Genomic DNA, 72,089 nt, shown 5'->3' with positions numbered 1-72,089 from the left:
AAAAAAAACAGGCTCAGTCAGATATCCTTAATGCCGACATTACGGCGGCAGTAATAGGTAGATTTATCAGTAACTTAAAAAAATGACACAGCTCCAGGCCCATGGTAGAGTTTTATAAAACCCTCAAGAGTAAAATCACCCCAGTTTTAATACCCTATGTTAACAACAAACTATGGAATGAATATATCCCCCTGCACTCTAAAACAGCACACATTAAACTACTGCACAAATTAAGAAAGACTTGTTAAACCCAGGATCATGCCAGCACTAGTGGGGAGGGCCCAAGGGGGATACATCAATGGGAGGGCAGCAGTGACAAATGTAAGGGAGGTCCTAGCCATTCTAGATGGCATACAGTTCTGCCACCAGCAAGGAGAACATCCAGTATTGGTGTCCCTAGACGCTGAAAAAGCATTTGACAATATAATATGGCCCTGGCTGTGGACGGTCCTACAGAAATTTGGTATCTCAAGAAGTTTTGTACATTTTTGAAAGGTCTGTAGTGAATCCATTTGAGCTCCAAAAAGGCACACACCAGGGTTGCATGCTAGCGCCACTGCACTTTGACCTGGCGCTTAAGCCATTGGCTAGAGCTTTAGAGGTCTCAAAGTGAGATAAAGAGGTGAAGCTAGCTATGTTTGCGGATTATGTTATCCTCTTCCTCTCTAACCCTAAGCTTCAACTTCTGCCAGTTTTAAGCCACATAATGGACATAATGGCCAGTTTTCGAGATTTCACATTAACGTTTCCAAGAGTAAAGTGATAGATCTTTTACGGAATCGCTGGGACCCAGGCTGGCCTTCCCCTGACTTTGGAATTAAACTTGTAAGCTCACACCTGACATACCTTGACATACATATTGGTCGTTCCATATATACGCTTAACTACCCTCCCTTTGTGAAGAAGAACAAGACTGTTGGAACTGACGCACTTTCAAGAGCTCCCCCTTACAATGTTGGGTAGGTATCTCTTGATTAAAATGATTCCCTTTCCCAGGCTCCTATATCCACTTCAAACTAATTTGGTGTTGTTAAAACATGCAGATGTAAACAAGCTGATGACGGCTTTCCAGTCTTTTATTTGATGGGCCAAGAGACCTTGAATAGCGGCACATAAACTCATGCTGAGTAAGCTGGAGGGTGCGGTAAATCTCCCGAACCTTAGAGGGTATAATCTTGCTAACCTTTTACGCCACGTTTGGGTTTATGCCACTAATAATTTCTCTAACATGGAGTTGGAGAAAGCGCCTCATGACTTAGTGGCACTCCTAAACACAAAATATACCAGGTGGCCTCCAATGGCAAAAAAGTCAATTGTGCTAGGGGATACATTAGTGGCATGGAAAGAGGTCTGGAAACTGTACAATCACCCTTTTTTACTTTCTAAACAGATGCCTCTTTGGTGTCACAGGAAATTCTTCCCAAGTTCGGAAAGCATGTTATACCGCCCATGGAAAAATATGGGACTGAAGACAGTGGGCAACTTACTTCACAAGACAGAACCACACTGGCTGGAATTACAACTTAAATACTCATTGACAGGATGTGTATCATATACATACCACAAGTTACAAATCTTTCTGAGATGACGTGACTAAGTAGGCAACTGAAACGTCCTTCACAAGTCTACTGTGTACCCCACATAGAACACGCTCCATCTTAATATTATATCTTGATCTCAAAGGGCAGCTCCGTAAGGGAATGCAGTTGACAGTGGGAAGATGCTGGGCACGCAAATTCCCAGAGAGGGGAGTATATGAGGGATGCAGGAAAGGGTGGCAGCAAGTCTGCAAATGTGTACAGAGTGAAAAATGGAAGGAAACATTTTTTAGAATTCTTTACTAGAGATGAGCGAGCACTAAAATGCTCGGGTGCTCGTTATTCGAGACGAACTTTTCCAGATGCTCGAGTGCTCGTATCGAATAACGAGCCCCATTGAAGTCAATGGGAGACCCAAGCATTTTTTTAATAAAACTGAACAGTAAAAGAACAGTGCAAAAAAAAAAATTCCAGATGTTTGCAGATGTTTTACTTGTAAGAACACATTGAAATAACACTATTCTTCACTTTGCAGGTGTTCGCGCGTGTCTCCCGCTAAGATAGGAGATGTGCACGAACATCTGGAATGTGAAGAATATTGTTCTTTCAATGTGTTCTGCACTTAAATGCTCCTGTGTTCACTGTTTTTAATGTTTTAATTCTATTCTTCACTTTGCAGGTGTGCGCGCGTGTCTCCCGATAGGACCATTTAAGTGCAGAACACATTGAAAGAACAATATTCTTCACATTCCAGATGTTCCGAACATCTCCGAACCTAGCGGGAGACACGCGTGAACACCTGGAAAGTGAAGAATAGTGTTATTTCAATGTGTTCTTACAAGTAAAACATCTGCAAACATGTGTAATATTTTTTTTTACAATAAAAATACTTTTATTCAATTTATTTTATCAATTTACTGCTCGATCTCGAGCCGGCGAGATACTCGTCCGAGTAACGAGCCGGTCCGAGTATGCTAATACTCGACCGAGCAGTATACTCGGACGAGTATACTCGCTCATCTCTATTCTTTACCCTTCGAACCCTATTCGGATTCAATCTACTTAAAATCTACTTTTCTATGACATGGAAGAGGATCAAGAGGATGGAAACATAATGCCCTCTTACTTGTAACAAAATGATGCATAATGAACCACTGGTTTAAACCCTCTATGCCCACTATTTCTGAGGTCATATAGGGCTAGATAGGCTAGAAATGTTGTGCCACAAAGAAAAACAATCTAAGGGCTTCTTCTGGAAAGGGAGGGTCTTTTTTGTAACGCATACGACTAGAGCGGAAATTGTACACCTAACTCAGAGGTACAATACAGAGTTTCTAAACTCTGTGGGGGCTCTACAACTTTAATCATTACATCCAACTCCATTTGTAAGATATGTTGCTGCTCAGGGACAATGTTCCCTTACAGTTTAATTGTGCTGTGGGTCAGGAGTAATATTTTACAACACAAAATCATATATAATAGTAAACTCAAAATATCCATATGTGATCTTGAACTCCATTAAAGGTGTATTCCCAAGAAGACAAGTTTCTTAAATATACTCAGGATAACAAAATAACACATTCTCTAATTCATTGTTATTAACAAAAATATAGCATTTCACAGATATACAGTAAGTCCAATCTGTCTCTATTAGTCCTGTTGAACACAATTTCAATTTCCCCTAGACATGACCCTGAATTTTCTGACAAAGAGTCGGGGAAGCCATCTTGGATTTCTGTGTGACGGCCGTGCAGCTGAGATTTCTGTCTCTCTCGCTCTCTGCCTCTAGTCCCGCCCCCTACATTTCAGGATGGAGCTCACAGACAGTTCCTGCCAGCAAACACCACATCCTGAGAGAGAAGCTGCAAGCTACAGGCAGATAAGTTCTTTATCTTGGGAGGAAAGCACAGGAGATCTCATAGTGTGAGAAAAGATATGTAGCAGAGCTGACAGTGTGTAATAGGCATCTCATCTCTCAGGCATCTTTCATCTCTCTTTCTATGTGTCAGATGCTAGCAAAATGTTCAGAAGCTAAATGAAAGTGTATATAAACCTGTACCCTGATAATCTAACCACATTGTCAGCTCACAGCACAAGATGGATCATAAAGTGATGGAAGCAGTAGTGTGATGGATACAAAAAAGAAACAATGTTCTCCAGCACTTCTATAGACAAAAAGTAAAAACATAGCTTTCATTGAAGATTGTAAAAAATGTAGAGTACATCCACATGCAAAAAGACAGGCAGAGTTATGCGTTTCAAACCGTTACATACAGCTCTTAGTCATGATCTAAAAATCTGAACTAGTGCACAAGTTAAAAATGCTGCAAACATCTGTGAATCAAGTCATGTGGAATCACAATGTTCCTCCTTGTCACGATTACACCTATTGCTGAATGCTAAGAAAAAAACAGAGGAGAAAAAAAACACATATTCAGAAGGATAGAGAGTGCACACTAAACATATCAATACCAAAACATTAAATCTGTTCTATTATTTTGCCCTCTTGGATGCCTTGTGTCCAATCTTAATATCCAAAAAGCTTATCTGTTTCTGAATTTCCTAACCTAGTCTCAGTCTGAATGGGTCAGGGGTGCAGATATTGAAAGTGTCTCATCCCCTCCTCCTCTTTATATGTAAATCCTTTACAGATAATATTAGGTGACATGTGAATAACAGTCAGAGCAATGTTTAACATATTGGGGCAGATTTATCAAGCAGTCTGAAAGTCAGAATATTTCCAGTTGCCCATGGCAACCAATCACAGCTCAGCTTTCATTTCACCAGTGCTCATGAATATTTTAAAGGGGAGCTGTGATTGGTTGCCATGGGCAATTGGAAATATTCTGACTTTCAGACACTTGATAAATCTGCCCCAATGTTATCTCTATATGTATTATTATGTGACATTTCTTTTTCTTTGTTCAATGAAAACAAAATAAAAGGTTTAAAAAAACACTACATTTCGTCTTTAAAAAAAAAACACTACAACTAAAGTGACATAAAAAAGTTAGGTTCTGTAAAAGACATTGATGAAAAAAAACTGAAAATTGGCCTGGAAAACAGATGAGCTGATATTTTCCTCACTTCTTTTTAATGAAGATGTACTTTTTTCTTTTTACACTAGTTCATCTTGACATTGTTTTAAAATGTTCTGTATTAAAGGTGTTAATCTGATAACAATTCTTAAATAAATCAAAGAAACTTGCTGCCTACTTTGAATAAATGAACATGTGCCATTACTAAGTCATCTCAATCAGTAGTATGTCACCCCGAGTCACTGCGGAAATAACGAGCGATCCTGGACATGGTGACTGGTGTCACAGTGCCCCATTCCATTGTGTGAATAACTACCAGAGGAGAAGCTTTAGATCTCTGACACAAAGAAACCGACAAAACGCTCTTCCTGTTATTTGCTTAGAACACCAGCCAAATGTTCGTTTTTCTCAGCAAGAAATATTAAAAACTGGAAGATTTCCTAAAATCTTTTTCATGTTAATTAAAGTCAATGAAACATTTAATTATTGCATTTCAAAAACATCTTGTTTATATATTTTACTTGTGATTAACCCCTTAACGCTCTGCGCCGTAGCTCTACGGCGCAGAGGTATAAGGGATGTATGAGGAGGGCTCACGGGCTGAAAAATGAAATAAAAAATTATCAAAATGTTGCACAGACCTCAAAATGGTAGCAATGAAAACGTTGCCTCATTTCGCAAAAATGACACCTCACACATCTCTGTGCGCCAAAGTATGAAAAAGTTATTAGCGTCAGAAGATGGCAAAAAAATTTTTTTCTTTTTTGTACACATTCGTTTAATTTTTGAAAATGTATTAAACCACAATAAAACCTATATAAATTTGGTATCACCGCGATCGCACCAAACCAAAGAATAAAGCTGAGGTGTTATTTTGAGTGCACACTCAAAGTCGAAAAACTGAGCCCACAAGAACGTGACGCACATGCGTTTTTTTTTTCAATTTTTCCACATTTGGAATTTTTTTTCAGCTTCGTAGTACACGGTATGTTAAAATAAATAACATTACGGGAAAGTAAAATTTGTTACGCACAAAATAAGCCCTCACACAGGTCTGTACACGTAAAAATGAAAAAGTTATGGATTTTTGAAGTTGGAGAGCGAGAAATGAGTGAAAAAACCCTGCGTCCTTAAGGGGTTAAAAACATTACACATAGCTTGAGGAAACGTTATGTTGACATTCTAATGATGACCACCCCTGCACTCACCACGACAGAATAGTCCATGAAGGAGCTGAATCGTTGGGGAATAAACCACTTAGGCCCCTTTCACACTTGCGTTGCAGATCCCGTCAGAGTCTGATCAGGGTTTGGTCAGTGAAAAACTGACATTTTGCATCAGAGTTCAATCAGTTTTTAGTCAGAGTTTGTTCAGTGTCTCGTTTTTCACGCACGTATCTCCAATGCATTTTCAATACGTTTTTCACGTGCAGATAACACGCATGAAAAAGACTCAGGACTGAGCTCTATCTTTTCTATGGCAATTGATCAGTCAAAAACGCATTGCACTTGCATTGGATTTGCATGTGTCTCAGGAATGATACCTTTATTGGCTAACCAGAAAAATTATATTAGGTGCAAGCTTTCAGGGCACACAGGCCCCTTCTTCAGGCATGGATACCAATGAAGCACTGAGAGAAAAAAAAATATTTGAGGGATGTTACAATAAGATAATTAGTATGGTGAGACTCAATTAAGATAAGCCGGGGCAATAAAGTTAGAGGTTATGTTACACAGAGAAGGGTGATGGGGAGGGGGATGACCTAGGATGGCAGGGGTCTGGCGTGAGTCCATGTAATGAGCCATAAACCCAGGTGCAATATTGAGGCCTTGTGTCAGTGGCTGGAAGGTCATCAGCAGCATGAGCAGAGATTTTCCTTTCTCTGTTGTCCTTAAAGTCACCTTTCAGTATTAGGACCTTTAAATCCTTCTCGCTGTGGCCTGATCCAGAAAAGTGCTTTCATACAGACTAGAGATGAGCGAGCACTAAAATGCTCGGGTACTCGTTATTCGAGACAAACTTTTCCCGATGCTCGAGTGCTCGTCTTGAATAACGAGCCCCATTGAAGTCAATGGGAGACTCGAGCATTTTTCAAGGGGACCAAGGCTCTGCACAGAGAAGCTTGGCCAAACACCTGGGAACCTCAGAAAAGGATGGAAACACCACGGAAATGGACAGGAAACAGCAGGGGCAGCATGCATGGATGCCTCTGAGGCTGCCTAATCGCACCATTATGCAAAAATTATGGGCAACAGCATGGCCATGACAGAGTGACCGAATGAGGCTAGATAGCATCTAAAACATGCAATAATTGACCCTGACACTATAGGGGACGGCATGCAGAGGCAGCGGCAGCAGTGGCAGGCTAGAGAGTCTCATGGCGACATACCCTAAATGGACTCAGGTTTCACCAAAGGAGGTGAAATGATTTCCTATGTGAACAAAATGTTGACGGTATATTTAGTCGATAACACAGCATGGTGGCGACATAGTGACCAAGTTCCATAACGTATCTGGTGAAACACCCGAAAAATGAGCCTGACACAGCTCTTTTGATAAGGGGACGACATGTGGAGGCAGCCATGGAGACGACTTCCATGATTAAGAGCGACAGTATGGGGCATTCATATTGCGCTGCTATGATTGCAACTTCAGGTCTCCAGCATGGCGGCGACAGATGGGCCGAGTTCCACTATGTATCTGGTGAAACACCTGAAAATTCTGCCTGATACAGCTTGTTTGATAAGGGGATGATGTGCTGCATATCCTCTCGTGCTCCAGCGTCTGGGGTATAGAGAGTTTAAATGAGACATTGGTGGACGCTGTGGAGGATCGTGGAGGCAAAATGGACAGGAAACAGCAGGGGCAGCATGCATGGATGCCTCTGAGGCTGCCTAATCTTGGGATAGAGCTGGCGGTCCACTGCCAGGCGAGATTTCGCCTGTCCAAGCCCCTGTCTCTCGGCTCCTCCCCACCCAAAATGGGCCTGGGGGCCAGAAGCGTTTACTTTGAAAAAATTATAATTTTCAAAGCAGGCCGGGTCGTTTGAATATTTCACCTAGGAATAATGGAATAGCATAGTGGTTCTATTTTTAATAGTTTTTACGGAAATGGTTCCATGATTAAGAGCGACAGTATGGGGCATCCATATTGCGCTGCTATGATTGCAACTTCAGGTCTCCAGCATGGCGGCGACAGATGGGCCGAGTTCCACTATGTATCTGGTGAAACACCTGAAAATTCTGCCTGACACAGCTCGTTTGTTAAGGGGACGATGTATGGAGGCAGTGAACTAGTGGTAGATTAAAGGTGCTGCAGTTAAAACTATGTTAGTTGGATCTTGAGATGGAGCTGGCGCTCCGCTGCCAGGCGAGCTTTCGCCAATCCAAGCCCCTGTCTCTAGGCTACTCCCCAAACAGCACTTCTAAGAACCTTTTGTATAAGATCAAGTGTAGTAGCGTTCTTATAAGTTTAGGATATGGCGGGTGAGGGGAATGTAAACAGATGCGCAAGAAGTGCTGAAATAATATCGGTAAATGATAAAAGTTTGCCAGTATATTTTGTGGATTACACAGCAGGGTGGCTACAAAGTTAACAAGTTTGATGTGGAATTCATGAAAACAACCCAAAATTCTGCCTGACACAGCTCGTTTGATAAGGAGACCATGTATGGAGGCAGTGAACTAGTAGTAGATTAAAGGTGCTGCAGTTAAAACTATGTTAGTTGGATCTTGAGATGGAGCTGGCGCTCCGCTGCCAGGCGAGCTTTCGCCAATCCAAGCCCCTGTCTCTAGGCTACTCCCCAAACAGCACTTCTAAGAACCTTTTGTATAAGATCAAGTGTAGTAGCGTTCTTATAAGTTTAGGATATGGCGGGTGAGGGGAATGTAAACAGATGCGCAAAAAGCGCTGAAATAATATCGGTAAATGATAAAAGTTTGCCAGTATATTTTGTGGATTACACAGCAGGGTGGCGACAAAGTTAACAAGTTTGATGTGGAATCCATGAAAACAACCCAAAATTCTGCCTGACACAGTTCGTTTGATAAGGAGACCATGTATGGAGGCAGCTATATGGACGACTTTTGGAGGCAGCTATGGCGATGACGTGTGGAGGTAGCAATGGAGACAACGTGTGGAGCCAGCTAAAAAGACGACATGTGGAGGCTGCTATAGAGACAATTTAATTTGGATAGTGCCTGTACGTGGCAGTCCAAAAAAGTTTTCAAACCAGAGGAGCAGGTAGGTGGTCATCCAGAAAAATTAAATAGATTGAGTGCCTGTATGTGGCACTCCCAAAAATTGCTTAAAACAGAGGACCGGGTAGGTGGCCCTCCAGAAAAATTAAATACATAGAGTACTATAGCTAGAGCCAGTTGGCCCTGGCAAAAAATAGCCAGTTTCCTATGCTTTAGTGTACAAAGAGGAGGAGAAGGAGGACAATGAGGAGGAGGAGTGCATACATTATTCAGATTGAGCTTCTTTCACCTGGTGGAGAATGAAAATCCAGAGAAATCCAGGCTTTATTCATCTTGATAAGCGTCAGCCTGTCAGCGCTGTCAGTCGACAGGCGTGTATGCTTATCGGTGATGATGCCACCAGCTGCACTGAAAACCCGCTCAGACAACACGCTAGCGGCAGGGCAGGCAAGAACCTCCAAGGCGTACAGCGCCAGTTCGTGCCACATGTCCAGCTTTGAAACCCAGTAGTTGTAGGGGCTGTGTGATCATTTAGGACGATGGTATGGTCAGCTACGTACTCCCTCACCATCTTTCTGTAAAGATCAGCCCTACTCTGCCGAGACTGGGGACAGGTGACAGTGTCTTGCTGGGGTGACATAAAACTGGCAAAGGCCTTGTAAAGCGTACCCCTGCCAGTGCTGGAAAAGCTGCCTGCTCGCCTACTCTCCCTTGCTACTTGTCCCGCAGAAGTACGCCCTCTGCCGCTAGCGCTGTCAGAAGGGAAATACTGTTTCAGCTTGTGCACCAGGGCCTGCTGGTATTCATGCATTCTCACACTCCTTTCCTCTCCAGGGATGAGAGTGGAAAGATTTTGCTTGTACTGTGGGTCAAGGAGAGTGAATACCCAGTAATCGGTGCTGGAATAAATTCTTTGAACGCGAGGGTCACGGGATAGGCAGCCTAGCATGAAATCTGCCATATGCGCCAGAGTCCCAACGCGCAAGAATTCACTCCCCTCACTGGCCTGACTGCCCATTTCCTCCTCCTCCAACTCCTCTTCTTCTGCCCATACACGCTGAACAGTGAAGGACTGAACAATGGTCCCCTCTTCTGTCTCGCCAACATTCTCCTCCTCTTCTTCCTCATCCTCCTCCACCTCCTCCGATATGCGCTGAGAATTAGACCTAAGGGTGCTTTGGCTATCAACAAGGGAATCTTCTTCCCCCGTCTCTTGTGACGAGCGCAAAGCTTCCGACTTCATGCTGACCAGAGAGTTTTTCAACAGGCCAAGCAGTAGGATGGTGAGGCTGATGATGGTGGCATCGCCACTGACCATCTGTGTTGACTCCTCAAAGTTACTCAGCACCTGACAGATATCAGACATCCACGTCCACTCCTCATTGTAGACTTGAGGAAGCTGACTGACCTAACTACCAGTTCTGGTGGAAGTTGACATCTGGCAGTCTACAATCGCTCTGCGCTGCTGGTAAACTCTGGATAACATGGTTAATGTTGAATTCCACCTCATGGGCACGTCGCACAACAGTCGGTGAGCGAGCAGTTGGAGGCGGCGCTGCGCTGCCCTGATAGTGGCAGCATCTGTGCTGGACTTCCTGAAATGCGCACAGATGCGGCGCACCTTCGTGAGCAAATCAGACAGATTGGGGTATGTCTTGAGGAAACGCTGAACTATGAGATTTAACACATGGGCCAGGCCAGCACTCGTCCACGTGTCCGTGGTCAGGTGGACCTTGTCAGAAACGGCGTTGGTTAGGGCACGGATGATGTTCTCTGACACATGCTTGTGCAGGGCTGGGACGGCACATCGGGAAAAGTAGTCGCGGCTGGGGACCGAATACCGAGGGGCGGCGGCCACCATGAGGTTTCGAAAGGCCTCGGTCTCTACCAGCCTATAGGGCAGCATCTCCAGGCTAAGCAACTTGGAGATGTGGACGTTGAGGGCTTGGGCGTGTGGGTTGCGCTATACTTTCTTTTTTGCTCCAGCGTCTGGGGTATGGAGAGCTGAATGCTGGTGGATGCTGTGGAGGATCGTGGAGGCGAAGATGGGGATTTCGCACGGGAGGTGTTTGGGCCGGGGTCCTGGGCAGGGGGCTGACTAGCAGATGACACAGGGGAAGGAGCAGTGGTGTGCCTGGCCGGAGGTGAACGGGCTTGGTGCAATTGAGTGGGGTGTTTAGCATTCATATGCCTGCGCATACTGGTTGTAGTTAAGCTAGTAGTTGTGGAACCCCTGCTGATCCTGGTTTGGCACAGGTTGCACACCACAGTCCGTCGGTCATCCGGTGTTTCTTTAAAGAACCTCCAGACTTCTGAAAATCTAGCCCTCGCCACGAGAGCTTGACTACGGGAAACATTTGGTGCTGATGCACCAGCTCTGGCCCTGCCTCTCCGTCTGGCCCCACCACTGCCTCTTCCAACCTGTTCTGCTATAGGACTCGCCTCCGTCTCAGAAGCACTGTGTTCACCCGGCCTATCAACCCAGCTTGGGTCTGTCACCTCATCATCCTCCGATCCCTCAGTCTGCTCCCCCCTCGGACTTCCTGCCCTGACAAAAACTTCACCACTGTCTGACAACCGTGTCTCCTCATCGTCCGACACCTCTTTACACACTTCTTCCACTACGTCAATAATGTCATCATCACTCACAGACTGCGACCGGTGGAAAACCTGGGCATCGGAAAATAGCTCAGCAGCAACCGGACAAGTGGTTTGTGACTGTGGGAAGGGTCCAGAAAACAGTTCCTCAGAGTATGCCGCTTCAAATGCCAAATTTTGCTGGGAGAGGGCAGACTGGGGGGAAGGAGGCTGAGGTGGAGGAGCTGGAGGAGTGCTGATTTCGGTGACATGGGTGGACTGCGTGGAAGACTGACTGGTGGACAAATGGCTAGAAGCATTGTCCGCAATCCACGACATCACCTCTTCGCACTGTTCTGGCCTCAACAGTACTCTACCTTAAGTCCCAGTAACTTGAGACATGATGAACCTAGGGAGTGTAGCTCTGCGGCGTTCCCCTGCTCCCTCATCAGCAGGTGGTGATTCTCACCCCGCCCAGGACCACGGCCTCTGACCCCTGCAGTAGTTGGACGCCCACGTCCACGCCCTCGTCCTTTACCCCTAGCCCTCGGGTTAAACATTTTCCAAAGTGTAAAGTGTAAACTTTAATTTTTTTTTTTTGTGTGTTTATTTTTTTTTATTTATTTATTTTTTTTAAACAAACGATGCTATCCTATTGCTATGGCTAGTTTCTAACCTACACTGACAGCACACAACTGGATTTTGTGCTGTGCCTGATGACTTTGAGTTATAAAAAGAAATAAAATAAATAAAAAATAAAAAAAAAATAAATCAGCAGACTGTGCCTAATTCAAATCAAACCCCTAATAAATTGTCCCACTTTGGTGTTTAAGGTGGATATATGTGTCACTAAGAGCTAAACACAACGGTCGCAAGTCTCCCAGCAAATTCCTCACAATATGGTACTAGCTGCACTACTAATGCCAGCAAGCCCAGCCACAAGCAAACAAAAAAAAGGAAAATATAACGCTATTGTAGGCCTAAGTAAGCCGTTGGGGTTCTCCTATGGCTATTTTCTAGCCTACACTCAAAGCACACTGCTTTGCCAGATAACTTTTAGTTATAAAAAGAAATAAACGTAAAAAAAAACAAATCAGAAGACTGTGCCTAATTCAAATCAAACCCATAATAAATTGTCCCACTTCGGTGTTGGAGGTGGATATGCGTGTCACTAAGAGCTAAACACAACGGTCGCAAGTCCCCCTGCAAATTCCTCACAATATGGTACTAGCTGCACTACTAATGCCAGCAAGCCCAGCCACAAGCAAACAAAAAAAAGGAAAATATAACGCTATTGTAGGCCTAAGTAAGCCATAGGGGTTCTCCTATGGCTATTTTCTAGCCCACACTCAAAGCACACTGCTTTGGCAGATTACTGTGAGTTCTAAAAAGAAATAAACACAAAAAAAAAAAAAAATCAGCAGACTCGGCGTAATTCAAATCAAACCCCTAATAAATTGTCCCACTTCAGTGTTTGAGGTGGATATGTGTGTCACTAAGAGCTAAACACAAGTCTCCCTGCAAATTACTCACAATATGGTACTAGCTGCACTACTAATAGCAGCAAGCCCAGCCACAAGCAAACCAAAAAAAAGGAAAATAAAACGTTATTGTAGCCCTAAGAAGGACTGTTGGGTTCTTGGAGAATCACTCCTGCCTAACACTATTCTAATAGAACACCCTAACACTTTCCCTGACCAGCAGCAGCTCTCTCCCTAGCGGCATCCAGACAGAGAATGACGCGAGCAGCACGGGCAGGGGCTAGTCTATTCCAGGGTCACCTGATCTGGCCAGCCAACCACTGCTATCGACGTGTAAGGGTACCACGTCATGCTGGGTGGAATGCAGAGTCTCCTGGCTTGTGATTGGCTCTGTTTCTGGCCGCCAAAAAGCAAAGCGGCGGGAGATGCCATTTTCTCGAGCGGGCGAAGTATTCGTCCGAGCAACGAGCAGTTTCGAGTACGCTAATGCTCGGACGAGCATCAAGCTCGGACGAGTATGTTCGCTCATCTCTAATACAGACACCTGTGTAGTTTTTACACAAAAGTATTTACATCAGATTTTTGATTTTTCCTGGCTAACACGGTACATCAACAATTTCCTCAGCATACTATTGCAACATTATAGTATGCTGAGATTTCAACGTGTGTTTAAAAAAATGTAAGTCTGAAAAAACCCACTGATTACAATGGGTCAGAGTGCAATGCACATGCACATGAAATACACATGGAAAACGCAAGTGTGATATACTTCACTTATACTTCACTGGAGTGCTGCTTCCTTGGATCTTTCTTTTGTGGATGGGATGAGTATAGTATGCAGCTAGTGCTAATTGCTGCGGACTAGATGCACACAATTCCACTGCAGCTAACCAGCAGCCGACCTACCCGGTGTATACCAGGTACTGTTACAAAGTTAGTTCTGTTGAAAAAAGACACAGGTCTATCAAGTTCAACTAAGACAACTGGGTAGAAAAAAATAGATAGAAACCCCTTCTTCTTCATACTTCATACTCCACGATTGCTATAAAGATGCCAGAATCCTTGGCCATGTTTTGGTCATTAAGAGTACTTGCTTTGTAAGCTTCCCTCTTACGGTAATAGCACAATATCTATATGAGGTCCTACATATTGTATAGATTAGTTAACTGCTTTATAAACTCCCTGCGCTCATGTAACATATCAATAACGGGTTAAAAAAAAACATACGAAAATTGCTTCCATCATTAATATCGGGCACATTGAAAGCAGTAGTTTTTATAATCCATCTTGTTTCTTTCCAAATACCGCCAGCTTTTGATGAATCAATGAATTTAATAGCTGCAAAATATAATGGATTTCCATGTGAGCCTCATAATTATGTTCACAACGTCTTTGGATGCACAGCATAGTCTACCCTACGTAGTAATAAACTTAGGGGCACATAACTGTATATACTATGTAATCTGGTTTATTGTTAAACTGCATTTATGTAATTATGGTTGATAATAAAACCCTTTAAGTATAATTAAATTTTATGGAATCTCGAATCGTAGAAAGGTTTTGGTTTTAGTGAGATTGAGGTGGTGTTTAATATTTACTGTATGTAAAAAAAAAATGTTTTATAAGAAAGCAGTAAATTAGATAATAAAAATAATTATATGGGACATAAAATATTAGCAGGAGATAAAGCTGTGGTGGAAAATTAACTGGATAGGAGCATGATTGAGGAACAGACAATGGGGGTCATTTACTAAGGGCCAGATTCGCGTTTTCCCGACTTGTTACCCGAATATTTCCGATTTGCACCGATTTTCCCTGTATTGCCCCGGGATTTTGGCGCACGCGATCGGATTGTGGCGCATCGGCGCCGGCATGCGCGCGACGGAAATCGGGGGGCGTGGCCGAACGAAAACCCGACGGATTTTTTACAAAATTGTGTCGCGGGACTCGCGCTTACCTTCACCAGGTATAGGCTCGTGCATTTCGGCGGACCTCAGGGAACTTCAGCGCAGCAGCGACATCTGGTGGACGGCGGAGGACCTACCTTAGTGAATTGCCGGAAGACCCGAATCCACCGCACAGAACGCGCCGCTGGATCAAGAATGGGCCGGGTAAGTAAATCTGCCCCAATATTTCAATTAACTGAAAAGGTTAAAAACAGAAAAATGTATCAATTTATATTGACCTTGCTTCTACCATGCAAAAAAAATCTGCAGTCGCATACAATGGGGCTCATTTACTAAGGGTTTAAACGCTCGAATGCATTCTTCAAAAAAAACTCTCGCTGAACATTGGGAAGCAACTCCCTAGCCCTCCCCCGTATTCATGAGACGGCGGTCTGAGGAGGCGGTGACTGCAGCATCAATGCAGGCATCTGGTATGAGAGTGGCGCCTTCCCCCAGGGAGAAGCTGAAACGAGGGGAGGGCCTGGATGGCCCCCTCACAATTAAGCTAGACTGCCGGAAGCTAGGACTGTCAATCAGACTTAGCAATGTTCAATTGTGTTTCTATCAAAACATTATTTTAAAGGGGTTAACCATTTTTTGTTAAGTTTTTATTAAAACTTGGGGACATGATAATAAACAATTTACCAATTTACATTCAGATAATTCTCTGCATCATTTTCATGACAAGTCAAAGCTCTCCTTTAGTAACGTCTTCCTACTCAACAGCTTCCTGCTCCTTACTATGATATGGCTGGAGATGGAGGTTCATGTGACAATATCCTCCAATGGGCACTCAATCCTCTGCGTATTGTAAGCTATGTGTGCATTCTCCGTTCCCTGTCACATAGTCTGTCACTGTCATTTCACAGGGGTTTTTATAAGAAGCTTTGTGGCAGCAGAAACTGTACTGATTTAGCTTCTTGTTTTAGCCATGGGATGTTTCCCTCCCACCCCCACATTATTTAGGCTGCCACCCTCACATTATTTAGGCTGCCACCCCCACATTATTTAGGCTGTTACTCCTTTCTCTCCTTATCAAAGCTGAAACAGTGCAGTGTCCTTCAAGCTAGAGGTGCACACAGTTTCTCATAGCAGACTTGTGTCACATAAAAGTGATAGGAAAAGAAGATCACTTCAAAGGGTGTACAGGTGTGAGTTCTTGATGGGCTGGATGGTCACACAACCTTCCACCTCCTGCCATCTTATGGATGGAAGCAGCAGGCTTCTGAGCAAGAAGGTATTTCTGAAAAAGGACTGTGACTTCTGATTTCATGAAATGGTTCAGAACTTCATCTAATAATGATAATAATTCTTTATCTGAATGTATATTGGTAAGTTGCTTAATATCATGTCCACAATATATAATTAAAAAATGAACATAAAGCGGCTAACTTTTTTGCCATTGTTAGGAGGAAATCTGATAAATGTTCTAAACACCTAAAAAGAATTACTCTATTTTAATATTTTAAAATAAATGTTCAGTATTCTGTGAGTCTAGAATTAAACTTTTAAACTGTAAATGAAAATATAGTTATTACCTTGTTTCCCTAATAGATACAATACATAGTGAGAATAGATGACAGTATCTGATAACACCATAAAATAATTTATTTTGGAAGGCTGTTATTATACAACAGGGAACTGTCTAGGAATAGGAATACTGCCATACAATGACTAAACAAGGACCGGCTGCACTGTTGGCTAGCAATAACAGAGCATTCCTAAAATTGATTTTGACTGAAATGAAGGGAAAATTTTATTCGAGACTTGAATATTGTTGGTTGTATTGACACATATTGATTTGGACCAAAATTAGACCAGTCAAATCAATGACTTTTACCAGATGGTTTTATTCATCAGGGTTAGTTTGAGCTATATATATGACACTATGAATATTGCATAATTTCTACCACAAAAGCAATATATATATTTTTTTAACCCTGTACTCAAGTACTAAGTCTCCTGCCACGCGTCTTCTATCTTCTTGCCGCGATGCCATCATCGCACGGCCGTGTCACGGCGAGGACGCCGTCGCCTCGTCACGTGACGTGAGGTGCAACTGTACGGGTTAATTTAGCCTACTCAAACTTGCGCTCACCTTTCACTCAGGACACAAATTGAGCCTAAATCACACCTCATACAGCTCCAGCACCAGAACCAGACTCGCTGCCACTACTTATTGCATTTATACTGGGACCAATAAGTATCCCACTCTACATCAACTCTTGCTCTCAAGCAGTCACCTTGTCACACCACTAGACATGCACACTCAGCACTCTAGCAGTCACACAGCTAACCACACTTCACAAGGCTATGAGTTCGCAGAGCATACAGGGACCAAAATTAAAGTAAAAATCTTTAATTACAAAAAATTGATCAGTGCATAAAAAGATATTAAAAACAAAATAATTACAAAATAAAATAACACACAACACGGCAAAACAGTTATAAAATAAAAAGGAAAAATTACAGAAACTTACAACTTAAAGTAAATCCTGATTCCCTGGAGGTGGGAGAAATAAGGAGCACACTCAGCTTGTCAAGCAGCCCCCAAAATGTGAACACCAATTCTTGGATTTCATATTGTTTTATAACTTCTCAGTTTGGTTCAGATTTCAGAACCTCCCATTCATTAATTAGTCCAGAGGGTCATTCAGGATTGGGCAAAGTTTTAATGAGGGGGGAGAGTCCAGGAATATTTAAACAGTCTTTTGTTTCCAAATCCTGATGCAGAAGAGGGGGGTAGGGAGACCAAATGTCCTTTGGGGTCTGAACAGACCAGTCTTCAGTTCAGAGTTTATCAGGCTGTTAAAGCTCCAGGATGTCATAAAAGCTGCCTGGATGCTTCAATAGATGCCAAATATTTAAACAAAGTTTGTAATTGCCCTATAGTTAAACCAATCTTATACATTCACAATTAATATCTCCTTGACAGGCCGCACATCCCAGTTCATGGAACGATGTGCGCCGGGGTTGTCTTCCTGCCACATCGTTCCAGTAACAGTGCTCGAGCGGCCATTTCCGGCCACATCGAGCACTGTACAGTGACAGTCAGGAGCTTCCTGTCCGGATGGACAGAGGCTCCTGCCCGACTGTCGAAGGCCATGGGGGCCTGGCGCTGGTGTGCCAAGGTTGGGGGCCGTAGTTTGGGGAACCCTGACTCTTGCTTGGTCAGGGCAGTGTCGTCATCATCGCCACCCTTTAAGCAGGCAGAGAGGGGAGGGATCCCACCATAGAGCTTCTCCTCTTCTTTGTCTCACTGTCTTTCTGCAACTGTATAATCCCGCAGATTACTGAGGACCAATCTGTAGCAATCCAATGTTGTCAAGGTTGTCCTTTGCCAAATGAGCCAAATGAGCCTTTGCCATATTTCGATGTAATGTGTGGTTCCAAATCATTTATAGGTTCTTGAGACAAAGGAACCTACTGACCATACCCACATTCCAATAGCCTTCAAGAGGATGTAACTGAAAGATGATCTGTGTACACGGGGGGTGGGGGGAATGGTGCATAGGGGTCTTTTCTATCAATAGAGCCAAAGATCTTTGTATAGATACATGATAGAAGAACAGAATATAAAAATGGATTATATTCCCTCACAATTCCTCCCTTTTTGTGAATAATTTCAGGTACTGCTCAGGTGGTACATTGACATGTACTAGTCACACATCCAGGACTTATCTAACCCTTCACCTGCTTCCCTCCTGAGCATCCTGAACATTATATCACAACACAATTCATGTAAATCCATTGTAAAGGGTAGAATATGTACATCCTAATGGTGTATATCCTTATACATGTCACTCTACCAACCCCTGAGTACTATTAGACATGGTATGCGGCTCACACACTGTAGTAGGAGTGGTAGGAGTGATAATGTCCATAGCAGCATCGAGCTACACAGATTCATGTTCAACAGTCTCTGGGTCCAGCACCATTCTTCTTCAGCTGTCGCTGTCTCGTTGTAGTTTCTACATGTTGATATGTCACAGGTATTTGGGATGACCCTTCAGAAGACTCTCAGGTGTCACATCAGGACCATCTCATCACCTGGGTGCAGGTCCTCTGCTCTAGCTACTTTAGGTTCTGGAACTGAAACAGATACTTGGTTATGCACCTAAGAAAAAAATGTATCTGCAGGTTTTTGGACACCCCACCAATTCTCTATGACACCTCTGGACAACCTTAGGGAAGTATATGTTCATCCATGGGGCAATTCTAAAAACAACCTCAGTAGGTGAAAAGCCTATTTAACCCCTAGAGCTGTCATCAACTACATTACTACCCCAATAGGGATTATTACTTTAGTCTCTAGAATAAGTGGACTAACATATTCCTCGATCCCTGGCTGTGGTCTTTACAGTTGCTTTAGTTACAGGATAGGGTTCAGATTACCCAGAAAAGAGGTCCACACACATAAGTACATGTTCGTAGCTACTTACCTTTGGTAGCTGTACTTAGCCAATCTACAACCTCTGGAAGGGGTAAAGCGGCTTGGAGTGTATATATGAGGGTCTTCACTACTCTCCCTACATTGTACCTAGCACATATAAACATACTTGTGTAAATGGACAATAGCAAAAGTGAATCTAAGTGATACTCAATACTTATCCACCACGGAGCATATAGAGTCTTAGACTGGTGAACCATCATAGGGTAAAGGGCCCTTGGCAGACATTGCTTGTCACCTTTTTGCCATAGTCCACCCTCCATCCATTGGGTCCCAGTGTTACTCCAGTCTTGCTTCCTCACCTGTGAAGCCTGTTTCTATATAGACAGGAGTATAGATAACCCTACTGGGCCAGCGAGGGTCACGGACTGTACTGATCCAGGCTCCTTTCCCCTAGGCTTTCTAGTAACCAGTATGGTCACTTCATGTATTAGAACTTTATAGGTTTTACCTTCTAGTGTGGACTATCAGCTATTTCAAAGTCTCATAGTTGTTGATAAACTTACTATATGAGGTTAGGAATCATAAGGAATCCCAAAAGACTCACATTCTTACCCTCTGCCACTTTACACCCCTCCATCAGTGCCTTCACCTCCACCTCCTGTACAGACAGGTAGGTTAGGAGTGGTTCTGGTGCTGTTACCTCATGTTGTGTGACCGCTGCACATCTGATGTAGAATTAACCCCATTCCTGGTTTCTAAAGCCATCTACAAAATACTCAAAATGCAGATTAATGATATATTAAAAGGTAACTGGTTCATTAATCATTAAGTTAATAGAAAATTTTAAATATAACCCGTCTACCTCATGTCTCCCCCCTTTGAATCTAGTGAAAATAGTGGAGCTGGATTCAATGTAATACATCATAAAGAGGGCACATTATAACCGAGGTTTCTAGTAATGAAGAGGTGAAATAGTAACAGGATAGTCCAAAACTACTACAGAAGCTTTATATACACAGGCAGCAGTAGGATACAAAACCAAGAAGGATCCAGGTTGTCATGTGACACACGATCAGCAGCTTCCGGCCTGTTTCCTCTCCTCTGAGGTGCTTGGCTTAAACTTAAATGAGAACAATAGAAAGTGAACAATATACTCCAGAAAAACACAGTTTTGGGACCAATGCCGATGTATCAATGCTGTATAATTATAAAACTATACAGTCATCCTGGGGACACATACTGGGGACAGTGTTACTGAGCAGAAGCATCACTAGAACCAGTGACGTAGGAGGCTTCTAGGAGTGTTATAACTTCTGCCTAAAAAGCTCCTAATAATAATCACCGTCATAGCTGCTGAATAGGAGTAATAGTATGGGATCATAGGGAGGTTTTACTCCTGGTTAAAACAATAAAATTACAGATGTTGCATTTGAATCAAACTCAAAATCTGCTTAGGACCATGAGGGTTATCATGAACACACATTCTCATTGTTCCTTTCTTCTTTTAACATTCCAACATGTGCTCCCCCTCCCCCCCACCTGTGTTCACTGAGACAAGGGGGGGAGTCTGTAGTACTAGGTGTCCCAGCATACCAAGAGAACAAAGAAATAATCCAACACACCATTGTAACATCTAAGTTCGCTGTATCATCCTACACAAATTGCAAAAACTTTTGACCACACCATTCAAACTTTAGGTGTATTATAAAGTTTTACACTACATGTCTGATGTTTTTAAACATAAATCACAAGATTTCTCAGGTCCAAGCCTACAATGAACAATGTCCACAACTATGTGCTGTGCTTTCCTCACATCTGGTAACTCTGATGAAATACCACTAGCACTACACGTCATATAGGCAAAACACATATTTATATCTTTGCCATAATCCGCAGGACTGTATAATGAAATAAACTCCTAGAACATCTACAGTATCTGGCAAGGGTCAGCTCAGGGAATCCAATTGGGACTGCACAACCGTCCAGGAGCTCTCCCCACAGAAGACCAAAATCCGTAACAAATATGTTACTACCCGGGTTTTTGGACTTTGAAGTTCTGAGAGGTGACTCTTAGATAAGCAGGCAAAGTTTCCTACATTTATTCCCTGGGTACTATATCTTAGTTGTCTTCTAAAGTTACAACAATACAGCTAAATTCAGCTGAGCGGACTGTGGGTGCAAATCCAAAGATCTTTAGGCAATGCATCATTACCCATACCATGCTCTATTAAAGTATATCAAAGTGAGAAACATCTGCCCCCTACAGGAGAAACATCTGAACACTATGTCTTTGTCCTGTTGGAGCCCGCACTTTTTCTAATCCAGTGTGGGGGTTGGGTGTAGGTGCCACATTGCATTCACATGTCTCCGCCAGTCTGTTTCTTTGTTTCCATACATCAATTCATCCACCATTTTAGGGTGGAGGCAGAACTTTTTCTAAATGTTGTCTTTTGTCTGTCCAACATTTTTGTCCGTCATCGTCATAACACTCATACAACACACAATTTCTTATGGCTGTTTCTTTATAACCTCCTCTGGTCACTTCCTCTGCAACTTTCTTCTGTCCACTTGCAATTTCCATCATATCATTATCATGCAACCAGCCTTTGTTCTTTTAAGAACCTTTCCATTTACCAACATACAAACAACCATCTTTTGGCATACTTGTCCTTTTCCAACATTCTCTGACATCCTTTACAGCCTCTTTTTTTATCATTCAAGATCCGTACGTCTGGTTTTCCCTCTGAATTGCCTCTCATATTTTTCCCATAATTTTCTATATATCTCTAGTGCCGGCACACACTCGCAGTCACTCACTCTTCCATAGGGCAGTTTTAACCACTAAAAATTTTTTTTCCTTTTTTTTTTTTTTTAAACCGTTTGCCCGTCAAGAAATGACTGCAGTCCCCTTCCTTGAAGCAGCTCTGGAACCTACCACACAAAATAAATTTATAAAGTCCGACTGTCCAAACTCAGTCTACTTTGTCTCAAGCGAATTACGTTCCAAAAAGTAGCTCGTCTAGGAAACTCTTTAGGTAGGGGCAATTCCTAGAATTTTACGTTCTTAAAACCAGTACAGTACAGTATCACAATAGCGCTATCAAACACACATGTTCAAACTCACACAATACCCATATACACTACCACACATCACATGGAGTTTTCAAATAAACTTACAAGATTCTTTGGACTGGGCAATATAGGCATGCAACTCACCGGACGTGGAACAATCTAATCAAGGAGAGACAGAGCAATTTTGTAAGAAAAAGCTTCTTACCTTTTTGTGCAGCTGCATGGTCTGTCTGTCCTGAAAGGATGATCCCTAAATTCTCCGGTAGGCGTCATGCAAACCCATGTCCCTGTTCGGGCGCCATGTGTTGTCAGGGAAATATCCCCATATCTCGATGTAATGTGTGGTTCCAAATCATTGTATAGTACGAGCTGCTCGGTGAATCACTCAGACCTTCACATGTTTGAGAGAATTCCAATTTATTTAGGTTGCAGACAGTTTTTATAGGTTCTTGAGACAAAGGAACCTACTGACCATATCCACATTCCAATAGCCTTCAAGAGGATGTAACTGAAAGATGATCTGTGTACACGGGGGGTGGGGGTGGGGGGAATGGTGCATAGGGGTCTTTTCTATCAATAGAGCCAAAGATCTTTGTATAGATACATGATAGAAGAACAGAATATAAAAATGGATTATATTCCCTCACAGACCCGGTCCATCTTTGAGCCCCAAAGAAAATGAAAAACGGTCCTGGTAACAGCCTTGCAAATGGGGGCCGGGGGTGACCACGTCTGAGCCGCATACTGGAGTACGGGCAGCACCTCGTTACGCAGGACAAGGGTTTTCCCCTCCAAGGAGAGCTTTCTGAGGCTCCACAGGGTGACTCTGCTGTTGACTTTGGACAAGCGTTCTTGCCAGGTCTTCAGGGCTGCACCTTCCTTCCTGAACTAAATATCCATAATCTTCATGAAGTCCCGTTGAATGGTGAAGGGAAAAGGGCAGAAGAAGCGAGCTGCCAGTCTCCGAAAAAGCCTGTCCTCCGACTTCTTGCAGTTGACTTTTTCCCCCGAAGCCTGTACGAACTCCTCGCAGGTCTGGACGAGCACAGTCGACGTACTCTGGTCGGAGCAGAAGACTGTCACGAGGCTTCCATAGCCTCGGCACCTGCAGGATCAAGGGTGTTTGTGATACCTGACAGGAACCTCTTGGCAGCCTCGTCATCTGTGGGCTTCTGGGAGTAGAGGTCGCCTTAGAAGTCACTGACGACTCCCATGACGGCCCTCTTCCCCCTCTGCATGCATCTGCTTTCGTCTCGCAATTCGTTCAGGGGAGTGTGGCCAGCGTGGACTTTCCTGAAAAAGAAAGAGTTACACTTCTCACCCTTCTCCAGGTTGTTCACTTTGGCACAATAGATGATTCGCTTGGAATGCTCCTCAAAGTGCCTCTTCAGGCCCTTCTTGGTGTCCTCCAGCTCCTCTCTGATTTCCCAGCCGCAGCGCTGGAGGTCCCTGCGGCCTCTCTTCGCCAAGGCCGCCCGCTGCCTGCCTTTGTCCTGAAAGAAAGAACGGATTTCAACTTTAGCATATTCCCACCACTCGCTTACAGTTTCAAAGAAACATTTGTCCTTTCTCAGGATCATGTAGATGTCTCTCAGCTCCGCCTGCCCTCCCTCATCCGCCAGCAGGGCGCAGTTCAGCTTCCAGGAGCCCGAGCCCAGCGGGAAGCCGTGGCCCAGGGTGCACGGGACCTGCACTGCCCTGTGGTCACAGAAGAAGCAGGGGACCATGGAGGATCTGCACTGCCTGATCGCCTTGGAGGTGAACACAAAGTCAATCCTAGAACGGGAAGCGTCCCTCAGGGATGCTTCCGTCACTATCTCTACCAGCAATTTGGACGTGGTGTCCAGCTTGTGCCACTCTTCCTCTATGATGCAGTTGAAATCGCTGGCCAGCACTACTGCCCTAGTGGTGGCGAGTTGCAACCTAAGGTTCTGGAAAAGCTCCAGTCGCTCACCCCTGTCAGGGGAAGTGTACACAATGATTAGCGGCACAGGCTCACCCGTCCAGCAGCCATCTACGATCAGAAGTCGGCTGCAGACAAGCTCCTGGATGGAATCAAGCGTGAAGGCGCTCCCCCTGAGAAGGATGGCGGTGCCAGCAGACTTGCAATCGCCCCCACCGGACCAGTAGGATTCCATCTCCTGGCCAGATAGGACCAAGAGGAGGGGATACCACATTCCTGTAACATGTACACATCGCACAACTGGGACAAAAAAGCAATAATCTTGCATTACTGAATGGAGACACATAATGCTTGCCACCCAATGGCTGCTGAAAACCAACAAGGGTCGGGAAGTAAGATTTCTCCTTACGGAGACTGCAAATTAAGGCCACCCTGTAGGCGTGTGGAATCTTATAGCCATGGAGGATTCTGGGAAAATATGCAAAATTTTCCAGGATGGGAACAAGGTAACTAAAAGAGGCATGGTTTTCCTTTTTGCATGTTTGCATATTTACCAGAAAACCTACAAGGGCCCTGTCACATGGAGGAAGACAAGGAGACAATCTTAATGATATCAATGAAGACAACTATGCTAGTAATGACCATCCATGGCATTGGTGGGTCAGGGGCAAAAACAAGCCACCCGTTTCTTCAGACATGTTGATGTGCTAAAAGTGACGACAATACAGAGGTACTGACCAAGATGAAAATTTACCACTGTAGATTAGCTGTGTAGTTTAGTGCTGAGACGTCTAGAAGAGAAAGGAAAGCTAAGAGAGTCCAGGAGTGAGGCAAAGAACTATTGTGGTACATGTTTCATGAGGGAATTGCTTAAATAGGCCACACACTCATTCTGTGAGTGTTATAGGGATCAGTAACATGTGTAACATCTTTCATGTTATTGTTAGATCTATACTGCGCAGCTGGGAATTGTAGGTGAATTCACCAACATTTGGAGAGTAAGATCTGTACTACACATTCACAGATTAAACAATGATCCATGGCTGCTTAGAAATAAATTATACTCAAGGTCCTTAGTTATATTTTGATCAAATAGCATAAACCCACTGTCCTCTTCATGGTGACTTTGTTTCAGTGGTTACCTATACTAGTTGGTGCTGCATCACCTGCAGGTATCAATGAGTTACAGAACCCACTCTTGTCATGTTGTATGAGAAGGATATACAATAGAAACTACTTAGGGCCCATTAGGCTATGCCCACATTCTTTAAAGAGATTTTCCATGTGTTCCTTCTTTACTCATCAATGCTCTTTTGTGAAGGATATTTGATCAAATGCATGTTTGATATACATAGATAGAAACCACCCAGCATGTGCAGCACCAGAACATAAGTCCAACATTAGATGTGGCAGGAATCTTTTACCTATTCCCGACCATTTTATATAGGCCAAATTAAAAAGCCCTTAGCTTAATCAGTTGAACTATCAACAGAGGTCTCTCCGCTATGTTGGCAGAACAGGAGTTGGGTACTTGTTATCCCTGTTAGGATCGCAGGTCATGGATCCTCTGGACCACCGCGGACGATGACGTAAGCTGACACCTGGGACCAGAGTCTAAGTGGTTCCCGGTTTTCACCAGAGCCCGCTGCAAAGCGTGTTGGACTTGTGGCGGCGTAGTACCATAAGGTCGTTCCACAGGCCCGACTTTGTCTGCGGTGGCAGGCAAGGCAAAGTACAGAATTGTCAGGCAAACTTGTGTTTGGGACATGCAGGAGGTCAAGACAGGCAGGAAAGGATCAGAGTCAGGGACGTAGCAGTAGGTCTGGACTGGCAGCACGGGATTGGAGTCAGGAACAGAATCAAGGTCACAACAGGAAATATCGAAGAGGGCTTGGAATACAGCTTTCTCTCAGGCATGGAAGCACAAAGATCCAATAGGGGACACAGGAAGGGGCTGGAATTTATTAGGGTAGGCAGCTGGCCAGCGACAATTACTGGCGCGCTGGCCCTTAAAATTTTACAGCGCCGGCCAGAGCGTGGGAATGGCGGGGACCGCCGCTGGAGGCAGAAAAGGTGAGTTTACTGAGATATGTGTCAACTGTGACAATCCTATCTATAACTATTCTTATTCTTACTTCCCCAATTGGTTAACTCTTAGGATTTTTAAATATAGTTATCTAGGAGTCTGTCACTTTATCTTCATTTATTCAAAGATGTTGTTTTGTAAATGAGACATTAGATATCTATAAGTTGCAACCACAACTCTTACTGATATTAATGAAAAAAGATTCTTTATACTGTATTAGCCAGTGGTTAAATGGATGAAAGCTGAAAGACCTCAGTTGTTGATACATTTTATTGGCTAACTAAAAATGATGATGACAATTGCAAGCTTTTGAGACTACTCAGGTCTCTTCACCAGGTATGGTATAAAACAACATCTGAATAGAACCCAAATGTACTCACAAATGGACACAGTGGGGGTCATTTACTAAGGGCCCAAATCGCGTTTTTTACATCGTTTACCCGAATTTTACAGATTTGTGTCATTTTTCCCTGAATTGCCCCAGGATTTTGGCGCACTCGATCGAATTATGGTGCATCAGCGCCAGCATGCACAAGCCAGCATGCACGTGACGGAAATCGGGGGGTGTGGCAGTCGGAAAACCTGTCGGATTCAGAGAAACCGCCGTATTTTTAAAAAAATGTGTCGCTTGACACGCGCTTACCTGCACCCGGCCTGGCTTGGTGACGTTCAGTGCACTCCGACGGAATTCAGTGCACCAGCGACACCTGGTGAACATCGGGGGAACTACCTTAGTGAATCCCGGCAGAACCCGAATCCTCCACAGAGAACGCGCCGCTGGATCGTGAATGGACCGGGTAAGTAAATCTGCCCTAGTGGGGCACATTTACTTACCCGGTCACCGGAGTTCACAGAATGTGCATTGTCCGACTCTAATGCACTGTGCTGCAATTCACTAAGATTGTGTGGCTGATATCATGAATGTGTCGCTTCCCCGCGCAGGTCTGACAGAGTCGCTTCCTTGCTCAGTCCGAATCAGTTGGATCGTCCAATGGCACACCCCCTAAATTGTGTTGCATGAAAGCCAGCCCAGCTGAGCCACAAAAAGGGTCGATTGCGACAGAATCGTAACGCATACACTTCTTAAATATCTGTGCAAGCCATTTTACCATTGAAGATAGGGCACAGTCCGAAAAAAAAGTGCAGCGAAAGCCTTAGTAAATGTGCCCCAGTAAAACTATGGTTGATGAGACAAGTGATAAGAAACATAACTAAACTTGTCTCATCAACTATAGTATTACTGTGTCCATATGAGTATAAATTTGTGCTCTATTCAGATGTTCGTCTTATACAATGCCTGATGAAGAGACATATGTAGTCTTGAAAGCTTTCAACTGATATGAATGCATTACGCTAGTGACAGCACAATTAGATATGTGAAATATGATGTTTGTGTTTTTTACTTATGGTCACATTGATAAGACAAGTTACAGTCAGTGCAACGTGACCACATTCTTATGAATGAAAGTTGTAGGCATTGATCTACTACTAGGACTCCTCCTACTGAAGTCATTGGCTATTGCTATTGTCAATGTGCTCCACATGCTACTAGAGCAGCAGTACCTGGCAGGCAGCATCTGTCTGATAAAAGGTCCTTTCAGTGCTGGGAAGATGACTCCTCAGCTGTAGAAGCCTCTGCAATGTGTCTACTTTCCAGGTATGTTATTAGACTGTTTCTTTATCCATCCATCTATTGTATAGAGGTGATGATATAGTTCTGCATTAGCTTCTCATGGTTTTCAAAGGAACACTAGGTATTACTTTTCTTGTTTTTTTTTCAATTGCTTTCTATTCTTAGGACCTTTATAAAAAAAAAAATTACATATACAGATCTGTTTTTGGCAGGAAATCTGGTTCTTTGTTCAATGTATCCAATTTAGAAAGATTCTCTATGATGTTCCGTTAGTCTGTTCAAGATGGGAAGTATTTGACTTATCCTGGGGATGTGCTTACCCTGTGTCACATTCATCTACATTCAGCAGCTTCAGCAGCAGCGGTTTAGATGCAGCACAAAGCACAAACGCTTTGTGTCACTTCAGGAATCCCAATGCTGATAACAATATTATGTGCCTATTTTTATGAAAAGAAAAAGGGGGGAATCATGTCATACAAGACAAGAGGAAAGTAGAAAACATAAAAAATATGGGCTTAGTTTTCTTCTATTATTTGATGGTGGGATAATGTACAGTTTATGTTCAGCTTTTGGATTTTCATGTATATATACAGTAAATGTGAGTGAATAATATCTATTTGTGAATGTAGAAATACAATATATATTTGTGTTTATGAATGTATATATACTGTACATGTGAGTATATAAACATGTGAGTTGTATGTATCCATAAATCTATTGTTTGTTTAGAATGTCTTTATGCTTGAATGTGTCTATGTACAGCCAGTCCCCGGGTTACGTACAAGATAGGTTCCATAGGTTTGTTTTTAAGTTGAATTTGTATACATTTGTATATTTTATAACTGTAGTTGAAGACAAAATTTTTTTTTGCCCCAGTGACAATTAATCAAATTTTTTTTGCTGTAATGGGACCAAGGATTCTCAATAAAACTTCATTACAGACACCTTACAGCTGATTATTGCAGACTGGGTCTGTAGAAAAGCATTCAGCTTCACCAGAGGTCACAGTGGGCAAAGGGGTCTGTCTTTAACTAGGGGTCATCTGTAAGTCGGGTGTCTGTATGTAGGGGACCGTCTGTATATGAATACATGGATAAATGATGACTAAACTTTCTCCACCTGCATACATTAATATCCCATTTCTAGTCCTGACAAACATAATGCAGAGTTAGCACACGTCAGTAAATGTTATGAGTCCTTATTTTCTATTACAGTTCTGAAAGGGAAGCAGTAATGAAATTTACATTATAGACAATATTTAGAAATGGAATTGTTCCTAATTGAAATCTGGAGGAGGTTGTCGCCTATCTCTCAGGAGTGAGAATGGGAATTAATCTTCTTTCATTAATCCATCAGAACAGTACACTTTGTACATGAAGCAAAATGTGGAAATAACAATTATGATAGGAACGACTAAGGATAAAGTTTTGAGATCCCTGAAATGTTGATCCCCTGTTGGTTTATGGCTTAGAACGAGTTATTGGATAAATATAACTTTGTTATTTTATCCTTTATGTTTGGATGTACTGGAGTTGCCCTTTATTATTATTATTATTATTATTATTATTAAAGAACTATCAATTCCATTGTGCTGTACAATCAGTAAGGAGTTCACATAGATTACATTAAGACAAATACAAAAACTACAGAGATCCAAAATAAAAGGAAAGAGGACCCTCCTGTGAGGGCTCCCAATCTATATTGGGGGGAAGATGGAGACATGAGGTGAGGGATCAGTATGATAGGTATAGGAGAGAGTATAGGCAGTATGATAGGTATAGGATAGGTTCTGTAGGTTTGTTCTTAAGTTGAATTTGTATGTACGTGTAACTCCTATGGTATTTTTTTTTCTCTGTGATAATTGGATTTCCACAATTTTGGGTTTTAATGGTAAAAAATACTTACATTAAACCTTCAGACATCTTTGATAACTCTTAGGCTATATTCACACTGCCGTTGCCCGCCCGTACCGTACCGTAGCGGGCAACGGCAGTGTACGGGGAGAGGAGGAGGAGGTGAGCGCAGCTCACCCTCGCCCCTCTCCATAGAGATGCATGGCGCACGGCGCCGTATTACGGGAAAAGATAGGACACCGTAGGGCACCGTACCGCTCCCGTAGGGTGCCGTGCGCCCATAGAAGTGTATGGGGGATGTATATCGGCCGTATATACGGCGGCCGTATATACGTCCCCCATACGTTCGTGTGAATATAGCCTTACAGTTCACCATTGCAGCCTAGAGCTAAGTACAGTAAATTACCAGCATCCAGAGATCTTCACTAGTGGTGACAGTAAGCAGGTCCATCTGTAACGGAAGGTCGTCTGTAAATCAGATGTTCCTAGGTAGGGAACTGCCTGTAGGTCAGGAGCCATATATACAGGGTCATTTATCACAGTTGATGTTCTTTCTTTTTTATTTGTTCCTTTTTAAGCAATTTGCACCTATCTTGGACCTTTTATGCTCCCATACCAATGGTTGTAACAAAACTGGAGAAGTTATTTTCTGTGTTAGGTTTGCCATATTTATATTAGCAGGGCAGATGTTCTTGTTTGAGCCTTTTTTGGTGCAATTAGCTGAATAAAGAAAATGTGAGATTGAACACATTTAAACTGGCAAAAAAAACCCTTATGATAAATAATCACAATGATACATGACCATAGGGGTCATTTATCCTTATTTTTCTGTCTTTTTTGTTACTTTTTTTGGCGCATTGCAATTTTTGCGCCATTTTAGGGACTTTTTAAAATGTTCACTGAAATCTGCTGGACATTAGTTTATCGCAAATTATATTTATCTTTTCAAATTATCTAAAATTTGCGTAAAATTTGTGTAAAAAACTCCAGATTTTGAAGGAAAACTTGAAAATGGAAAGAAATGAATTGAGACATTTGTGAGACATTTTTGAAACATTTGTAGCAAATGTCGCAAGAAGAGATCTGAAAAAAAAAAACATTTAACACAAGGAAAAAGTGAGATTGATAAATGACCAAAGTAGCAGATGGAAAAAAGACAAAAACAATCCAAAGTAAACAGAGATAAGATAAATGACCCCTTAATGTCATATTCTGTGGGGGTCATTTATCATAGTGCTGTTTCTTTTATTTATTTTTTCTTTGATGCTTATTTATTATAAGATTTTTTTGTTACCGTATATACTCGAGTATAAGCCGACCCGAGTATAAGCCGAGACCCCTAATTTTACCACCAAAAAACTGGGAAAACCTATTGACTCGAGTATAAGCCGAGGGTGGGAAATGCATTGGTAACAGACCCCCCCCCAGTATATAGCAAGCCAGCCCCCTGTAGTATACAGCCTGCCCCCTGTAGTATACAGCCTGCCCAGCTTGCCCCCAGTAGTATACAGCCAGCCCAGCTTTCCCCAGTAGTATACAGCCAGCCCAGCCTGCTCCTAGTAGTATACAGCCTGCCTCCACTAGTATACAGCTTGCCCCCAGTAGTATACAGCTTGCCCCCAGTAGTATACAGCCACCCCAGCCTGCCCCCTAGTATACAGCTTGCCCCCAGTAGTATACAGCTTGCCCCCAGTAGTATACAGCCTGCCCCCAGTAGTATACAGCCTGCCCAGTATTAAAAAAATAAATAAACTTATATACTCACCCTCCGGTGGCCCCGATGTGCAGCGCTGCTCCCCCAATGTCCGCGCGGCTCGTCTTCTGGCTTCCGCGCCCGTCTTCTTTCTTCTGCAGGACGCCGCCAGTGCTCTCCCCCAGCCGTTATACTAGACGCCGCCCTAGGGAAAAACATGGCGGCGCCCAGCAGAAGAAAGAAGACGGGCGCGGAAGCCAGAAGAGGACCCGCGTGGACATCGGGGGAGCAGCGCTGCAAATCGGGGCCACCGGAGGGTGAATATATAAGTTTATTATTTTTTAAGTATTTTTTACTCGTGTGTTGACACATTTTTTGTGCTGAAAAACTCGGCTTATACACGAGTATATACGGTATGTTAAATGTGTTCAATTTCATGTTTATTTTTATTTTTAATTTTGTGTATTTTGCATCTTTTAATGTAAAAGTCCTGAAAAAGTCTCACTTGCACTTATTTCCATCATAATATTCTTTATTTATATAGCACCATTATATTCTGTAGCACTTTACATATAATGAGGGACATATACAAATAAAATAAGAGAGAAATGTAAGAATTTTAACTTTGAAAAATGGCACCATTATATTATCTCTGTTTGTTTAGCTAGTTTTTGTCCATCTTTTTTCCGTCTGCTTTTTTGGTAATTTATCAATCTCACTTTTACTTGTGTTAAATGGGGGATTTATTTTCAGATCTTTTTGAGATATTTGTTACAAATGTCGAGAAAATATTGCACAAATGTCTCAAGTCCCTTCTTTCCATTTTCTAAGTTTTCCTTACATAGGGTTTCATCTGGAGTTTTTTGCCCCCCAAAAATGTCTCAAATTTTAGACAATTTGAAATGAAAATGTCATTTGCAACATTTAGCACAACTGGAATAGAAGATATATGTGTCTTACTGATGAAAAACTAAAGTCTGGCGGACATTTTAAAATGTCCCCAAAAGGGCACCAAAATGTGTCTCAAAAAAGACAGAATAAGCAGGAAGAAAAATAAAGATAAATGACCCCCCATGCGTCATGCTACACTTTGAACAATCAATTTATTTGGTGAAGAAAAATGATTGTTTTATATGATATTGTCTTAGTTTAAAGGGTTTGTCCACTTTCAGCAAATAATTGATATGGTTACTCACAGTTTTCTAGATCTCTACTTGCTGTCCTTCTATAGAAGCTTCTATGTTTACATTGTCACGGGTGCTCCCGCGATCCCTGTCTTGGATCTTAGGCATGTCTGTGTTCCTCTGTGTGCCCCTACTCCGGCCGCCGCTACAGACTCACCTGTCCTGGCTCCTGCTCACCAGCGGACTGCCGTGCGTGCCCCGGCTGTCAGGAATTTAAAGGGCCAGTGCACTGCTGATTGGTGCACTGGCTGAACTCCATCTACTTATAATCCGGCACCTCCCTTCCTGCCTCTTTGCGTGCCTGCACCATTGAAAAAGCTTTGTTGCAACATTCCTGAGTATTCCAGCGTTCCTGTGTGTTCCTGCTCCTGAGTCCTGTGTTCCTGCATTCCTGCTCCGGAGATTTCTTTACATTTAAAAGCTAATTTCATGTACCCAACATCAGTCATGTAGAATAACATGCTGTAAGTGTACAGTACAAGCGGTCCCCTACTTAAGAACACCCAACTTACAGACAACCCTTAGTTACAAACGGACCTCTGGATTTTAGTAATTTATTGTACTTTAGCCTTAGGCTACAATAAACAGCTATAACAGTTATTAATGGTGTCTGTAATGAATATGTATTGTTAATCCTGGTTCATATGACAAGCCAACATTTTTAAAATCCAATAGTCATTGAGACCAAAAAAAGTTTTGACTGGGGTTACAATTATAAAGTATACAGTTCCAACTTAAGAACAAACCTACAGACCCTATATTGTACGTAACCCTGCGACTGCATGTAGTGCATAGAATTTTTTAGGGGTGCACCAACATGACAAGTCAAATGCAAACTGATATAAAAAGGACTATAATTGCCTTCAATTAAAATAAAACAAAAAAACTTGTGTCAAAAATAAATATTTGTTATTTATTAAAGCCTACAACAGCCTCAATATCTCTCTTATAGATTTTGTGTAATTTTGCCCTGTACATAGTCAGATATTGTTTGTTTCACTCTATGAACGTTTTAACCTTAAATGCATTAACAATAAAAAAAAAATGTAGTGAAAAGTTTATATTTTGTAAATAAAAAATGTTATATGTTCCAGGTTATCCACTTTATGATTCCCACTAAGTCTTGTTAAGCTTCTAATCTTTTCTTCAGGTCATGAATTCAGGGGATTGGTTTCTTCGGGCACAAAAAGAATATCAATCAGGCACCAAGACAAGCCGGAAACGATGTGATTATAGAGCCTCAGTCTCCAGTCTGAGGATCCTACACGGCATGGGAATTCATCCAGTATAACAGCCCTGAAAGTTTGTGTCTATTGAACGGTACTAGACATATGTAATACTGGATGAACAAATAATTTACATGGCTTAAGCTTCAAATTCAATGAATCTCATTTATGTATGATTCACTCACCAAATAAACCAGATGGTAACAGGATTTACATTTCATAAATAAAACCCAACTTTTACAATGGATTTGAATGGACATGTTTACATTTCCTTCGACTTGATTTGATTCTAAACCAGAGGATACATTTTTGGTCAACTAATTCTTCTGGATCTACATATTTGAACATGAAATTGGACTTGCCTAAAGGAACTATGAGCCACCTTTTACTAAAACCTTTCCAACCAATAGCAGGTTTCCTTGGAACTGGACAGGAACACATAAATTCCTCATTTGGTTTTTTGCTTACCCAATTTAAAACAATGAACAGGACATCATTTAACTGGACTGATAGGAACTTTGATGAATGGGAAAAGTTTGCAGAGTTAGCAAAATATGAGGCCGATTCCCAGAAGCCCACAGTAAAAGCTCTGCTAATTGTAGCCTACTCTGTCATCATCGTAATGTCACTCTTTGGAAACATGTTGGTTTGCCACGTGGTGATGAAGAACAAGAGAATGCACTCTGCCACCAGCCTCTTCATTGTAAATCTGGCTGTTTCAGACATCCTGATCACCTTACTCAATACACCTTTTACACTGGTGAGGACATTTTATCTAAATATTTGTTTACTGTCATACATCTTTATATATTTTAAACTAATCTATCATCAAAATCCATCATGATAAACCAGGGACACTTACTCATAGCTCCAAGCACAGTGACTGTAGTAATCGTTTTACATGGGCTCCTTTCTTCTAAAATCAACTTTAAAAAGGATGCTAATTAGCCTGTGGGGCTACCCAAGCTGCTCTGTGATATGGTTTCACAGGCTGTTACACTATCTAACCCTCCCCATGCTCCCACAGTTCACTGCACAATGGCTGAGGAAGCTATGAGTGAGACAGTGTAACAGCCTGTAAAGCCACATCCCAGAGGGGTGAGGGTAGCCCCTCAGGCTCATTTGCATAATTTTAAAAGTGGATATAAATAAGATGATTTCCGCAGTCACAGTGGAATCTATGAGTAAGTGGATCTATGAGTCCCTGGGTTAACATGCTTGATTTTGATAGATTTCCTTTAAAGGTTAAATGGTTGACACTAACGTAATTGTAGGAGAGGGATTTGCAGAAGTGAAGACCCTTAAACTGTGGCATAGAAATAATAGTGGGAAATTTTAAAGGAATTGTCTAGAGACCGTTTTTCAGCACTTTTCTGACTTGAATGTAAACGAGGCCTGGCCTTGGGCCATCTGTGAAAAAAAAAAGTCTGCGTAACAAATAATTAAAAAAATTGGTGCATTAGGGATTGTCCGAGATCTATAAAAAACTGATATGTGGCCGGATGCCTCTGTCTAAAAAAATGAACTTTTACATACTTCTGCGGTCTCTTCCAGTGCCCCGCGCTGCCATCTCTCCAGGCGGTGGCCCTGTTTGTTTACAGGTGCAGGGAAGCTGCGCCCAGCCCAGCTCCTGTCCGGCTGAGGTGGCGAGCCACACCCAACAGACACCATTCCCAGCGCTGTAAGAAGCCCCTCCAAATAAACAGGGGCACCATGATGGCAGCATGGGACACCAGGAGAGACCACAGAGGTAAGTACAAGTTTATTATTTTAGGCAACGTCCCCCAACCACATATCTGTTTTTCATAGAACCACTTTAAACTAGACCAACTAAAAAGAGGTCCAAAGTACGACTGCAACAGATTTCTCATCCAACATCGGGCACAGGGATTATTCTGGTGCAGCTGAAGACTGGTCCAGTTTAACTCTGCACAGGTGTAATATGTGACACATTGATAAATCTTCCCCTGTTGTGTAGATACTTGCACACCACAGCGATCAGTGGCCTCAGCATTCTTAGGTATCGCTATTAAGCCCAGTGCATGATTTCATTCAAGGCTCAAAATGCCAAGTGTTCAGATCTGCAATATACTCTTCTGGATTCGGTACCCCATTCTGTTACTATCACCGTACCTTTATATCACTTGATGTTTTTGTTTTCTATATGATTCACCTGCATTCACATCCTCAAACATCAATACTTCTTGAGATGCTCCACAGATGTATTTTCCGTTCTGGCTAGCTTTCACTGGGTTTCTTTACAGAATTTGTTTTTTTGGAGAATTCCTAAATTATAACATCATGGTATACATTATACATGTGGTGTGGCTGTTACTACCGTAACATCACTCATTAGATTATCATTTATATTATTTATCATATTTACTGTGATATCACTGTTCTGTGAAACAGTACTGTGACATCACTGTGTATTATCTCTGTACCGTGACATCACTGTGTGTATTATCCTGTACTGTGACATCACTGTGTATATTATCCCTGTACTGTGATATCACTGTGTGTATTATCCCTGTACTGTGACATCACTGTGTGTGTTATTCCTCCACTGTGTGTATTATTCCAGTACTGTATCATCACTGCTACATCAATGTATCTATTAGTCCTTATACTGTGACATCCCTGTGTGTATTATCCCTGTACTGTGATATCACTGTGTGTATTATCTCTGTACTGTGACATCACTGTGTGTGTTATTCCTCCACTGTGTGTATTATTCCAGTACCGTATCATCACTGCTACATCAATGTATCTATTAGTCATTATACTGTGACATCCCTGCGTGTATTATTGCTGTACTGTGACATCACTGTGTGTATTATCTCTGTACTGTGACATCACTGTGTGTGTTATTCCTCCACTGTATGTATTATTCCAGTACTGTATCATCCCTGCTACATCAATGTATCTATTAGTCATTATACTGTGACATCCCTGCGTGTATTATCGCTGTACTGTGACATCACTGTGTGTATTATCCCTGTACTGTGACATCACTGTGTGTGTTATTCCTCCACTGTATGTATTATTCCAGTACTGTATCATCACTGCTACATCAATGTATCTATTAGTCCTTATACCGTGACATCCCTGTGTGTATTATCGCTGTACTGTGACATCACTATGTGTATTATCTCTGTACTGTGACATCACTGTGTGTGTTATTCCTCCACTGTATGTATTATTACAGTACTGTATCATCACTGCTACATCAATGTATCTATTAGTCCTTATACTGTGACATCCCTGTGTGTATTATGGCTGTACTGTGACATCACTGTGTGTATTATCTCTGTACTGTGACATCACTGTGTGTGTTATTCCTCCACTGTATGTATTATTACAGTACTGTATCATCACTGCTACATCAATGTATCTATTAGTCCTTATACTGTGACATCCCTGTGTGTATTTATCGATGTACTGTGACATCACTGTGTGTATTATCCCTGTACTGTGACATCACTGTGTGTGTTATTCCTCCACTGTGTGTATTATTCCAGTACTGTATCATCACTGCTACATCAATGTATCTATTAGTCCTTATACTGTGACATCCCTGTGTGTATTATTGCTGTACTGTGACATCACTGTGTGTATTATCCCTGTACTGTGACATCACTGTGTGTGTTATTCCTCCACTGTATGTATTATTCCAGTACTGTATCATCCCTGCTACATCAATGTATCTATTAGTCCTTATACTGTGACATCCCTGTGTGTATTATTGCTGTACTGTGACATCACTGTGTGTATTATCCCTGTACTGTGACATCACTGTGTTTGTTATTCCTCCACTGTATGTATTATTACAGTACTGTATCATCACTGCTACATCAATGTATCTATTAGTCCTTATACTGTGACATCCCTGTGTGTATTATCGCTGTACTGTGACATCACTGTGTGTATTATCTCTGTACTGTGACATCACTTTGTGTGTTATTCCTCCACTGTATGTATTATTACAGTACTGTATCAACACTGCTACATCAATGTATCTATTAGTCCTTATACTGTGACATCCCTGTGTGTATTATCGCTGTACTGTGACATCACTGTGTGTATTATCTCTGTACTGTGACATCACTGTGTGTGTTATTCCTCCACTGTATGTATTATTACAGTACTGTATCATCACTGCTACATCAATGTATCTATTAGTCCTTATACTGTGACATCCCTGTGTGTATTATCGCTGTACTGTGACATCACTGTGTGCATTATCTCTGTACTGTGACATCACAGTGTGTTATTCCTCCACTGTGTTTATTATATTAGCACTGTGTCATTACTGTGTATCCTTATATTGGTACATCCCTGTATCTATTAGTCCTTATACTGTGACATCACTGTGTGTATTATCCCTGTACAGCGACATCACTGTGTGTATTATCCCTGTACAGCGACATCACTGTGTGTATTGTCCCTGTATTGTTACATTACCACATTGATTAATTATACTTTACATTATAATTTTATTTTAATCATGTACATAGCCACATAAATGAATGTATACAGTGCTCCTCTCTGACAACTGGTAATAAAATAAATCCTGATTTATCCTGAGTTTGAGGCTCCTAAAAAATTGTGTTCCCAATAATAGATTTCCAATTACGACAATTTTACTATAAATGTGATTGATTCTTCCATTTTCTAAACTCTTTCTAGTTATGTACTTTAGAAAGTACTATCTATATACTGTATATTTGGTGAAAATACGGTTGTCCAAAATGAACGGAAAGTTAACATTATGCTGTATGAAGTGAAAGTGAAATATAAATGTTTTATTCTCTTTTATGAGGTTCGCTTTGTGAACAGCACATGGGTCTTTGGGAAGGAAATGTGTCACATCAGTCGCTTTGTCCAGTATTGTTCCCTTCATGTGTCAACACTCACACTTACTGCAATAGCTTTGGACCGGCACCAGGTACTTACTTAAGTAAAATTGCAATTTCTTTATATGTTTTTACTTCTTCTTCTTCTTTACTTTTTATTCCTTTCCTTTTTTTATAATTGGCACATAAAGAAATGTACTTGGACTTGCATTTGTTCTCATTATTTAAAGGGGTTCTCTAAGCCCATTAAGAAGTCCATGTTCAAAAGCCATCACTAAAGTATGTAGAATATGGACTTCAAATGATCCATCAAAACTACTTCTATCTTCTTCTAGGTCTTCCTCTCACTAATCCAATCATGTCTTTTATATTACTTTTCATGGTCGAATAATAACTGAATAACTAATTTTGGCCGGGTGCAGGGCATAATGAAGCCTCCCAGCCACAGTTCAGATAGGCCTCCCACTGCCAAGGTTATGAGCTAACATCTTAGCTCCCGGAACGCCCCGGAATGCACCATCCCATAGAAGGTGAGCGCTCCCCAAGCGACACATTTTCGGTTTTTAAATGCGGCGGTTTTTCCGAATACGTCGGGTTTTCGTTCGGCCACGCCCCCCCGATTTCTGTCGCGCGCATGCCGGCCCCGATGCGCCACAATCCGATCGCGTGCGCCAAAAACCCGGGGCAATTCATGTACAAGCGGCGCAAATCGGAAATATTCGGGTAACACGTCGGGAAAACGCGAATCGGGCCCTTAGTAAATGACCCCCATAATCTGGTTGGATTGGGGTAGGTCCCAGGTATTGCATGAAGAACCTGTTACATACAAGATAGGGTCTGTAGGTTTGTTCTTAAGTTGAATTTGTATGTAAGTCGGAACTGTATGCTTTATAATTGTAGCCTCAGCAGAGTTTTTTGGGTCTCTGTCACAATTGTATTTAAAATTGTTGGGTTGTCATAAGAACCAGGATTAACACTAAAGCTTCATTGCAGACACCTGATAACTGTTATAGCTGTTTATTGTAGCCTAGGACAAAAGTACAATAAATTACCAATATCCAGAGGTCCGTTTGTAACTAGGGGTCGTATGTAAGTCGGGTGTTCTTAAGTAGGGGACTGCCTGTAATTGTCATTCCCCACAACATGATATACTTTGTTTTAACTTTTGTCTTTCCTTTTTCCCAAAATACCAAAGACAATCAAGTATTGTATTTAAGAATTAGACTTAAATGTCAAAAAAATATCATTGAATAGAGTGGAGATTAGAAGATTTCCAATTTTTAGCTATGAAATTTCTAGTTGCGTTTAAGCAATGAGAAATAATTGTCGCATGATTAAGCGGAATATTTTCCATACTTTTTTATACAGTCAACAATAATTATAAGATGGAGGTACTTATTGCAAAAACTAAAGGTCAACAAAACTTATGTGAAAAACAATAGGCCGTAAGGACTGAGTTCCTATCTGCTCATCCATTATGATTAAACAATATGGGCTATGTAACTCTTAGCAGCATTTCATTTTATTTCATTAAAACAATTGGAGGAAATTATATGGGCAATATTTTATGTTCTCTGTTACATGTTAACTATTCTGTTATAACATGTATTGCTTGATTTACATCTACATTTTGGAAACGATGATATCGTATGCCATTATTGTAACCATTGTAATACATGCATTGTATTTTTGTTACATATTGTTTTAGAAAAACCAATAAAAAGAAAGATACAAAAAAAATATATCATTGAATTATGGAATTGCAAACTTATATTCACTACAGGTTATCCTGAACCCTTTGAAGCCAAGGATGTCCCTAACCAGAGGAGTTCTAGCTATTTCATTTATTTGGGTTATGGCTACCTGCTTCTCCCTGCCTCATGCTATATACCAGAAGCTTCTCCAATATAATTACAGGTATGGCTCTGGTTTATACATTAGTGGAAAATGGGTTTCACGTGACATGTTTTGTTGACCAAAACAAATGACCATTATACAATCATATATTGTTCTGATCTGATTCTGATTGTCTGATCTGTGTCCTATAATTGTCTGGATTGATGATACTTTATTTTCCAATTTTTAATTTTAAATTGCTATTAAATTATTGACTGCCCACGGATAGAAAACTTAACAAATGAGAATAAAAGCAAATAACATTGCAATTGTTTTTCTCGATCAGTCATTGAAAATAAGAAATGTGAATAGTACCGATGACTGTTATAGGTCTGTGTGTTGTGCGTTCACTGCACTAGAATGGAAAAATCGTTTTTGTAAAAGAACCATTAGGGGACTTTTTCCTGTGTCCTTGTGTATTTGAATGTTCAAAGTCATTTATTGAAGTTTTACTGAAATCAAGAGCCGCACAAAAGATCAGCTTAACATTTCCCCTTGTATGGTGCAAAAAGAAACAAATTGAATAGATTTAATAAAAAGGGAAAAAACTAAGAAATAGTCAAACAAAAGAAACAGAAACAAAACGGGGAAAAGGGGCTACACGGAACGCAGCAATCAACTATACAGCAACACAAAAGTAATACAAGATGGCCATGGAATGGAACAAAACAATGATAGACGTGAATAATAAGTACAAGTTAAAGGGAACCTGTCATCAGAAATTGACCTAATAAACCACTAACAGTATGCTGCAGATCATGTTTCTTTCATGGTCCAGTGTGGTGGCATCATCCAAAAAAATCAACTTTGAAGTAAGATGTAAATTGGTTTTATAAGGTCAAGGAGGTAGAAATTTAACACAGAAGTCGAGCTTTCCCTGCCCTAGAACTCGGTCTTCATTGTAATTGATGATCCTATGTCCAGAGACATCACTAACCAGATCTTCTGAAGTCCAATTCACAGTGTCAATCACAGAGAAGTAGACGTTCAGAGCTAAATTGACTTTATACAACCAATTTACATCTCACTTCAAAGTTGATTTGACAAAGAACAAAGTTGATTTAACAAAGGGCTGTTAAAAAGTCCTGAAGGTCCTAAGAAGTGGTGGCCTCATCCATGGTTCCTTAATACAGGAATAGTACTCGTTTGTTCCCACTGCTGAAGGCTATGGGTTAACAACTTATTCTTTTTGTTAGCATAGTCAAGGAGACGCAAAGACATCCATTATTTTATTCACCCATGCTACAGTTGCAACATTTCAGCTCCTCAATGGAGTTATTGATGTTTGGAGTCTTATTAATGGCAGGTGATGTTGTAAATTGGAATGATCACAGCTACTGTTTGCGAATAAAAAGTCGCAAACTGAAACAAAAAGTGAGAATAAAAAGTCAACACCTCACATGTATCACAAAGGGAAAAAAACTTAAGATACATTGCAATGATTAAATAGGACAACTTTAGGAAACTTGGCAGTGGCAGCTGAAAAACTACATTGCCCTGCTCCAAAGCTTGTGCATTTTGTTATCATATTTGTAAAATGAAGCTTGGGTCCACCTCAGGGCCTTTTCAGTTCTTTTAGTTAGAAACTCCCCCCAACCCCCTGCTAGGGCTTGACTTAAAAGCCAAGATTTACTAAAGCCCCTGTGCCAGTTTTCTGTCTTTTTTCATGTGCAAACTACTTTCACATGTACTTTAGAAGTGTCCGAGACACAATTGTGGCGCATGCTGCACTATACCCAACGGGACACAAAATTCTGCGCTGAAATGGACGTTCCGGTGCTCAGTCAGACCGTGTGCCACATTTAACATGCAAAGTCTGACAGAAGAGTGTCGCTCGTTCTATGTTAAATGTACAGTAAATAATAAATGGTGCTCTGTCGGAGCAGTGCAGAGGATGCCATGAAGAACGGCCGCCACAAATGATGAATCTGGTGCCCCCTGCACACTACACAGGCACACTGCACTGTTTTTAGTGAATGTGGGCTAATACGTTTAGCAACAAGCAAAGAAGGGAGTAACTGTCCCAGTCTATCAAGTTGTTACTCTAGAGAGGAGTGGAGTTGCGTATCAATGAGCAAGTGATGTATTTTTAAGATAGTATGGAAATAGATTAAGGCATCTGGAATTGGATAGGCAAGTTAATTGGAAAAGACATACATACATTTTGTGTGTCTTTTACATTTGTATTTTGTAAACATTATCATTATTTAACCAAAAGGAAGGAATCTGCCTAGAATATAAGAGAGGACAAAGAAGAGTCATCAGTAAAAATATAACTGATCCTTGAGTACTGTATATATACGAGAGTATAAACCGACCCAAGTATTAGCTGAGGTACCTAATTTTACCACCATGTCACTGACATCACATAGTGGCCGGTTGGGCCATGCGCATGGAACTGTTGCAGACTTGGTGCCAGCATGAAGAAAGAAGCGGTGCTGCACACAGACAACTGTGCGGCCTTTTGATCATTTTTTATTTAATTTTTTATGAATGGGGAAATACAAGAAAAAAGGTAAATTTGGACAGCTGAATGCTTTTTTAGGCTTTTTAACTGTGTTTACCATGTGGGATATTATTTTTATATTTTGAAAAAAAAACACATGGTACCTAACATGACTGAGATTTTTTTGTTCATTTATGTATTTGCATTGTAGAGAAAAATCTTCATTCACCTAGTTATGTTCCATTAGTCTATTCATGTGTAATGTGTTTTGAACTAGCTCATGTATCTACAGTGCATAGACAGGAAAAAAATGAACTGCTGAATTACATTAAGGAAGCAGAATTACAAAAATGCATAATTTACTATTCATTATGTACATTTTAGATAAAATGACCAAAAAACACACTGAGGGTGGACTCATAAAGCTTTTATACCTTTGAGCTGTACAAAAGAGGATACGCTCTATGTGTGTCAGTAAAATAGGTAAAAGATTTCTGATGATAGGTCCATATACATTGGGGGTCATTTACTAAGGGCCCGATTCGCGTTTTCCCGACGTGTTACCCGAATATTTCCGATTTGCGCCGATTGTACCTGAATTGCCCCGGGATTTTGGCGCACGCGATCGGATTGTGGCGCATCGGCACCGGCATGCACGCGACGGAAATCGGGGGGCGTGGCCGAACGAAAACCCGACGGATTCGGAAAAACCGCCGCATTTAAAAAAGGAAATTGTGTCGCGGAGCTTGCACTCACCTTCATCCAGGATAGGATCGTGAACTTCAGTGCATTTCAGGGAACTTCAGCGCAGCAGCGACACCTGGTGGACGTCGGAGGAACTGCCTTGATGAATCCCGGCCGGACCTGAATCCAGCGCCGAGAACGCGCCGCTGGATCGCGAATGGACCGGGTAAGTAAATCTGCCTCATTGTGTCCATAAAAAAGCCATGGGCTATTGAATCCTTTACTAAACATTAACCCTTTTTCTGATGCCATTGGTACCTTAAAATTTTGCAGTTCTGTTTTGCTCTTTTTTAAATGATGATATCTTTGGTACAGCTTAACATATCAAAACAATTTTTCCTTAAATTAATAAGACTATCCTATCATATTAAAGTTTCACATATCATGAAAAAAATTATTTTTTTTATATTCAAGAACCCAAAATATGTTAAAAATATGTACAGCATCAATCCGCTGCCCTTCACCAGGTTTAGCTGCAGATGGAGAGGGTGACTACTTCTGGAAACTGTAAGCTCTGTCTCTCTGCAGTTCCCTCTCTTCTGCTTTCAGCTGACAGGCTGGAAGGGAAACAATTCAAATGCCTATATCTTCTGAACCGTGCAGCCTAGAAAAACAATTGGTGTCATATTAAAGAGAAGATTTATTTATATATGTATGATATAAACTGTTAAAGTTTATATGAAAATCGCTTTTTTTAACCGCAACTTTAATAGTTGATATCTCTGGTTCTGTGGAACTTAGAAACACATGCCCGATATCATATTAAAGGAGTGATTCTCATGTTTAATGACAAATATTGTTAAAGGGTTGTCCACTTTCAGTAAATTGTTTGTCTAAGGAGAAGTTCTACAATTTTCTAATATACTTTCTGTATCAATTTCTCATGGAAACTCTGACACAATTAATATTTGTCATAGCCATTTTTGGGGGCTTTAAACTGGCAGAAAGTAGACCAAAAGAAATTTGGTCTATCAGGGACCAAAAACTGCACTCAGCTTGCACTAGCATATCCGGAGAAACATTTAGCACATTAGGATTTTTTGATGCCAGTCCTTTTGGCGTCCAATTCAGACCATACGAGGTGTTGGACGAGGTCAGCATTACTGCAGTGGCCATTGCTCCAGGGCAGCGCTCAGCCTATTCTCAGACTGCTAGACACATTTCTGGAGCTCGGGACAGATTTCGGTCCCAGGGACAGAAAATGGCCTTGGCGCCAGAAATATATCTGCACAGCACCACAATATTAAATATGTGTCTCCTTTCCGAGAACATGTTAGTAACAAAGCCAGTGCAGACACCGACACTTTATGTAAATGTCCCCCATTGGATTAGAAGTGATGATGTCACAAGGCCAATTACTGGCTTCAGCTATCAAATGCCCTTTATGGAGTTATACCACTCGTTTAACTATCACACCTCTAGATCAGGGCTTCTTAACTGCTTGCTGTTGGGTCCCATCATCTAGAATTTTGACAAATATTGACAAATTTTGGCCGCAATTTAACTTTTATTTATATGATTTGACTCAATCTAAAACCAGGAGAGGTTTTCCATTATGAAATACCTCTGTGTAATGTCTGTATCTGACTTTGACTCACAATAACTAATGCAAGGAACATTCCACACACTGGGGGTCAATCTGTCTAAACCAGAAAACTGGAGTAATTTGCACATAAAATGCTGTGTGCCACATCTTACATATAAAGTCCAAAGTCAATGGGAATGCAGAGAACCTGGAGCTTGGTATCTGGTGTATGACAGGAGGACACAGGATGGATTAGTAAAGAGAGAGTTGAAATTTCCTGCAGTTAGCAGTGACAAAGAGATGTGTTTTAAGAGCATTTTTTAAACTTTAGATCACTGTTTTCACCCAGATATCTAGATATCAATTTTGCATCTGTTTCTCCTTGTCGCCATTTGCCCTACAGCAGTATTTGCACCTAACCCGAAAGCACTGCTTGAGCGACCTGCTTCCATCCCAGGGGCTCTGCCCATCGGGCTACAAACTCCTGTGAAAAATTGTCCCAGAAACCACACTTTGCCAACCAGTGGGCCCAGCCATGCCAAAACACTGCTAGGGTCTTCCGGGTAGGCAAACCTAATACCAATATTTATAATTACCAAAACTACGACTCTCCTGTATATTTGCATTCCAGGACTCCCAGACTAAAACACATTAACCCCTTCCCTGGTCTCCAACACACCCCTTGTCATGTGCTTCCTCCACCTAAGCTACGTTTGGCTCCGGTGATTACTATATTTTGGTGCAGCAGACTAGACCAACTAATAGGTGGTGCAACGTATGACTCACCAGTCTTATACCGCACCAGATTAATCATCCAGCATCAGACACAGGGATTAATGTGGTGCTGCAGAGAACTGTCTAGTTCTACTCTGCACTGGTCTTAACACCAACATTAATACAATCCCGCAAAGTATTTTGTAAAACAAAGACTAAGTGGTGAACACTTGCTCAATTTGAAAGTCACATAGAAGAAAATGCTCACGTGTATCCAGTTAAACACATGAACAGTTCAGAGTACAGACTGAATAAAGAATATACTCTTAAGAACACAGTGTGTGGTCTGTCTGAATAGACTTCTATACACTGATGAGACATCTTCCCTCCATACCATCTCATACCTTCATTATACACTTGATTACGTAAGACAGAGGAACTCCTAAGAAATAAACATCTAAAACACAACAGATGTATTGTGTGTCTGTGGCTGCAGACTATGCAGTAGCCTTTGTATGATGAACACTCAGTCAATAATACTTGAGCTATATTATTTAGCAGCTTTTGTGATGAATTGACCCCTGGGTGGGCTTATCAGTTCAATGGATGTGAAGAGCCACGAGGATGATCTTGAAAATGACAAGTCATTTTCTATGTATAGTTTAGATACTGTATCGTGATTCAGTACAGCTTTGAGGATGCTGGCTGAATACTAATGGACTGACTCAATGGGAACATCTGAATGAAAAAATGTTTGCGCTGTGAATTCAGATGACGTTAATGGAATTGGCTGGATTTGTCATTCGCTATGGGAGATGTACTGCATTTACTGACCAAATGTATCATAGCAATAGATATATTTATAACTGGTTTCAAGTTTGCTATTTTGCCTGTTTTAATGGAATTTTGAGAATAGTAGAAACAATTTTAAAGACAGCAGCAGAGAATTAAGAAGTCTTTCACAACAGCCTTTACAGCAAGTAGGCTATAACTCTTAAAGGAAATCTACCATCAAAATCCATCATGATAAACAGTAAAAGTGATATGCTTTTATCCATGGCCTCCTTCCTTCTAAAATAAACTTTGCTAAAGGGCTCTGGGGGGATGTAACCAGAGCCCCTTGGTGCTTTAACTTACAATGCAAGGAGCATTTCACCCCTCCCATTGTGTGAGTTTACAGCAGACAAATGGAGGGGGAAGGGGAGAGGGTGAGACAGATGAATTGCATAATAGAATGACTCTAGAATAATGCAGAATAAATTGATTTACCATATATTCCGGCGTATAAGACGACTTTTGAAGACAGAAAAATCTTCTCTGGGGTTGTCTTATACGCTGGAAATCCCGCCCGCCCGCCGTGTATTCACGGCGGCGGTCGGGTCCCGGTGCATGGAGAGGGCTCACGGGCTGAGCCCTCTCCATAGCCGGTAAGTCTTTGCTGCATATTGCTAGCACTAGAGATGAGCGAGCACTAAAATGCTCGAGTGCTCGTTATTCGAGACAAACTTTTCCAGATGCTCGAGTGCTCGTCTCGAATAACGAGCCCCATTGAAGTCAATGGGAGACTCGAGCATTTTTCAAAGGGACCATGGTTCGGGAATAAAATGTGTTAATTAATTGAAAAAGAATGTCTTCTGATAAGTTAGCAGATGTATGCAAACATCTGCAATCTATTCTTCACTGTTCCGCGCGTATATTATCTCCCGACAAGTTAGCAGATGTGAAGAACAGTGAAGAATAGGATCATTTAAGTGAAAAACACAGTGAAGAATAGATTGCAGATGTTCGGCACATCTGCTTACTTGTCGGGAGATACGCTGTCTCCGTGCCCCGCTGTCTCCGTGCCCCGCTGTCTCCGTGCCCCGCTGTCTCCGTGCCCCGCTGTCTCCGTGCCCCGATGTCTCCGTGCCCCGCTGTCTCCGTGCCCCGCTGTCTCCGTGCCCCGCTGTCTCCGTGCCCCGCTGTCTCCGTGCCCCGATGTCTCCGTGCCCCGATGTCTCCGTGCCCCGATGTCTCCGTGCCGCTCCGTGCCGCTCCCCGATGTCTCCGTGCAACGATGTCTCCGTGCGGCTCCCCGCCGCTCCCCGATGTCTCCGTGCCCCGCTGTCTCCGTGCCCCGCTGTCTCTGTGCCGCTCCGTGCCGCTGCCTGATGTCTCCATGCTGCCGCTGCCCCATGTCTTCGTGCTGCCGCTGCCCCATGTCTCCGTGCTGCCGCTGCCCCATGTCTCCGTGCTGCTCCCCGGTGTCTCTGTGCTGCTCCCCGGTGTCTCTGTGCTGCTCCTCGTTGTCTCTGTCCTGCTCACCGTGTTCTGCAATGTGTTCTTCACACATATATATTGTTCTTCACATACTATTTTGTTCGCACCGTTCCGCGCGTATCTCCCGACAAGTAAGCAGATGTGCCGAACATCTGTAATCTATTCTTCACTGTGTTTTTCACTGTGTTTTTCACTTAAATGATCCTGTGGTCACTGTGTTCACTGTTTTTATTCTATTCTTCATTGTTAAAGGGACCATGGTTCGGGAATAAAATGTGTTAATTAATTGAAAAAGAATGTCTTCTGATAAGTTAGCAGATGTATGCAAACATCTGCAATCTATTCTTCACTGTTCCGCGCGTATATTATCTCCCGACAAGTTAGCAGATGTGAAGAACAGTGAAGAATAGGATCATTTAAGTGAAAAACACAGTGAAGAATAGATTGCAGATGTTCGGCACATCTGCTTACTTGTCGGGAGATACGCTGTCTCCGTGCCCCGCTGTCTCCGTGCCCCGCTGTCTCCGTGCCCCGCTGTCTCCGTGCCCCGCTGTCTCCGTGCCCCGATGTCTCCGTGCCCCGCTGTCTCCGTGCCCCGCTGTCTCCGTGCCCCGCTGTCTCCGTGCCCCGCTGTCTCCGTGCCCCGATGTCTCCGTGCCCCGATGTCTCCGTGCCCCGATGTCTCCGTGCCCCGATGTCTCCGTGCCGCTCCGTGCCGCTCCCCGATGTCTCCGTGCAACGATGTCTCCGTGCGGCTCCCCGCCGCTCCCCGATGTCTCCGTGCCCCGCTGTCTCCGTGCCCCGCTGTCTCTGTGCCGCTCCGTGCCGCTGCCTGATGTCTCCATGCTGCCGCTGCCCCATGTCTTCGTGCTGCCGCTGCCCCATGTCTCCGTGCTGCCGCTGCCCCATGTCTCCGTGCTGCTCCCCGGTGTCTCTGTGCTGCTCCCCGGTGTCTCTGTGCTGCTCCTCGTTGTCTCTGTCCTGCTCACCGTGTTCTGCAATGTGTTCTTCACACATATATATTGTTCTTCACATACTATTTTGTTCGCACCGTTCCGCGCGTATCTCCCGACAAGTAAGCAGATGTGCCGAACATCTGTAATCTATTCTTCACTGTGTTTTTCACTGTGTTTTTCACTTAAATGATCCTGTGGTCACTGTGTTCACTGTTTTTATTCTATTCTTCATTGTTCTTCACTGTGTTTTTTTAATTAAATGCTCGATCTCGAGCAGGAGAAATACTCGTCCGAGCAACGAGCCGTTTCGAGTACCTTAATACTCGAACGAGCATCAAGCTCGGACGAGTATACTCGCTCATCTCTAGCTAGCACTGATCGCGGGTGTTTTCACAGCGTGGGCTGCCGGCAAAGCTGACGGCAGACTCAAAAAGATAGCGGCGCATGGGCACCGCCATCTTACCTGGGATCGCCGCTCGCCGTGACGTCATCGGGGGCGGCGATCCGTCTCCATGGTTCCGAAGACCCGAGGCTATTTAGTTTTAACCCCTTCATTACAATGTGCTGATAGCACATTGTAATGAATGAGGAAAATCCCCATATACTGCCATACTGTAGTATGGCAGTATATGGTAGGATCGATCAGACAACCTAGGGTTAAAGTACCCTAGGGAGTCTGAAAAATAGTATAAATAAAAATAAAAAAAAATTAAAAAAAAAAATAATAATAAAAAAACCTAAAATTTAAATCACCCCCCTTTCCCTAGAACTGACATAAATATAAATAAACAGTAAAAATCATAAACACATTAGGTATCGACGCGTCCGAAAATGCCCGATCTATCAAAATATGATAACGGTTTTTCAATGCGTTTAACCACGTAACGGAAAATAGCGCCCAAAGCCGAAAATGGCACTTTTATTCCATTTTGAAAAATATAAAAAAATCTATAAAAAGTGATCAAAAGGTCGTACAGTTCTAAAAATGATATCATTGAAAATATTATCAAATTTCGCAAAAAATTACACCACCCACAGCTCCGTACACCAAAGTATAAAAAAGTTATTAGCGCCAGAATTTGGCAAAATCCAAAAAATTATTTTTGTGAAGGAGGTTTTCATTTTTGTAAATGTATGAAAACATTATAAAACCTTTATAAATTTGGTATCCCCTTAATCGTACCGACCCAAAGAATAAAGTAGACATGTCATTTAGGGCACTCAGTGAAAGACGTAATATCCAAGCCCACAAGAAAATGTCGCAAATGCGTTTTTTCACCATTTTCATTGCATTTGGAATTTTTTTCCCGCTTCTGAGTACATGGCATGGAATATTTAATAAAATAAAAATTTAAGGTACAGTATGGTAACATTTACAGTTAAATGGACGATGGTAATGTTGTTGTTGTATGCCTTATGTTTATGAGCGACAGTTTTCCTGCTATATACCTGCATGTCATAAGAATTTAAATTAAAAAAAGGACCATGTTAAATTCAAATCTGTTTTTTTTTACATTTTTACCGGTGTTTTGTATGCGTTGGAAAAGGGGTAGTCTTATACGGCGAATATATCTTAAACTCTATATTTTAAACAGGAAAGTAGGGGGGTCATCTTATACACCAGGTCGTCTTATACGCCGGAATATTCATTTTTAGGTGATACATCAGTACATACTGATCGTCCTTAAGATAGTTTTCCAGTCCAAACATGCAAAGATTTGTGAAATTATATACTACATTTACACTTTTACTAAAAAAAAATAATAAAATCATCAGCAGTTTCAAACTCACACTTTATATATATATATATATATATATATATATATATACATACATATATATATATATATATATATATATATATATACACATACACACACAGTACTATGCTTTTGTAAGAGGGTTTGTCTAACGTCTACTCTTTGGCAGGTCAATTTTATGCTTTATGAAAGAGTCTTAGACATTACATTTTTCCAAGATTAGTGTATAGGACCCCTATATACTGTAGTAATTTAGACCTACAGTAGGAGCCTGATCTATACAGTTGATAACTACAATCACCTCCAAGGAGCCATCGGCAAGTAGAATAGATCTCCAATCCCTGCAGAGAAATCTGACCCTGCAATTTTACGCTATCGGATGTATTAAGGAAATATTAAAAATATATTTTCTTCTTAGTGTAATACACCCAAATCATACATTTTCTGTGTAATAAGAATTCTTATTGTGATTTTCTAATTTTTCCTTATTTTAATAATGATGACTTGTATTGATGTGGTTTTCTTATACATTCCCTTGCTCAATGACCCGTCTCTATTGTCTACCATAAAGCTTCGCACTAGAACGGCAGGCAGCCGATAACCCCCCCTCCCCTATCCCCCTCCCCTATCCCCCCCCCAGAAAACCTTCTTACATATTGTTCCCTTATAGTTCAGGAAGAATTTACAGTAAAATATCTTCATTCATATATGTTACCGCAGATTATGTTTATCTACCTGGAGGCTATAGGATGAAGTTTTCATTAATTGTGTCCTTTAATGGCAATTTTCAGGGTTTCTGTGTATTTAAAGGAAAGCTACCACCAGGATGAAAGACTGTATGCAAATGTGCCTGTGGGGCTCCAGGCTCCATTAACACCCATGGAGCCTGGAGCCCCTTGGGCTCATTTACATACAGTCCTTCATCCTTATGGTAGATGCCCTTTAATAAAGGGAATCGCTGACCAATAGGAGCTCACTGGTGGGGGACTGGCCACTGCGACCGAAACTGACCCCCCTTCTCCCTTACAGCCACTCCCAGGGGACAAATTCCTAGTCACAGAGCACATGACATTGAAAGGTAATATGTAACATAGCTTTTTTTCTGTAAAACCTATTTGCAAGTTAACTTTGACCCTGTTCTAGTGGGTCCCTTTGCTGTTGGTGGTGGCATCACATGGTGTCCAAAATCACTGTAACAAGGGAGCATGACCCAACAGCCCTCCCAGTACCCATATTAGCTGGCTGTGTCCCCAAGGCTCTGTCCCCTGGGTCCCCACCAGCGCCACACCACAGAAACAGAGGTCACCATGCAATACCGCAAAATGAAAGAGCCAACCCTAGATGGGGCATAGTGCAAATTGTGTTCTCTGATTGTGAATGTTCAGTAGATATTTTCAATGAAATCTGTTTGACAAGGAATAGTCAGTAAACAGTAATTATTTTGGTCATATATGGCAAAAGTTGTACTAAGGGCATCATTATAATATATTCAATAATATTTATTGAAAAAAAGTTATAATTTTGATTTTATTGGGGCAAATATGAATACCTTAAAGGGGTGTTGCACATGAAAGAAAATTCTCAATTTTCAATCCCCTGGTGATGTTTACACAAAAAAGATCCTTTTTAACCTCTAACTTTACAATTTTACTTAGTTTTTCTGCTGTTTTAGCTCCTATAACTCAGTGATGGTCAGTGTAAGATTCCAGGGTGTTGCGGGAACTCTCTAAGCAGACACTTCATGATCCATCTAGTTCTCTGAGGTGACAATGTAGTTAGATTATCAGGGTACAGGTTTCTATACTTTCATTTAGCGTCTGAACATTATACTAGTGTCTGACACTTGGACAGATAGATGAGACAGATGAGAGATGATGAGATCTATGAGATGCATATTACACATGACTTTCTCCTCTCTGCTATCACAGCCATTACATACTGTCAGCTCTACTATATAGCTATCTCCCTCTGCCCTGGATAAAGATCTTGTCTGCCTTTAGCTTTTAGCTTTACACTCCTCACCCTGCCAGCACGAAGTCATTGGGGCAGATTTACTTACCCGGTCCATTCGCGATCCAGCGGCGCGTTCTCTGCGCTGGATTCGGGTCCGGCCGGGATTTAATAAGGTAGTTCCTCCGCTGTCCAGTAGGTGGCTGCTGCGCTGAAAAGCATTTTTACGCGCCGGAATTCACCGAGGCCGTCTGAGTGAAGGTAAGCGGGTCCCGAGCGACACATTTTCGGTTCTTAAATGCGGCGGTTTTTCCGAATACGTCGGGTTTTCGTTCGGCCACGTCCCCCGATTTCCGTCGCGCGCATGCCGGCGCCGATGCGCCACAATCCGATCGCGTGCGCCAAAATCCCGGGGCAATTCAGGTACAATCGTCGCAAATCGGAAATATTCGGGTAACACGTTGGGAAAACGCGAATCGGCCCTTAGTAAATGACCCCCATTGAGTGTGAATCGGTGAGAGCTGGTCCTGGAATGCAGGGAGAGGGGCACCTGCAGGGAGCCTCAGGCAAGATGGCTGCCACCTTAAAGTCAGAAGATACAGGGTTCAGAAACCAGGGGCAACTGAAATTGTGTACATCAGGACTGATACAGACAGGTTGGAATAATATCTGTGAAATGCTGTATATTTGTTAATAACAGTGAATTAGAGAATGTGTTATTTTGTTATCCTGAGTATATTTAAGAAACTTGCCTTCATGGTAGTAACCCTTTAACCATTTGCTACAGGTTTTGTTTGGACTTTATTCAATTACATTACACCTATATACCTGATATCAAATTTAAATATAAACAAAACCTACGTGTATCGGCTATATTACTCATGGTAAGGCTTAGAATGTAGCCGAAACCTGTAGGTTTTTTTGTACCTACACCTTTTCCACATTGCCTGTATTTTTAATGGACTACAAATAAAGTGAAGTGATTTTATGGATATGGTGCAATAATCCCTTTTTTCCGTTGTTCTTTTTTTTAAGGAGCAAGCTGTAGTTGATTGAATTTTATGCAAATGTTTGTTTTGATCAGTTTTAAATCAGTTTCACGTATATTCTATTTAGGCATAATGGTTAAATACTTAATACAAGAATCTTTTTTTTTTGGGGGGGGGGCATATTTGGACTAAATGGCACTATTTTTACAATATAGTATATGTTTTTGTTCCGGTATAGAAATAGTTTTCTATAGTGTGCGCTCTACAAGTTAATTAGCTATACAATATTGTTACTAATTACTAATAAACAGCATTAGGCCAACTGTCAAGTACCGGTATATGCATAAACATCATTCATGTTACTAATTAGTTAAATTAACTGTTATAAATTAGGAGCTTTCCCAAGAAAAATCAGTTAGATCTTGTTCCAAATTAACCCCTAAAGACATCAACCTTTTTCTTCCATTTTGGGGTTTCCGTTTTTTCACTCTCTTCATTTAGAAAACCATAGATTTTTGTTAATTTTTCTGTTAACCATATGACTCTGTCATCTGTGGGACAAATTGTACTTCCTTGGGTCAGCATTTAATATTCTGTGCACTGTACTAAAAGGCTGGAAAAATGCTTGCCCAGACTTACAGGAAATTAGGCTCATGGATTACGTAGATTTTGCCAAGCATACTTAAACTATGGTGTGTGCACCCTAAAGTGTCCATTCTTAGTTTAGCTGTTAATGGCTTATTTTTCATGAAAAGGGACTTTTAAAAATATGCAAATGTGTCTCAGGGGCTCCTGTGTATGTCATAGAAGCAACTTCTGACTCTGTCACCTGCTAATTATTCACACCTTCCTTCAGCATTTGCTCTGCCTCCTCCCTCCCTTCCCATACAAGAGAGTCGGTGACAGCTGATAGAGCCAGAAGGGGCTTCTGTGACGTACAAAGGAACCCCTGAGGCTTATTTGCATATTTAAAAAAATACCCTGTGCTGTTACCTTGCAAGCATGTTCCGTCCGCCGGGAAGTAATGGCTGATTATCTTTCCTGAGGTCTCTTTTGCTCCTCGCTTTCTCCCGGTGATTACCAGAGCTGAGTCTGGAGGTTTGCTGGGCATTTTATTGTCTATTTGCTCATTCTGCTGCTATAATCCTGGTGGTTAGGTCAGAGCTCTCCTCTCACATGGCCTTGCTCCTCAGTGGCCAAACCCCTTCTTTTAACTTCTTAAGCCCAGTTGTCACAGAGAATTATTTGCCTGGAAATACACTTACTAAATATACCTGTTCTGACTTACATAGAATTTTAACTTAAGGACAAACCTACAGAACCTATCTTAAACGTAATCCTGGGACTGTCTGTACATTTGAAAACATTTGGAACAGGCATTTAGAAGGGGATTTTGGCGCAGGCGACCGGATTTTGGCACAGTGGCGCCAGCTTACATGCGACACAAATCGGGGGGGGGGGGGCCCAATTGATTTGGACAAACCGCGGGATTTAACTTTAAAATTGTGTCGCAAGACATGCACTTACATACACCGGGAGGAAGATGGTGAACTCCGGCAGACCTGACTGGGTAAGCGACACATTCAGTAAATCGGGTGCATGATCTTATTAAATCGCGGCACAGTGCATTGTCATTGAACAATGCACTTTTGCAAAATCCACCGGACCGGTTAAGTAAATGTGCCCCACTATGTTTTAATTGGCTTTAATTTTACCACTTTCACTGTGTGGTCCAAATGACATATCCCTTTTCTACATTAATTTTTATTTTTTTGCCTTTGGCCCACATACTCGGGCCCTATATGAAGATCCACCATCAGCCGGGGCTTCTTCTCCCCAGCCTCGGGGCTCCGTCTTCTGCTCCTCCGGCCAGGCCTGCTGCTGGAAATTTTAGCGGAGTAGCGGATGCATTTTCTATCCTGTGGCTTACACTCCACTCAATAACTTTTTCCATTTTTTTTTGTGTGGTAAAAATAGGAGCATCAGCTTATACTTGAGTATTCACACTATGAGGGGGAGTTCAGTTGCAGAGCGTGCAGAGGCCGGGCCAGCCAGGGGTAGCAGCCACATCACCTACACTGTCTGGGGGTCTGGTCTAGGTGGTAGTCGGGGTGGAGGGTTTCATGCAGTTAGGGAATATGATTGGCTTTCCTCAATAGATGGGTTATAAGAGCACGATGGAAGGTGATCGTTTAACTTTATAAACAGTATAAGATTAATGATATAGAGGATATAGAGTATATGGAGTAGTAGTTAGGTCCTAAAAACCGGGCACATGTTGGTTTGGACGCTGGGGGGGGGGGGGGGCGTAGTCGTGTGAACGTTCCTTGGCCCATAGGACAACCTTATCCACCACTCTGTGTTGTCCTATTCCCCTGGGTCATGGGTGAAGGTTTCTATCAGTGTGCAATGCGAAAATTAACCCTATATGTATGTGGTCTTGAAGGAAGTACAGGATGAAATAACTAGAGTGACAGTAAAGAGAATATAATGACCAATGGACAATGCAGATGCAGTGCTGCAGTAGGCAATACATATCAGTGACAGTAAATCGGTCTGTTATCTGTTAAAATGATCAATAAGTTGCCACAGTCAATTAGATTAGCCAATGAATTATTGAACAGAAACTCAAATCTGTACACTTCAATGAGGGGTGATGCTCATTTGTATTGATCTTGTTCTGCTTGTATGGGAAAAATATAATTTTCTTCATGCTCTCAGTTCTGGTTTATTCAATGTCATGGATATTTATGACAATTCATACGCAATGTTCTTCTATATTCTTTGAAGCGCAAGACATGATGCTGAGTGTTGGAAGCTTGGTATCCCAGCAACAACAGTTTTCTTAATTAACATAATTGTATAAAATTGTACAGCATGTTAATTAGTACAAGACTAGTAATGAGCTGCTATGTAAAACCTGTATTTATCATGAAGCTGCCCCTGTCCCCCGGCATCAGACGGATTTATCATAAAAAATCCGCTGGATGACAGTTATGTGCATCCGTTGGGGTGTATCTATGCCAGGTCTGTTCTGCCGTATAATTACACCCTAGCCTGCACCTGCTTATTCACGGGGCATGAGCACACCCCATGCTGCCCCCTTAGTTCTTGGCTGTGCCCCACATTACACCCTTTCAGACCGAATTATCATGGATTGCGATAACTTAAAAGAATAACTTTTAAATTCATACACACTACCACCTTCATGCATGAAAATTCTAAAATTCCTCTAAAATATGTACAAATCCAGATACTAATATATAAAAAAAATTACTTTCCTGTGTGAGGAGATCATACAGACCCCACATGTGTATATTCACCAAAATATGCAGAACGTTACATCCACAGGGGACACCAAACTATTTGTGCAGAAAATTGCACTCAGCGTCACACAGATATATTATTGTACGATCCCTTACACAATGGTAACCCAATAAATAACTATGTATCCATAAACCAGGCTAATGAGATTATAAAAGTCATGTTTAGATGTGCGCCAATGTATTAGCAGCACAATAACAGAACCCTCCGCACTTCATAAGAAATTGAGTGAGAACGTCATAACATGGGTGTAAGTAATGGAAAATGGTGTGAAATAAAAACTTTATTCCAGAACATGTGTGTGTTTTTGGTGTTACATATAATTTTATGGATATGTTCTGGGTCGCGGTGTTAATATATAATAGAGAATTTAGGCAAAGAGGATCAAATGTTCATTGTATCAGTCAATTTTCGCAAAAAAAAAATAAAATAAAAACAAAATAAAAGGCAATAAGAGATAAAGTGTGCTCTTAGATAGTTCTGGATATGAGAGTATTAGTTGATATTATACTTTATCGAAATAAAGTGAATGCTGTATTTCCATTATCTGTGAGGTGCAGCAGCTCCTGTGTGCAGCAAATTCTCCCTGTAGCTGCCGGCTAAGAATCTGGAAGGGGGGGCTACACTTCAGAGGGCTGTATCTCTGGCTCTGTGACACATAGAACCCCACTTCCTATGAAAGAAGAGAGTCTCCTCTTTTATATGAATCACATGTGTTTCTAAATGTCAGAAAAACTGAGATATTAACTGTTAAAGTGCCATCGGGAGTGATTTTTATATATAAAAATCACACCTGATATTCTCACTTTAAACCTGAATATCTCTGGATCCATGGCACCTAAAAACACAATTTTAGATTTGAAAGAAGAGATTCTCCTCTTTCAATGGCCAAATTTCAATGGCCTGGTCAAATACCTGCTTTTCCCACCCATAGTGCCAGACCTGTCTGGCCTGTATGTTTGCTATATGCTGTACCCCCTTGCCACCATCCCCAGTCACTCATTCCCTGGGATGAACCAATGACCCATGTGCATGCAATTCTGAAAATATAAGGGGATGTGTAAATGTGACTGCATTTAGTGTAGCCTTTGTGCTTTAGAGTGTGCATTATTGTAATTGTATGCTGGAGTTAGTGGAATAGTTATACACAGTTGCGTCCTCGTGTACATGTGTGTAATGCTTATTCGTAGTTTTGCAATGTTGTATTGCTAATGTCATAATTCACGTTATTAATATGATCAAATAGACATAATACATAATGCAAAAAGTTCCTTCTCTTCATTGTTATATACTAATCATGATTAAAGGGATTTTCCCATGAAAGAAAATTCTCAAATTTCAATCCCCTAGTGATGTCAACACAATAAAGATAATTTTTAACCCTTTACTTCACAATTGTACTAGTTTTATTGCTTTTTTAGCTCCTATCTCTCCCTTGGCTGCTCAATGCAAAATCCCAAGGCGTGGGCGGGGACTCTCTAAGCAGACACATTGGGGCACATTTATTTACCCGGTTCGCAGGAGTTCACGATGAGATCCATTAGATGCCTATTGCACACAATGTTAGCTCTTCTACATCTCTGCTATTCCACAACATACTAGATCTGCTGTACTTGGCTTGCTGCTGTGCCTCCCCAGATAAATGACTTATCTGCAGGTGGCGGGGCTAGACAGAAATCCAAGATAGCTTCCCAGACCCTAAGTCAAAAGTTACAGGGTCGTGTCTAGGGGCAGCTGAAATTGTGTACAGCAGGACTGATAGAGACAGGTTGGAATTATATCTGTGAAATGCTGTTTATTTGTTAATAACAGTGAATTAGGGAATGTGTTATTTTGTTATCCTGAGAACATATAAGAAACTTATGTTTTTGGGAATACCCCTTGAAAGCAGGGAAGCAGGGATTCTGTATCATGTATCACTATGATGCTCGTAGTCCCGTCCCTGACATTTTGGTCAGTCCATGACACAGAATCCTTCATGCTCTTTTATACACAGGCCGACCACAGCAACTGCCCTCACATTTTTTTATACTATTGCTTGTGCTAAAAATGTGCAGTAAAAACTTGTGTACATGTAAAATTGTATAGGAATTTCAAAACCCAATCTATATGTAACTGAAATTGCTTAACCCCTAAGACACCACTGTCAAAAAAAATTGCTGCTCTTTGTATAATAAAAATGTATCTATTTTCCAATATCCTTTTCTAGATCCCTGCTTGCTGTCTTTCTTTTAGGAATCTGTCCTTGGTCGTGTGATGACATACAGCTCATTATGTGACATGCTGCAGCAGAGATCTAGAAAACTAAGGTAGTTTTCACAAATTGTGCTTACAAAATGCCTTTAAAGGCAACATTTAAACATGACCCGAATAATTGATACAGAAATGTACATGAGCAAATTGATATAAATAATATGAATTGCAGAAAGTGGGGGCCCCACCCAAAAGTTTGCTATGGGGCTCAATCAAATCTAGTTATGCCCCTGTATAAAAGACTTGTATGAATCAAGCCTACAATGTAAATCCTATTTTTTATTATCATGCATTAATTTGTTTTATAGAATGACCTAAAATTTGAATGTAAGAGCTAATTCACACTGGTGTGTCCATTCAAAGTATGGTCATCCTTGATCCACAAATGTAAAAAAATAAGTCACAATCTAAAATGCTTTAAACGGACATCATGGATACCATACTGAGAAAATAACGGATGTGCGAATAAGCCCTAAGAATTTAGACCCACTATGACTGGGTTTGATTAAAGACTCATTGGGGAACATTTAAGGGCTTTGTGCCAGTTTTCTGACAGAATTTGCCAGTTCTTTTTGGCATAAACTGCTTGCACAGGTATTGGGGCTCATCGGAGCGCATTTTTGTCGGGTTTCCCGCCGATTTCCATTTTGCGCCGAATTGCCCCAGGATTTTGGCGCATGCAATCGGATTTTGGCGCATCGGCACTGTGTAATATAACGAGCCATGCACCTATGTGACATCACATGACCATGGACCGGTGTTTATCTACAAGAAGTAAACAATGAAGCTTCTTGTTGCATGACAGCAAACAAAGATTTAGAAAACAGTGAGGAATTGATACAGAACGTATATTGGAAAATTATACAAGTTTTAATTACACAAAAAATATCAATTATTTGCTAGAATGCACTTAAAGTGGACCACCCCTTTAAGCTATGCATCCAAGGTGCTGATGGAATTTGTATAAATCCCATTCACTATGCTGCCAATATTTTCCATGCTAAAATCTGCACCTAATATTCAGAGTGTGCAGGAGAAATTTTGCTCCTTTGCCAACAATTTTAAACATAATTTATCTGTATTATTAGCTATTGACTTTTCAGCTTTGAGACCTCTGTCTCCATGTGACACCATAAGCCATCATGCCGGTATGGAATGCTGTAGTAAACTATTCCACTGTCTTTAATCTTCTCCCGCAGCATGATAGAGAGTATCTCTAGCCTGTTATTACTAAACCTCCAGTCATTTTTATATCTCTGGGCTATTCCTCTTCTTGAAGTGGATACTCACTGTTAGTATAGTAATCTAGGGTCATTCTTTTAATCATTAATCCAATTTTCTTGTCTTCCACATGAAAACCTTTTTTGACCTTCTGCACCTGTCCACTTTATTGTACCTTTTATATCTTTCTTACCATCGCCTTCCATATGAGAAAGAAATAATTGAACATATGAAAGAACTACTTTGACTGGCAAGTCTATTTTATACAATACTTAGCAATGTCTTTGATGTCCTGAGTCAAGAGGTTTCAACTTCAGCGACCGACCATCTATGTGTGATCAATGGCCATGCTAACTGGCCACCAACCACAGAGCATAGTACATACACTGCCAAAGTGTTTGTGAATAAAAAGTAGGTTTTACAGAAAATGTTATATTTAGAGATGAGCGAGCACTAAAATGCTCGGGTACTCGTTATTCGAGACGAACTTTTCCCGATGCTCGAGTGCTCGTCTCGAATAACGAGCCCCATTGAAGTCATTGGGAGACTCGAGCATTTTTCAAGGGGACCAAGGCTCTGCACAGGGAAGCTTGGCCAAACATCTGGAAACCTCAGAAAAGGATGGAAACACCACAGAAATGGACAGGAAACAGCAGGGGCAGCTTGCATGGATGCCTCTGAGGCTGCTTAAACGCACCATTATGCCAAAATTATGGGCAACAGCATGGCCATGACAGAGTGACAGAATGAAGCTAGATAGCATCTAAAACATCCAATAATTGACCCTGACACTATAGGGGACGGCATGCAGAGGCAGCGGCAGCAGCGGCAGGCTAGAGAGTGGCATGGCGACATACCCTAAATGGACTCAGGCTTCAAACCAATGGGTGGCAGAGAGGAACCAAAGGAGGTGAGCAAGAAGCGCTGAAATTATTTCCTCTGTGAACAAAAGGTTGACGGTATATTTAGTCGATAACACAGCATGGTGGCGACATAGTGACCAAGTTCCATAACGTATCTGGTGAAACACCCGAAAAATGAGCCTGACACAGCTCGTTTGATAAGGGGATGACATTTGGAGGCAGCCATGGAGAGGACTTCCATGATTAAGAGCGACAGTATGGGGCATCCATATTGCGCTTCTATGATTGCAACTGCAGGTCTCCAGCATGGCGGCGACAGACGCGCCGAGTTCCACTACGTATGTGGTGAAACACCTGAAAATTCTGCCTGACACAGCTCGTTTGATAAGGGGACCATGTATGGAGGCAGTGAACTAGTAGTAGATTAAAGGTGCTGTAGTTAAAACTATGTTATTTGGCTCTTGGGATGGAGCTGGCGCTCCGCTGCCAGGCGAGCTTTCGCCAATCCAAGCCCCTGTCTCTAGGCTACTCCCCAAACAGCACTTCTAAGAACCTTTTGTATAAGATCAAGTGTAGTAGCGTTCTTATAAGTTTGGGATATGGCGGGTGAGAAGAATGTAAACAGATGCGCAAGAAGCGCTGAAATAATATCGGTAAATGGTAAAAGTTTGGCAGTATATTTTGTGGATTACACAGCAGGGTGGCGACAAAGTTAACAAGTTTGATGTGTAATGCCCTGTAATAGCTCTTGGGCGGTGTGCCTTTTATCGCCTAGGCTCAGCAGTTTGAGCACCGCCTGCTGTCGCTTAGCGACGGCACTGCTGCTGTGCCTAGAGCTAGCGACTGATGGCGCCATGACCACGAATGGTAGTTCGGAGGAGGAGGTGGAGGAGGCATAGTAGACCTGAAAGACCTGGACCGAGGTAGGCCCCGCAATCCTCGGCGTCGGCAGTATATGACCAGCTGCAGGGTCAGACTCGGTCCCAGCCTCCACCAAGTTAACCCAATGTGCCGTCAGCGATATATAGTGGCCCTGCCCGGCAGCACTCGTCCACGTGTCCGTGGTCAGGTGGACCTTGTCAGAAACGGCGTTGGTCAGGGCACGGATGATGTTGTCTGACACGTGCTGGTGCAGGGCTGGGACGGCACATCGGGAAAAGTAGTGGCGGCTGGGGACCGAATACCGAGGGGCGGCCGCCGCCATGAGGTTGCGAAAGGCCTCGGTCTCTACCAGTCTATAGGGCAGCATCTCCAGGCTAAGCAATCTGGAGATGTGGACATTGAGGGCTTGGGCGTGTGGGTGGGTTGCACTATATTTCCTTTTCCGCTCCAGCGTCTGGGGTATGGAGAGCTGAACGCTGGTGGATGCTGTGGAGGATCGTGGAGGCGACGATGGGGTTTTTGGGCCAGGGTCCTGGGCAGGGGGCTGACTATCAGCTGACACAGGGGAAGGAGCAGTGGTGTGCACGGCCGGAGGTGAACGGGCTTGGTGCCACTGAGTGGGGTGTTTAGCATTCATATGCCTGCGCATACTGGTGGTAGTTAAGCTAGTAGTAGTGGAACCCCTGCTGATCCTGGTTTGGCAAAGGTTGCACACCACAGTCCGTCGGTCATCCGGTGTTTCCTTAAAGAACCTCCAGACTTCTGAAAATCTAGCCCTCGCCGCGGGATCCCTCGCCACGGGAGCTTCACTACGTGACACATTTGGCGCTGATGCACCAGCTCTGGCCCTGCCTCTCCGTCTGGCCCCACCACTGCCTCTTCCAAACTGTTCTGGTCGAGGACTCTCCTCCGTCTCAGAAGCACTGTGTTCATCCGGCCTCTCAACCCAGCTTGGGTCTGTCACCTCATCATCCTCCGATCCCTCAGTCTGCTCCCCCCTCGGACTTCCTGCCCTGACAACAACTTCACCACTGTCTGACAACCGTGTCTCCTCATCGTCGGACACCTCTTTACACACTTCTTCCACTACGTCAAGAAGGTCATCATCACCCACAGACTGCGACTGGTGGAAAACCTGGGCATCGGAAAATTGCTCAGCAGCAACCGGACAAGTGGTTTGTGACTGTGGGAAGGGTCCAGAAAACAGTTCCTCAGAGTATGCCGGTTCAAATGCCAAATTTTCCTGGGAGGGGGCAGACTGGGGGTGAGGAGGCTGAGGTGCAGGAGCTGGAGGAGTGCTGATTTCGGTGACATGGGTGGACTGCGTGGAAGACTGACTGGTGGACAAATTGCTCGAAGCATTGTCGGCAATCCACGACATCACCTGTTCGCACTGTTCTGGCCTCAACAGTGCTCTACCACGAGTCCCAGTAACTTGAGACATGATGAACCTAGGGAGTGTAGCTCTGCGGCGTTCCCCTGCTCCCTCATCAGCAGGTGGTGTCTCACCCCGCCCAGGACCACGGCCTCTGACCCCTGCAGTAGTTGGACGCCCACGTCCCCGCCCTCGTCCTCTACCCCTAGCCCTCGGGTTAAACATTTTGAAAATGAAAGTTATAACTTTAATTTTTTTTTTACTTTTTTTTTGTGTTTTTTTTTTGTGTTTTTTTTTGTGTTTTTTAGTTTTTAAAACCAAACGATGCTATCCTATTGCTATGGCTATTTTCTAGCCAAGTATGAAAGCACACTGCTATGCCAGATGAGATGACGCTGAGTTATGAAAAAATAAACGTAAAATAAAAAGTAAATGGCAGACTGTGCCTAATTGAAATCCAACCCCTAATAAATTCTCCCACTTCGGTCTTTGCGATGGATATGTGCGTCACTAAGCGCTAAACACAACGGTCGCAAGTCTCACTGCAAATTCCTCACAATATGGTAGTAGATGCACTACAGCAAGGCCAGCCACCAGCAGATCAACCAGAAATAAAATATATAACCCTATTGTAGGCCTAAGTAAGCCGTTTGGATTCTCCTATGGCTATTTTCTAGCCAACTATGAAAGCACACTGCTATGCCAGATGAGATGACGCTGAGTTATGAAAAAATAAACGTAAAATAAAAAGTAAATGGCAGACTGTGCCTAATTGAAATCCAACCCCTAATAAATTGTCCCACTTCGGTCTTTGCGATGGATATGTGCGTCACTAAGCGCTAAACACAACGGTCGCAAGTCTCACTGCAAATTCCTCACAATATGGTAGTAGATGCACTACAGCAAGGCCAGCCACCAGCAGATCAACCAGAAATAAAATATATAACCCTATTGTAGGCCTAAGTAAGCCGTTTGGATTCTCCTATGGCTATTTTCTAGCCAACTATGAAAGCACACTGCTATGCCAGATGAGATGACGCTGAGTTATCAAAAAATAAACGTAAAATAAAAAGAAACTGGCAGACTGTGCCTAATTGAAATCAAACCCCTAATAAATTGTCCCACTTCGGTCTTTGCGATGGTTATGTGCGTCACTAAGCGCTAAACACAACGGTCGCAAGTCTCACTGCAAATTCCTCACAATATGGTAGTAGATGCACTACAGCAAGTACAGCCACCAGCAGATCAACCAGAAATAAAATATATAACGCTATTGTAGGCCTAAGTAAGCCGTTTGGATTCTCCTATGGCTATTTTCTAGCCAACTATGAAAGCACACTGCTATGCCAGATGAGATGACGCTGAGTTATCAAAAAATAAACGTAAAATAAAAAGAAACTGGCAGACTGTGCCTAATTGAAATCAAACCCCTAATAAATTGTCCCACTTTGGTGTTTGAGGTGGATATGTGTGTCACTAAGAGCTAAACACAACGGTAGCAAGTCCCCCTGCAAATACCTCACAATATGGTACTAGCTGCAAATAAAAAAAAAAAAAGTATAACGTTATTGTAGCCCTAAGAAGGGCTGTTGGGTTCTTGTTGAATCACTCCTGCCTAACACTATTCTAATAGAACAGCCTAACGCTTTCCCTGACCAGCAGCAGCTCTCTCCCTAGCGGCATCCAGACACAGAATGATCCGAGCAGCGCAGGCAGGGGCTAGTCTATTCCAGGGTCACCTGATCTGGCCAGCCAACCACTGCTATCGACGTGTAAGGGTACCACGTCATGCTGGGTGGAGTGCAGAGTCTCCTGGCTTGTGATTGGCTCTGTTTCTGGCCGACAAAAAGCAAAACGGCGGGAGATGCCATTTTCTCGAGCGGGTAAAGTATTCGTCCAAGCAACGAGCAGTTTCGAGTACGCTAATGCTCGAACGAGCATCAAGCTCGGACGAGTATGTTCGCTCATCTCTAGTTATATTGTATCTTTTATTAGCATCTGCTGTGTGACTAGGCACTTGTACACTGGGAGTGGCTGGAAAGGAGCAGTTTCCCCCCCCACCATTGGGAAACAGCTCCTCCATGTGACTTTTTCAAATATGAATAACTCCCCTCACTCAGGATTGGTTGTAGAGGAGCAGGGGGCGTCGCGTGTTTTCATATATTTGAAAAAGACACATGGAGGAGTGGTTTCCCAAGGGTGGGTGTGGGGACTGCTCCTTTCCAGCCACTCCCAGGTGACAAGTGCCTAGTCACACAGCACATGGTATTGAAAGGTACAATATAACATATCTTTTTTTCTGTAAAACCTATTTTTTTATGCAAAAGCACTTTGGCAGTGTATGTGGGGACTGGGGGAGTGCTAAAAATGGGTCTCCTGGTGACAGGTTCCCTTTAAGTAGCTCCTGGAGAGAGGGTAGCTGACGAATTCTGCTGAGCCCCGGGCCATTGCTATTTTAAACCAGGCAGAAGCAGAGCCCGGGGCTAGTCCTCCACTTTCCCTTGTGAGTAGATATGGTAGAGTGTGTGAGGGGGGACAGAACGGTCCAGTTTCGCAGTTTCAATTGTTACCATTGTCACTGTCCTGTCCTGAGTTATCAATGGAATTTAACCCTTACATAAGGAAAATTGCTTAATTGCAAACTTTAAAGGAAAGGTAGAGAAAATATCACAATTTGCCTATTATAATATTCATTGAATACTAATACGGTTCTCTTTATCTCGGGTACATCATAACTGCTTGGATTTGTGGTTTATTTTCTAGACAAACAACAATAAGAAGCTTGTGTATTCCTGATTTTCCTGAGCCATCCGATCTGTTCTGGAAGTACCTGGATCTATCTACGTTTGTCCTTCTCTATTTGTTGCCCCTGCTCATCATCACAATAACCTACAGTCGTCTGGCGAAAAAGTTATGGATGAGAAATGCAATTGGGGACATTACTACGAAACAGTACATCACACATCGGAAAAACAAGAAGAAGAGCATTAAAATGTTGGTTTTGGTTGTGGTGGTCTTTGCGGTGTGTTGGTTTCCTCTGAATTGTTATGTGGTTCTTATTTCAAGTTTGGGAATCAAGACAAAAAATACCCTTTACTTTGCGCTTCATTGGTTTGCAATGAGCAGCACTTGCTATAACCCATTTATTTATTGCTGGCTGAATGACAGCTTCAGATTGGAGCTAAAGTCACTGCTGAACATGTGTAAGAAGATCCAGCAGCCTCAGGACAACATACTGCCCCCTGTTATCATTCCCTATCGGGAAGCCTGGGTAGATCAGTCAATCTACAAGCAACGTCCTACAGCTCAAAGTATTCGGTCTACAACTAATAGTATAAATACAGACTTATAGCTTTTCCCCATTGTAAACACTAAACTACTGTGCAGGATGTTTTATTGGATTCTTTTCTATCTCAATGTTAACACTGAGTAACACCATCTTTATTGCTGTAAAAATAAAGCTTAAATATGAATAAATAAAAGCTCTACTTAGAGTAAATGTAATGCATTACTTCCTTCTTCACAGTCATTATGCAGAACATCCGGCAAGAGCTTCAGTCTTAAATCCCTGCGCTTACAAATGGTTTTATTCTATTTACAATATACAATGAAACAATGAAATGTAACTAATGATATTCAAATTGGTGCTAGATGAGCTACATAATTCCTTCTGTGTCCAGAAGGATAAATAGAATAGAAAAATAGAAAAAAGATCAGCAACACCAACACCTTACATATCAGTGTATTGTATTTATAATAATTAAAATAGTCGTTGTCTTACCCTATGACATGATGAATACAAGATAAGATCCAAAATTGTACCAAATAAAATACAGATGAAAATATACTTACCCGGTCCCACGTGATACCTGAGGTGCGTTGTCCGACTAAGATTCAGAGCTGCCGCGATTCACTTAGATCGTGCGTCCAATTTCCTGCATGTGTCGCTTCCCCGCTGAGGTCCGCCAGAGTTCACCATCTTCTTCCCGGTGCATGTAAGTGCACAGTGTGCGACACAATTTGAATTTCAAATTCCGCGGTTTGTCCGAATCAGTCGGGTTGTCCGACGACCACGCCCCCCGATTTGTGTCGCATGAAAGCTAGTGCCGATGCACAAAATCCGATTGCGTGCGCAAAAAACCCAGTTAAATGTGGCGCAAAACGGATAAAATTCGGGAAACCCGGCGGAAATGTGTTCCACGGACCCTTAATAAATGTGCCCCATAAAGATAAAAAGTATTACTGAAGGGCCTTCAAAGACATCAATAATGTTCAGACATTAGAGAGTGTTACAGGCGGTTCCCTACTTAAAGACACCCAGCTTACAGATGACCCCTAGTTAAAGACAGACTACTCTGCCCACTGTGACCTCGGATGAAGCTCTCTAGATGTTACTTTAGTCCCAGACTGCAATGACCAGCTATAAGGTGTCTATAATGAAGTTTTATTGATAATCCTTGGTCCCATTACAGAAAAAAATTTAGAAACATTTATTGTCACTGGGGCAAAACAAAATATTTTGTCTGGAACTATAATTATGAAATATACAGTTTCGACTTACATACAAATTCAACTTAAGAATAAACCTTTGGAACCTATCCTGTACGTAATCTGGGGACTGCCTGTATACATTTATGGGGTACGGTGTATCCAAGGAAAATGTATGTCCTCACAAACGGCTGCCTCACATTTGTCCACAAATGCTCAATAATTAAAGTTCTGTTATATATTGTAAATATATTACTGATTTAATCGATGCTGGTATCTTCTAACAAAAGGGAATAACAGTATATTTCGTAGGTGTTGAACTTCAGTATATCAATATATCCACTTAAATTATTCCAATACAGCAGTTTTACATCATTATTTCTTCTTTGAGATCACTGACATAACATGGATACGTTGATATACATGTAGTACAGAGAAAATAGTTCTATTACATTATTATTAAGTTAAGGTGAACCTATCAGGGTGATTCAAGGCATTAAACAACCCAAAGACCCTTATGGAACAGTGGTTTAGTGCCCCGAATACCCCTGTATGAGGTTCCTACATGGGCGCAATAAAATAATAACTTTTATACTCACCTTTCCTTCCTGTGCTCCATGCATAGGTCTTATCCCGCCTTCACACAGCATCACATGAAGAGACGCGTGGCGGGTAAAGCTGCAGATGCGAGTCTCGTGTGCCTCATGGTACTCTCATCTCGGTAAGTATAAATGTTTTTTTTTTAACATGGGGCTCAGATAGGAACCTAATACCAGCAAATGTTATACCCTAAACTACAGGTGTACCATATGTACCTGTAGTTGGTTTAGGATACCAAATTGGAGTGACAGGTACGCATTTAATATTCCCTAAGGCTTCATGCACCCAAACTACAGTATGGTCCCTGGAGTGAGAACCCTGCCCCTGGAGTGAAAACCCTGCCCAGGGGTGGGATCCAACCCACTCTCCCTGACTCGGGTGAGCCTGTTGTAAAAATCAGGGCTGGCTAGGTGAAACCAGGAGAAGCAGGGCAGAGTGCTGGGCAAGCAGGGCAGATTAGCTGCATGGGCAAGTGCTGTGATTACTGGCACGAAGCACTTTGACTATGACTTTGCCAGTGGCATAGAAATAGCTAACGCATTAACGGCAAGGGGGGTTTGAGCCAAACCCGGACCGTTAAAGTCTGGTACAAACTTTTTGTTTGGGGTCCGGTCTTCACTACCTGCTAAGCTAAATAGAACCTGAAATAAATCTGAAGTTCTTAGTTACGTTTTTATCAAAGCCCACTACGAGGGGGTACAGCATCACATGGTGTCATCCTTTGGATTGTTTTTTTTAATTTTTATTGTTATTTTCTTTTCTGCTAATAGCCTTTTGGATTGAACCTACTAATAAATGATTCAGGCTTATTTTTGACCAATTCTTTATTTGTCTGTGAGTCAGGCCCTCACCACGGTTTTCCCTCCTTCTCTTGGGTACCTTGTTTTTGCTGCAAATAATTGATCATGCACTCATAAAATGTATGCATTCACATGTCATGTTTGTGGCGAACAAGTATGTAGTATTACTTACCATCATTAGTTTTGACTATGTATTGATCTGATTTTATACATAATTTTTTAATATATGTTTTAGAGTATCTCTTTATTTTTTAACCTATTTTATCTTTAGTGGGTGATTTTTTACAATATTTTTTTTACTAGATTACTAGATACCAAGCACATAATTACTTTGTGTGGGCTGTGCTTTTAGCCTGTAATTATTATTATCTATGCTATTGTAATATTTCGTTCTTAACATCAATTAGACCCCTTTATGTCCATTATGGTAGCCTTTTGCCACGTTCTTTGTGAGTGACAGTGGTTGCCATTACTGGAACTTTGTCCTTTGTAATCACTCATTCACACGTTTTGTATTGGGCTGAGATAGCCTTCCTTTTTTGAACATTTATTTTTGGGAATTCTCAAGTTTCATGTATGCCTACATCGGCTTCTTTTTCCTTATCCACCTCCATTCTATGATTACATACGTGCATTTTTCCAAGTTACCCTTTTACAAGTGAATATTCTTTATTATCCTCTATACCAGTGATGGCAAACCTTTTAGACAACGAGTGCCCAAACTACAACCAAAACCAACATATTTTACACAAAGTGCCGATGCGACAATTTCAGCAGTAATTTATTACTCCCTGTTCTGTCATATGTTTAAATTGTATAGTCCCCTGAGGACACCAATACAGAGTAGAAGTTTGGATTATCATTGTAGGTTCCTTCTAGGGTCCTGGGCTGCCTGGGACTGCAAGAGGCCTTGAGTCCTGTCTGGCAAACTCTGCGCTGAAGCGATTGCGCAGGTGCCCATAGAGAGGGCTCTGAGTGCTGCCTCTGGCACCCGTGCCATAGGTTCGCCACCACTGCTCTATACTCTATATTTGTGTCTGGACAATGAATCAGGTTATACCTTCAGGGATTATTAACATACACTCCATTCTGTATGCTTATTTTTGTTTGGGATCATTAAGTAGCAATGGGTTTTGCTTATTTCTAATATTACTATCTATATACATATGTTTGTGAACTCTCTATAAGAGTGTTATAGTAACCATTTGCACAGAGTTTCCTTTATTTGTTCAGTGCTTGCATCATCTGTCAGGACAACGCTGATTTAAAAATATCCCAAAGTTTCAAATCCTATCCAGGTACCAAACCCAGACCCCAAAAGATTCTGGGTGTTAATGCAGACATCATTTTTGGAAGGGCCGTGGAGCGACTACTAGCACTACTTAAACAAAAAATAAATAATAGGACTAAATACACTCTACAATAACTGAATAACATCATGCAATGACTAAATAATTGTAGGACATAAATACATATTGAGTATTCAGCAAAGCCTTGAGTCTATGCATACAGATCTGAACTGCCAAATTTAGTAATAATGTCTACAATAGGTTGACATACAATGAGGAAGAAAACAAAAGCACCTTGTAATAAAAAAAAAATCTAATATTTCCAATAAAATGAGGGTAAATTAAATATATTTTTAAAACGAATGATCAACAGTGTTACTGTCAGGATCAGTGGCAGTGGATCCTCTAGACCACTGTGGACGATGACTTGAGCCAACACCTGGGACTGGATTCTAAGTGGCACCTGGTGTTCACCAGAGCCCCCACGCAAAGTGGGTTGGACTTGCTGCCGCGTGGTCCCCAGGTGCGACCTTGTATGCAGTGGCGGGAGGCAGGAGGTCAAGACAGTAGCTCCTCTACCCTTGTTTTTCGGAGGTCGAATCTGTACAGGAGGTACAGGTAGCACAAGACAGACAGCACAAGTTTTGAGTCGGGGACGTAGTGGACGTCAGCGAGGTCCGGAATGGAATTGAGGTCAAGACGGGAAATCAGGATAATCGCACAGGACATCAGGAAAGCTTTCTCTAAGGCTGTGAGGAACAAAGATCTGTCAGGGAAGACAGGAAGAGGTTGAGATGTATCAGAATTGGCAGGGCATTGGCCCTTTAAATCTCTGGAAGCCGGCGCACGCCCTAGGTAGCAGGGACGCACATGCAGGCCTTTTGGAGCCAGTGCTGAAATGAGGAGAGGGGCCGGGGGCAAGCAGAGGAGCACGGGTGCACCCGTGACCCGAGTCATGGGTCGCGGGAGCACTCATGACAGTTGCCCTTGATATAGGCACAACTAACAATACCCATTAATAGCCAGAAGGACTAAAGTGATCATCCGTTTCTATTTTATTCTTATCTCATTTTCTAT

The 72,089-nt window shown here is 42.1% G+C and overlaps 1 protein-coding gene across 1 annotated transcript; it reads left to right on the top strand.

Moving 5' to 3' along the window:
* The first annotated feature begins 27,759 nt into the window (after window positions 1–27,759).
* LOC140076659 (G-protein coupled receptor 83-like) lies at window positions 27,760–67,279 on the top strand. Its single transcript, XM_072123284.1, has 5 exons — window positions 27,760–27,890; window positions 33,747–34,582; window positions 38,645–38,770; window positions 40,462–40,595; window positions 66,599–67,279. The coding sequence occupies exons 2-5, from the start codon at window positions 34,169–34,171 to the stop codon at window positions 67,185–67,187; spliced, it is 1,263 nt and encodes a 420-aa protein (XP_071979385.1). The 5' UTR covers window positions 27,760–27,890; window positions 33,747–34,168; the 3' UTR covers window positions 67,188–67,279.
* The last annotated feature ends 4,810 nt before the right edge of the window (window positions 67,280–72,089 follow it).

The sequence above is a fragment of the Engystomops pustulosus genome, chromosome 9 (genome assembly GCF_040894005.1).
Source record: "Engystomops pustulosus chromosome 9, aEngPut4.maternal, whole genome shotgun sequence".
NCBI lineage: Eukaryota > Metazoa > Chordata > Amphibia > Anura > Leptodactylidae > Engystomops > Engystomops pustulosus.
The sequence above is the reverse complement of the archived record's forward strand: the minus strand, read 5'-3'. Positions and strand labels throughout refer to the sequence as shown.

Bases quoted from the DNA above. Each gene is read 5' to 3' on its own strand.
- LOC140076659 (XM_072123284.1), top strand. From the start codon at position 34,169: ATGAAATTGGACTTGCCTAAAGGAACTATGAGCCACCTTTTACTAAAA. The intron at 34,583-38,644 runs GTGAGGACATTT...CTCTTTTATGAG, and splicing joins TCAATACACCTTTTACACTG to GTTCGCTTTGTGAACAGCAC. The intron at 38,771-40,461 runs GTACTTACTTAA...TATTCACTACAG, and splicing joins TAGCTTTGGACCGGCACCAG to GTTATCCTGAACCCTTTGAA.